Source organism: Oryctolagus cuniculus, chromosome X, assembly GCF_964237555.1.
Source record: "Oryctolagus cuniculus chromosome X, mOryCun1.1, whole genome shotgun sequence".
In the NCBI taxonomy this organism is placed as follows: domain Eukaryota; kingdom Metazoa; phylum Chordata; class Mammalia; order Lagomorpha; family Leporidae; genus Oryctolagus; species Oryctolagus cuniculus.
The window spans coordinates 98,760,902-98,832,990 of record NC_091453.1 but is presented as its reverse complement, the minus strand read 5'-3'; the positions used below and the strand labels follow the sequence as shown (position 1 = coordinate 98,832,990).

General features: G+C 39.4%; 1 pseudogene; it reads left to right on the top strand.

Annotated features, from left to right (window-relative positions):
* Positions 1–30,428: 30,428 nt before the first annotated feature.
* Positions 30,429–69,479, top strand: LOC100341467 (transmembrane protein 106C-like; annotated as a pseudogene).
* The last annotated feature ends 2,610 nt before the right edge of the window (positions 69,480–72,089 follow it).

Below are 72,089 nucleotides of genomic sequence, written 5' to 3'. Positions count from 1 at the left end.
CATCTGCCATTCTATGGGTCTGCTGTGTATCTCACTTCCCGTGTTGGATCATTCTCTCCCTTTTTGATTCTATCAGCTAGTATTTGCAGACACTATTCTTGTTTATGTGATCCCTTTGGTTCTTAGTCCTATCATGATCAATTGTGAACAGAAATTGATCACTGGGACTAGTGAGATGGCATTGGTACATGCCACCTTGATGGGATTGAATTGGAATCCCCTGGTATGTTTCTAACTCTACCGTTTGGGGCAAGTCAGCTTGAGCATGTCCCAAATTGCACATCTCTTCCCTCTCTACTTCCCACTCTGATATTTAACAGAGATCACTTTTCAGTTAAGTTTCATCACTTAAGAATAATTGTGTATTGATTACAGTATTCAACCAAAAGTATTAAGTAGAACAAAAAAAATACTAAGAGGGATAACATATTAAATTGTTCATCAACAGCCAGGGTGAGGGCTGATCAAGTCACTGTTTCCCATAGTGTTCATTTCACTTTAATATTAAATATTTTAAATTTTCCAAAACATCAGCCCTTTTCAGCCTTTCACACACATTGGTCCCTCCAAGTACCCTACCTTTCAGTTAGGGTGAAATGGAAGGACCTGTAGGACCCCAAAAACGGTGTCCTCTTGTGACGACCCCAGAAACACAGACTCCAGACCAGACGATGCAAAAGAACAGGAGGTAATTTTATTTTATTTGTGCAAATGGGCCCTCTACTGCTGCAAGCAGCAAGCAAGCGAGAGGAGCCCCGAGCAGCTATCTCACACAGCTTTTAAGGGGCAAAACCACAAAATTAACATACCATAGGGTGGCGTAAGTTTATTGGGCAACTATAAGGGGAGGAGGTCGTCGAGGAGGAGGAGAAACGGAAGCTTGGATAAGGGGAGGGGGTCATTGAAGAGCAGAAAGGGATGGCTACGTGCCCTACATGCCTCGCGGTTGTTTTTGTTAAGCTCGAACAAGCACAGGGGAGGGGGCTTATCTACATAGCAGGATGTTCTGTTGCCCATATCTCTGGTTAGTAGCTAACTGCTTTCTCTGTGAACCGGTTTACTCCCCATTTCCCAAGGCTGTCTCTGGAACTGTTTGTCTCAGGAGCCCCATTTTTTTTTATTAAGGCTATTTTTATGGTGGCTCACAGCCGCTTCTTTCATTCCCCCATTTTCTCTTTGAACTAATTTTAATCCTAAAATTGTGTGCCCATTAATGAGGGGGTTTTGAGTGCGCTGGAGTGTCCATCTGGCTGAGTCGTCCGCGGGGCCTTCTCCCTCTGGCAGTGTCTTCTTGACGTGGGAAGCGTGAACCCAGGCAGCAATCCCGTCGACCTTCACTGCAGTGGGTGTCGTCAGCAGCACCGTGTAGGGTCCCTTCCAACGCGGCTCGAGGGTCCTGGACTGATGTCTGCGGACGTACACTGAATCTCCAATCTGGAACGGGTGTGGCACTGTAGGGCACTTGGATTGGTACACTGCCGCTAGAGGTTTCCACACGTGCTTTTGAATCAGCTGCAGAGCTCTCAGTCGGGTCTGCAGACTGGGGGAAGTGGCATAAGAGTCAATGCTAGGCCCCGACAAGTCAGCTATTGGGGGAGGACCCCCATACAATATTTTATACGGAGTTAACCCGAACGCAGAGGGAGTGTTGTGGGCCCGGAATAGGGCCATTGGTAATAACTCGACCCAGTCTCTAGCGCCAGTCTCCATCATTAATTTGGTTAAGGTCTCCCTTTTTTTTTTTTTTTTTGTTCTATTTATGCGCTCTACCTGTCCTGAACTCTGGGGTCTGTACGCACAATGGAATTTCCAATCAATCCCCAGTACCTTGGCCACCAACTGACTTACCCGGGAGACAAAGGCCGGCCCATTATCGGATCCCAGTACCTTAGGCAGGCCAAACCACGGAAAGATTTCTTCCAAGATTTTCTTGACCATCACCTGCGCTGTTTCCTTCTTTACCGGAAAAGCCTCTGTCCAGCCGGAAAAAGTGTCTACAAATACTAGGAGATACTTAATTCCATACCTACCGGGACGAATCTCAGTAAAGTCCACCTCCCAGTTCGTTCCCGGGCGTGCCCCTCGCATCCTTGCTCCCTCTGGTACTTTAATACACTTTGGATTTACTTTTGCACAAGGAACACAGGATTCTGTCGCTTGTTTTGCTAATGAGTCCAGTCCTATTATGAAATAGGTTAGTTCCTCTCTGTCCAGTAGGGCCTTTAACTTTTTATGTCCCAAGTGGGTCTATCTATGGAGGTCTTTTATGAGGTCCTTGGCTTCCTTTCTCGGCAATACTGTTTTTCCCTGGATCTCCCAGACCTTACGCTGGTCGTTGTACACGCCTCCCAGTCTTTGGATAGCTGTCACATCTTGCTCCGAATATGACCACCCAGGGTTATTTGAGGTTTCAGATGACTGCGTTACTAGAGTGACGCTGTCCAGGGCCCTTGTTTTAGCTACCTCATCCGCCATTCTATTCCCCTTGGCCACTGCGTCATCTCCCTTCTGATGACCTGGGCAGTGGATGATGCTCACTTTCTTAGGAAGGTGGAGGGCTTGTAGGAGGTCTAGGATCTCCTGCTTATTTTTAATGTCCTTGCCCCCTGAGGTTAGCAACCCTCTCCTCCGATATATTTCTCCATGTATATGCGCAGTGGCAAAGGCATAACGGCTGTCTGTATAAATATTTATGCTCCGATTTTCAGCGGCACGAAGTGCTTGGGTGAGGGCCACAAGTTCAGCCTTCTGTGCCAAAGTCCCTGGGGGCAGAGCAGAGGCCCATATGACAGTTTCCCCATCAACCACCGCCGCCCCTGCCTTTCTCTCACCTTGGTGCAAGAAGCTGCTCCTGTCCGTATACCAGGTGACTGCGTTGGACAGGGGTAGATCGGTCAGGTCCTCTCGGGTCCCGTGCACTTCGGCTAACACTTGGTGGCAGTCGTGGTCGACTTGTGATTCAGACCCCAGCTCAGGAAGCAGGGTGGCCGGGTCGATCGAGGCAGCAGTTCCATACCGGACCCGTTCAGGGTTGAGCAGCATGGCCTGGTAGTGGGTGACCCTGGCGTTCGAGAGCCATCTATCTGGTGGTTGGCGGATGACGGCCTCGATGGCATGGGGTGCCACTATGGTGAGTGGTTGCCCCAAAGTCAATTTATCTGAGTCTTTCACCAAGACGGCCACAGCCGCAATCATGTGGAGGCAAGGGGGCCACCCCGAGGCGACACTGTCCAGTTTCTTTGAAAAATACGCCACAGGTCTTTTCCAGGGCCCCAAATCCTGAGTCAAGACACTCTTTGCCATTCCCCCTTTTTTATCCACATAGAGGGTAAAGGGCTTAGCGGGGTCCGGGAGGCTTAATGCAGGGGCCTCCAAGAGGGCCCGTTTTATTCTGTCAAAAGCTAATTGTTGTTCCCTTCCCCAGATGAACAGGGAATTTGTCCTGGTTAGGGGGTACAGGGATGCTGCCATTTCCGCAAAACCTGGTATCCAGAGGCGGCAGAGACCGGCGCTGCCCAAGAACTCCCCGGAAGTCCACCAAGTCCTGGTGTAGGGCTTCATCAAACAGCGTAGGGGAGTTCTTGAACCCTTGGGGAAGCCTGGTCCATGTTAGTTGTCCCGAAGACCCAGTCTCCGGGTCTTTCCACTCGGAGGCAAAGAGAGGTTGACTATGGGGACTCAGTCTTAGGCAAAAGAAGGCATCTTTCAAGTCAAGCACTGTATACCAAGTTCGGGTCGGGGGCAGGGTGCTCAACAGGTTGTATGAGTTAGGGACCGTGGGGTGAATGTCCTCAGCCCTACGGTTTACTTCCCGTAGGTCTTGCACTGGCCTGTAATCATTAGAGCCAGGCTTTTTGACTGGTAACAAAGGGGTGTTCCAAGGTGACCGACAAGGTCTCAATATGCCCAGTTTTATCAGTCTCTGTAGGTGTGGTCAAATTTCATCCTTCGCCTCCGCAGCCATAGGGTATTGGCAGATTGATACGGGAGTGGCCGTGGGCTTCAGGTTTACTATCACCGGGGGCTGTCTGATAGCCAGCCCTACTCCTCCCGTTTCCGCCCAAGACTGGGGGAATTTAGTAAGCCATTCAGATGTTACTTGGGGCTGAGCTGATAGGGGGCTCTCGTGAAGGCGGTGTTCGTCTTCTGGCTGGAGGGTCAACACATGGAGGGGTTGGCCTGCGGGGCCGACTACTGTGGCTCCCTTGTCTTGGAAATGGATCTGGGCCCCAACCTTTGAGAGCAGATCCCTTCCCAGCAGGGGGTATGGGCAGTCCGGCACTAGTAGAAACGAATGCGTGACCCGCCCTGTTGCCAGGTCGACTTTATGCTCAGTAGTCCATTTGTACAGTTTTCCTCCAGTGGCCCTCTGGACCCATGATGTCTTGGAACTAAGGGGGCCTCCGGCCATTGTGAGGACTGAATGTTGGGCTCCCGTATCGACCAGGAAGGTGACTGGCCGGCCTCCCACTTTTAGAGTTACCCGGGGCTCAGGGGGAGGCGCCTGGCCCTGACCTACCTAGTCGTCTTCTTCCAGCGCCAAGACGGGCATCGCTCTCCGCTGGCGCCTTGGCTGTCCTTTGTTCAGGCAATCCTTAGCCCAGTGTCCTCTTTCTTTGCAGTATGCGCACTGGTCTCGGTCCAACCGTGGCCTCCGTTTGTCTCCCAGGTCCCTATCTTGTCTGCCTTTAGTCTGCTCTGGTCCTGTGACTGCGGTGGCTAGGATTTTAACTAAGTCCTTGTTTCTTTTTTTATCTCTCTGGTTTTCCCTATGTTCCTGTTCTCTGCGTAACCTCTCTTCTCTTTCCTCCTTTGTTTTTCTTTTATTGAAAATCTTTTCTGCCTCCTTAACTAGGTCCTGCAGTGTATACCCCTGCAACCCCTCCAGCCTCTGTAGCCTTGTGAGGATGTCCGGGGCCGATTGTCCAATGAAGGACATGATTACATCGGCCTGCCGGTCAGGGGCCTGTGGGTCAAAGGGAGTATACATTCTGTATTCTTCCATTAGCCTTTCTAAAAATCCTGCCGGAGTTTCCTCACTACCCTGCACAATCGCATGTACCTTGGCCAAATTGGTGGGGCGCCTTCCTGCCCCTTGGAGCCCTGTCAGGAGAACCTGGCGGTAGAGACGGAGTCACTCCCTACCCACTGTCGTATTGAAATCCCAATTAGGTCGAGTCAGCGGGAACACCTCATCAATCTCGTTAGGTAGCTGAGTGGGGCGGCCGTCATCCCCCGGCACATTTTTGCGGGCTTCTGTGAAAACCCGCTGCCGCTCTTCCGTGGTCAGGAGGGCCTGTAAAAGCTGCTGACAGTCATCCCAAGTGGGTTGGTGGGTTAGTAATAAACATATGTTGCATTTTACTCTTAAGTTTATCAATAACAGACTCTATATATGGCACATTGTTAGTAATACTAAAATAACATCCCCCAGGTACAGATTTACAACTTATATGATTTTTTTAACAGCGAGTAATTGTTAGCTGCATGGCTTAAAAGCACTCCTGAGTGAACTTGATCCAATTCTTTGGCTATATTGGATAGCACAGTAGCAGTAAGATTGATTGCTTTGGTCACCAAACATGTAAGCCTTCATAGTCCACGATTATTTCCAAAAGCCAGTCCAGGAACACCGACTACTGATACAGCCATGGCAAGGGCAGTGTCCTCTCCTATTAGGATGATTGTTATTGCAGTCTTCAGGTAAAGCACACCGCCAACGCGCTCTATCTGCTGCTGTAAATACAGATGTTAGCATCAGGGCCACACGGCCCAGGAAGCAATTGCAGAAGTTATCAGAGGCTAATGATGTAAAGGCATATTGGTTACATAGAAAAACCCATCCCTTAGGAGCCCATGTCCCATACCAGTACTGGATCAGGTCCATTCCATTGATTGGTGATAGGATCCCTCCATTTCACCACTGCTCTTTTTGCAGCTGTTTTTAAACAGTTAGAATTTAACAGAGACATCAAGAGAACATAATAGATTACTTTAACTTATTGCTTTAACTTATGCTTTCCATAACATTTTGCAACTTTCTCACACCTTCTGTAACTTGCTCAAACCTTTCTCTTCTCCCTTTTTTTCATTCCAGTATAAACCAGCCATTAAGATAAACAATTTTTACAAACCGTGTCCTTTTTTTTATTTAAAAGTATCTCTTCCTTTTAACTTTCCTTATCAAGAACACGCTTTTATGTTTGTGACCTTTTACATTAAAATGATGGTATCTGGGACTGTAGCAGTCAATGGGAGAGTAACTTTGTTTAATTCCCTGTAATCCACAGTCATTTTTCAGGTTTTACCTGTTTTTTTTTTTTAACATGTCAAATTAGATAAATTTTTTTTTAGTGATTATGGGAATTATCACTCCAGCACTAACATAATTTTTTTTTACTGTTTTAGATATTTTTTCATGTCCACCTGGAATTCTGTGTTGTTAACACTGAATAACCTTAGTTGTCTCTGGCAGTGGTACAGAGGCTTGATATAATTTTTTTTTACCACGATCTAGCAGTTTGACTCCAAAGGGCAGCATTTTCTGTTTTCAAATTTACATTTATCCTGTACTGTTTTTTCTAATTACACATGCATCATGATGCAGATAACAAAATTTATCCTCACTCCCCAAAGCCTACAAAGGAGGTTTGGTAGAATTTACAGTACTGTGGGCATCGCTAGGCAATCTTCACACAGCTCCGGAGAAGGATCCATACTGAGAATTAAACATCATTAGTAATCATCACGGGCACATTTAACATTCAGCTTGACTGCGTGTTCCCCCAGGATGAAACAGCAGCAACAGAGGCTTGCTCCGGCTCCCCCTTAAAGCCCCCAAGGACAAGGGTGGCTCATTGCCAAGATGTTAGGCAAGCAGTGCGTCCCATCTCGGGTCTTGGCCAGAGAGCCGAGACATGAAGCATGTCCACCTGTTTATCAGAAAACATTCCTTTATCCTCCTCCCCAGGAACTGGCCAGGCTCCCAAGGAGCAGGAGAAGGTCATTCGGCAGCAAAGTTTCTTGGTTACCAGAGCCAAATCTAGGTACAAGCCTCTCCATCCCAAAAATTTGTCCTTACATTTGGCCCTAGAGTTGCATTGAGAGGTAGACATAATTAACACATCATAAGAATACAATATACATTTTTCATACAAGTATACATCTAGCAATCAAACACAACAATAAAAACAGATGGGGGAGACAGTAAGAAATAAAGGACAACAAAAACAGCGACACACAGAACACAAATCACAAGCCGCACAGCAACAGACCAAGACAAAACCGAAACTATCAGAAGGGAGCAGCCATCTGGCCAGGCTCTCCCCTGGAAGAAGGGAAATTCCCTCTTTCCCTCCTTCCCAGACCACCACTGGAGCGTCCTCCAGGGTTGAACCAGGGGTCTCAGGACACGTCTGTCTCCCCCACTGGTCCAGTCAATACTGAGCCTGTACAGGCGCCCCAGGACGGATTCCATGTCGCCCTGGCAGACAAAGACAAACAGTACAAACCACAATTACAATTATACACAAGTAAGCAAACTTACCTCCGTCAGGCCGATGGAGTGTGGGAGTCTGGGGTCCCCCAAATCCCGGACGAGCCCCCAAATGTAGGACCCCAAAAACGGTGTCCTCTTGTGACGACCCCAGAAACACAGACTCCAGACCAGACGATGCAAAAGAACAGGAGGTAATTTTATTTCATTTGCGCAAATGGGCCCTCTACTGCTGCAAGCAGCAAGCAAGCGAGAGGAGCCCCGAGCAGCTATCTCACACAGCTTTTAAGGGGCAAAACCACAAAATTAACATACCATAGGGTGGCGTAAGTTTATTGGGCAACTATAAGGGGAGGAGGTCGTCGAGGAGGAGGAGAAACGGAAGCTTGGATAAGGGGAGGGGGTCATTGAAGAGCAGAAAGGGGTGGCTACGTGCCCTACATGCCTCGCGGTTGTTTTTGTTAAGCTCGAACAAGCACAGGGGAGGGGGCTTATCTACATAGCAGGATGTTCTGTTGCCCATATCTCTGGTTAGTAGCTAACTGCTTTCTCTGTGAACCGGTTTACTCCCCATTTCCCAAGGCTGTCTCTGGAACTGTTTGTCTCAGGAGCCCCATTTTTTTTTTATTAAGGCTATTTTTATGATGGCCCACAGCTGCTTCTTTCAGACCCAGTAACAGATGCTGGCGAGGACCAGACCCACTGATGAGCGCTGGTGGAGGATGTGGATGTGTCTTCCCTCAGGGGATTTCCAATCCCATATGGGTACCTGCGAGAAACCTTAAATATCTCCCCTCTGCTGAAAAAGGTCACCCAGGAGGACCCCCTCCTGAGGAGTAATTTTTCTTTTCTCTTACAGTGATGAAAAGACCATATTCAACCCTCTGCCTCATTGTGACTGGATCATCATGGTACATTATTAGTGCTGCTTTTATGCTGATTGCTCCGGCATTGTCCAGGACAAGATCAAGACCCTCCAAGAAGACCTTAAAAAATGTTGTAATAAACTAAATTCTAGTTACCTGTGGTCTGGCCTTGGGGGATGGCTTCCTTATCTCCTCCCCTTTGTGGGCCCCTTGGTCTCCATTGTCCTTGTTAATTTGTCCAAGATCACATCGTTGTGGTCCAGTTAATGGTGGTCCAACAACAATATGCCACTCTTCAAGAACCGGGTTATGCTGCTCTTCAAGCACCAGATTGGGAACCCTATGCATCCTCCCACGGCCACTGCCAAGATGTAGAAGTATAATACATCATACACTGAGTAGCTGAGGTGGTAGCCAATGACAGATAAGATCCCCTGGGGCAGCCCTTAACAGCTGGAGTAGTAGTCAAAGATGGGCAAGATCCCCAGAGGGGGACAACCTAAGACAGACATGCTCCCTAAAGGGCTGATCCCAGTCAGAGGGGACAACCTAAGAGAGACACATTCTCCACTCAGTTCCTCTTTCTCTCTTTAATATAAAACAAAAAGGGGGAAATATTGGGTATTGCCTAAAACCTCCATTACAATATGGCGCGTGGCGGATGTTCGAGGGGCATTGTCTGCAGCTGCTGCGGTTAAGCTACATAAGATCAGACCACCGGCAGGGATAGGTCCACTTTGGTTCCAGACATGTGGACACTGTGTGATCCCTATACTTTGCTTAAGATGCCCCTGTGCGTGGTCCACCCATGCCTGTATGACCTTTTTGCTGATTGGCTCCCCTACTGTGCAAATCTTTTGTAAGCCTTATAAGCCTGTACACTTCCTCAATAAAGTAGTTCCTGCTTCGACAGAACTCATGGGTGCTTGCTGCGGTGTGCTTGACCCATCGACCTTACCTCTCCCATTCACCTTGTCAGGGAGTGCTTATACTGTCCCCTGCTGGTCAGGGGCCAGCCTCAGGCTGAAGACCCCAACAGAGATATAGTTCAAATCTTAAAAAAAAAGACCCGTAAACCCAGAATACTGTACCCTGCAAAGCTCTCCTTTATGAAGGAAGGTGACATAAAATCCTTCCATAACAAACAGAAATTGTCACCACTCATGCAGCCTTACAAAAGTTGTGCTATACACAGAAATATGGCCATCACTATGAAACAAGGTAAAGGCAGAAAATCTCCCAAGGAAAGTACAAAAGAAATTCAAAGTAAACAAAAGGAATATTTATATAAAAATAGCATGGATAAGTCATTACTTATCAATAGTCACCTTGAATGAAAATGTCCTCAACTCTCCAATTAAAAATACAGAACAGCTGAATGGATTAAAAATAAGACCCATCAGGACAAGAGCTGATCAAGTCACTGTTTCTCATAGTGTCCATTTCATTTCAACAAGTTTCACCTTTGGTAAGCTCTTGTCCTGATGGTTGATGTACAATGTAATACTTTATCCATTTTAGTATTTTTTTTTGTTCTAGTACCGTTGGTTGAACTCTGTAATTAACACACAATTATTCTTAGGTGTTTAAATTTTAACTGAAAAGTGTTCCCTGTTAGGAATTTGGAAAACATTATGCTGAGTGAAATAAGCCAATCCCAAAGGGACAAATACCAATTATTATCCTTGATAGGTGACAACTAACTGAGCACCAAAAAGGAAACCTGTTAAAGTGAAATGAACACTATGAGAAACAGTGACTTGATCAGCCCTCACCCTGACTGTTGATGAGCAACATGATATGTTATCCCTCTTAGTATTTTTTTGTTTGTTCTACTTAATACTTTTGGTTGAATACTGTAATCAATACACAATTACTCTTAAGTGATGAAACTTAACTGAAACGTGATCACTGTTAAATATCAGAGTGGGAATAAGAGAGGGAAGAGATGTGCAATTCGGGACATGCTCAAGCTGACTTGCCCCAAACGGTAGAGTTAGAAACATACCAGGGGATTCCAATTCAATCCCATCAAGGTGGCACATACCAATGCCATCTCACTAGTCCCAGTGATCAATTTCTGTTCACAATTGATCATAATGATAGGACTAAGAACCAAAGGGATCACATAAACAAGAATAGTGTCTGCAAATACTAGCTGATAGAATCAAAAAGGGAGAGAATGATCCAACATGGGAAGTGAGATACACAGCAGACCCATAGAATGGCAGATGTCCTAAACAGCACTCTGGCCTCAGAATCAGCCCTTAAGGCATGCAGATCTGGCTGAAAAACCCATGAGACTATTTCAGGCATGGAAAGCCAAGACACTCTGGAAAAAAAAAAAACCTAAATGAAAGATCTCTGCGAGTGAGATCCCAGTGGAAAGAACGGGTCATCAAAGAAGGAGGTACCTTTCTCTGAAGGGAGGAGAGAACTTCCACTTTGACCATGGCCTTGTCTAAATATGATCAGAGTCAGTGAACTCAGGGGGCTTCCATAGCCTTTGCAGCTTACGACAAGAGCCTAGGGTGATTACTGAGGCCATAAACAAGAGTGTCAATTTGTTAAGTCAACAACAGGAGTCACTGTGCACTTACTCCTCATGTAGGATCTTTGTCCTTAGTGTGCTGTACATTGAGATTTAATGCTATAACTAGTACTCAAACAGTATTTTTCACTTTATGTTTCTGTGTGGGAGCAAACTGTTGAAATCTTTACTTAATGTATGCTAAACTGATCTTCTGTATATAAAGAGAAACGAAAATGTATCTTGATGTGAATGGAAGGGTGAGGGAGTAGGAAAGGGGAGGGTTGCGGGTGGGAGGGACGTTATGGGGGGAAGCCATTGTAATCCATATTCTGTACTTTGGAAATTTATATTCACTAAATAAAAGTTTAAAAAAAATAAGACCCATCTATTTACTGCCTACAAGAAACACATTTCGCCAAAAAGAAACACACAAGATGGAAAAAGGTATCCAATGCTAACAGAAAGCAAAAAAGGGCAAGTTTTGCCATCCATCCTAATATCAGACAGAGACTTTATTATAAAAACTGTTAAAAGAGATGAAGAAAGACATCATATAATGATTAAAGGATCAACTCAATAGGAAGATGTGACTATAACAAATGTAAATGCACCCACTCACAGGGTGTCTGACTGTTCAAAATAAATATTAATGAATCTACAGGGAGACATAGACTCCAATATCAATGTAATGGGTGACTTCCACATCCCACTTTCATCTATGGACAGATCAATTAGACAGAAAATCAATAAAGAACAAAAGAGCTAATTGATAATATTGACCAAATGGACCTAAGTGGTATCTACAGATCATTTCACCCCACGGTCGTAGAATACATATTCTTCTCATCAATGCATGGAACTTTCTCAAGGATAGAACATATGCTAAGACACAAAGTAAGCATCAGAAAGTTTTAAAAAAATCGAAATCATACATTTTCTCTGACCACAATGAATGAAGCTGAAAATCAACAAATCAAGCATCTCTAGAACATGAACAAATGTATGGAGACAAGAACATGTACCTGAGTGAACATTGGATCACAGAAGATATCTAGAGAAATCAAATTTTTGGAAACAAATGAAGATGACAATACATCATATCAAAATTTATGTGATACAGCAAAACCAGTATTAAAAGTAAAGTTTATGGCAATCGGTGACTACATGAAGAAATTGGAAAGGCACCAAATAAGTGAGCTATCAATGCATCTCAAGGACCTAGAAAAACAAGAAACCAAATTATAATTAAAAATAAAGAAGGCAGCTAGTGCTGTGGCGTAGTGGGTTAAAGCCCTGGCCTGAAGCACTGGCATCTCATATGGGTGCTGGTTCTAGTCCCAGCTGCTCCTCTTCTGATCCAGCTCTCTACTATGTCCTAGGAAAGCAGTAGAAGGTGGCCTGAGTCCTTGGGCCCCTGCACCCGTGTGGGAAACCCGGAAGAAGCTTCTGGCTCCTGGCTTCAGATCGGCACAGCTTCGGCTGTTGCAGTGATCTTGGGAGTGAACCAGAGGATGGAAGACCTTTCTCTCTGTCTCTACCTTTTTCTGTAACTCTGTTTTTCAAATAAATAAAATAAATCTTTAAAAAAATAGAGAATAAATAAATAAAATTGAAACCAAAAAGTACACAAATATTAGTGAAATGAAGAACTGGCTTTTTGAAAAAAAAATGATACACCATTTGACCAACTAACCATAAAAGGAGGGAGAAGATCCAAATCAAGAAAATTAGAGATGAAATCAACCAAAGTTGAGTCATGAAGACATAGAAAACTTATATAGGCAAATGACCAAGATGGAAATTGAATCAGTAATAACAAAGAAAAGCCCAAAGCCTGAGGGCTTCACTGCTGAATTCTACCAGACATTTTAAAAAGAACTAATTCCAATTCTTCCCAAACTATTCAAACCAATTGAAAGTGAATCCTCTACAACTCCTTAAATGAAGCCTTCATTACCTTAATCCCTAAGCCAGAAAAATATACAACAGAGAAAGAGAACTATAGACTAATATCACTGATGAACATAAATGTAAAAATCCTCAACAAATTTCTAGCCCATTGAATCCAACAACACATCAGAAAGATCATTCACCCAGTCCAAGTGGTATTTATTGCTGGTATTAAGGAATATTTCAACATTCACAAATCAACAAGGTACATCACATTAACTAAAGAATAGAAAACAAATGATTATCTCAATAGATGCAAAGCATTTGATAAATTACAACACCTTCTCATGATGAAAACTTTAAGCAAATTGAGTATAGAAGGAACATTCGGCAACACAGTCAAGGCAATTTATGACAAACTCATGGCCAGCATCCTATTGATTGGGGGAAAAGCTGGAAGCATTCCCCCTCTGATCTTGAAGACAAGGATGCCCACTTTCACTATTGCTATTTGATATAGTCCTGGAAGTTTTAGCCACAGACATTAGGAAAGAATAAGAAATCAAATGAATAAAAATTGGAAAGGAAGAAAGCAAACTATTCCTATTTGCAGATGACATGATTTTATATATAAGGGATCCAAAAGACTCAACTAAGAAACTATTGTTACTCATAAAAGAATTTTTGGTAAAGTGGCAGGATGTAAAATCAACACAGAAAAATCAGTGTCTTTTGTATACACAATGTCATGGTTGAAAAAGAACTTGTAAGGTCAGTCCCATTCAAAATAGCTCCAAAAGAATTAAATTCCTTAGAATAAACTTAGCCAAGGATGTCAAAGACTTCTACAACAAAAAATCATAAAATACTGAAAGAAATTTAAATTTAAATTTAAAATTTAAAAAAATGGAAAAAACTTCCATGCTCATGGATTGGAAAAATCAGTGTCATCAAAATGTTTATACTACCAAAAGCAATTTTCAGATTAATGTGATCCCGTCAAAATACTAACGACATTCTTTGCAGATATAGAAAAAGTGATGCCAAAATTCATATGGAGACACAAGAGACGCCAAATAGCTAAAACAACCTTGTACAAAATACAAAGCAAGAGGCTTCACAATACCTGATTTCAAGACACTACAGGGAAGTTATAATCAAAACAGCCTGGTGCTGGCACAAAAAAACAGACTTGCAGGCCAAGGAAACAGAATAGAAACTCCAGAAATCAAGCCACGCATCTATAATCAACTTATCATTGACAAAGGAGCTAAAATCAATCCCTGGAGCAAGGACAGTCTTTCTTATAAAAAAGGAATCATTTATTTATTTCAATGGCAGAGTTACAGAGAGGCAAAGGCAGAGAGAGAGAGAGAGATCATCTCCTGGTTCACCCCCCATAAGGCCACAATGGCTAGAGCTGCAGCGATCTGAAGCCACGAGCCAGGAGCTTCTTCCAGGTCTACACATGGGTGCATGAGCCCAAGGACATGGGCCATATCCCATTTCTTTCTCAGGCCATAGCAGACAGGTGGACGGGAAGTAGATCAGCTGGGACTTGAAATGGCACCCATATGGGATGCTGGCACTGCAGGCAGCAGGTTCACCTATTGTACCACAGTGTCAGCCCCAAGGAAAGTCTATTTAACAAATGGTTCTGGGGAAACTGGATCTCCACATGTAGATTAGGAAACTAGACCCATACCTTACACCCAATACAAAAATCCACTCAAAATGAATCAAAGACCTAGATACACAACCTGAATCCATCAAATTCCTAGAGAAAATTGGGGAAACTCTGAAAGACATTGGCATAGGCAAATAGTTCTTGGAGAAGACCCCAGAAGCACATGCTATCAAAGTCAAAATTGACAAATGGGTTTACATCAAGCTGAGAAGCTTCTGCACTGCAAAGGAAACATTTAGCAAAGTGAAGAGACAAAAGAATGGGAAAAATATTTGCAAACTATGCGACTGATAAAGGGTTATTCACAAAATTCAACAGCAAAACAAACAATCCAGTTAAAAATGGTCAAAGGACTTGAACAGGCATTTTTCAAGAGAGGAAATTCAAATGGCCAACAGACACTTGAAAAAATGCACAGGGCCAGCGCCACGGCTCACTAGGCTAATCCTCCACCTTGCAGCGCCAGCACACCAGGTTCTAGTCCCGATTGGGGAACCGGATTCTGTCCCAGTTACCCCTCTTCCAGACCAGCTCTCTGCTGTGGCCAGGGAGTGCAGTGGAGGATGGCCCAAGTACTTGGGCCCTGCACCCCATGGGAGACCAGGATAAGTACATGGCTCCTGCCATCGGATCAGCGCCGTGCGCTGAGAGCAGTGCGCTGGCCACAGCAGCCATTGGAGGGTGAACCAACAGCAAAAGGAAGACCTTTCTCTCTGTCTCTCTCTCTCACTGTCCACTCTGCCTGTCAAAAAAAAATGCTCAGGATCATTAGCCAGCAGTGAAACAAAATCAAAACTGCAATGAAGTTTTACCTGATTCCAGTTAGAATGGCTCTAATACAGAATTCAACAAACACATTCTGGCAAGGATGTGGAGATAAAGGTAACTTGGTCCACTGTTGGTGGGAATGTAAATTGGTGCAGCCACTGTGGAAGACAATATGGAGATACCTCAGAAATCTTATTGTAGATCTACCATATGATCTAGCCATCCCATTCCTGGGACTTTACCAAAACAAAAATAAATCAGCATATCAAAGAGTTATCTGTACCCCCATGTTCACTGCAACACAATTCATAATTAAGATATGGTATCAATCCAGATGTCCATCAACTGGATAAACAAATTATGGTATATACTATAGAGCATCACTCAGCTGTAAAAATAAACGCTCTTTTACAACAAGGTGGAGACAACTGGACACCATTATACTTAATGAAATGAGCCAGTCCCAAAAAGACAGATATCATGTTTTCCCCTATCGAGGTAATTAATAGAGTACCTGAAATGTAATGTATTGGAGTGAAGTAGACATTTTGAGATTCAATGATTGTTTCCAGCCCTTGTCTCTTCTGTTAAGGGACAGTGTTTTGTTTTGTTTTGTCACACTATTTGGTGAAATATTTTCCTCAGTGTAGGGTTAACTATACGATCATTAAGTAAACTAAAAATAGATCTTTGCAAAAATTAAGACTGGGAATGTGAGAGGGAGGAGGAGGAAAGGTTGGAGCTGGAGCATTGGCAAGAGGAAGGGGAGGGGAGGGAAGTATTACTATGTTCCTAAATCTGTATATATTAAATACATGAAACTTCTGTAACTTAAATAAAATCTTTTAAAAAAGAAAAAAGAATGACATTCTACTATTTTCAGCAAAATGTACACAACTGGAGGATACCACGTTGAGTAAAATTAGCAGGACCCAGAAAGACAAATATTGCATGATCTCCCTTATATTCAGGAGCTAAAATTTTAAAAGCAGAAAAGACATATATTCTCTTTACATTGACAATATTTTAAAAATAAAGAGAAATTTTAAAACTCTGTCCAACATGAAAATGAGAGACACATACATTTCACAGTAGAGGAAACCAAAAATGCCAATAAAGATACGAGAAATGCTCAAACTCGCTACAAACCAACAAAATTAAAGGAAAAATTACAGTAAGTTGATATGACACATTCAACAAATTAAAGAATGAGTTTTTAAAAAGAGTTTTCCAAAAATAGATTTGGAAAGAATGTGGTACAATTTGAACGCATACTTTTTTTGCTAGTGGCAATATAAATATGTTCAATGTTTTGGGGAAAAAATGCTTGTCATTATCTTAAAGACATGAACATTCTAATATACAACCATTATAGCCCTAGATATTTTCCTTACTTATCATATGCCTAAAATATCCATAGAAACATTATAAATGTTCTTTAGACATGTAATAGAATATTATACAACAGTGAAAATAAATCAACTATATATATAATGAAGAACATGCTTGTAACATAATACAGACTAAGAAAAGCATATAACTCCAAAATAATAGCAGCAAAATGCAATTTTTAAACAACTTTATAATAAAAAGTAATACATTATATAAGGATCTATATAAAGTCTTTTAGTAATTGGGATTTGTTTTGAGAAATATGTCAGGAGGTGATTTTGTCATTATGTGACTCAGATTATATGCACAAAGATCGCTAGGACATTACTAGGCAATATCATATGTTATACATGCAGTCCACCATTAATCGAAATGTCATTATGCAGCACATGAGTATATATTGTGAATTCTTAAAGACATTCAAGGAAACACTATATGTAGAATTCAGAATAGTAGTTACCTTTGAGATATAGCTGGGGTATAGATCTGGGAAGAACATGGGAATTTCAACAGTATTGGTAACTTGCTAGTTTTATGGTTCAGAGTGGTTTTTTTGTTGTAATTAATAACTTTAACATGCATTTCATATAATTTTGTGTGTAGATCAAATATTTTACAGAAAAACATGAAAAAATGAATGTGACCAAATTTTATCACAGGCTCATTTTGAAGCCTAAATACATCCTATGCAGACAAACCTTACAAACATTTGTTAAAGGACTGTTAGAAGCCCTATCATTTTAAATTAAAAACTTGCTTATTTTCAGCTAAATAGCATGCTTTTAGGGAAAAAAGCCTACATGTTGGTCCTCAACAGACCTCATAGGAAGGTGCAGATTACTCTGATGAACTTCTCATAGTCCTGGGTTTGGCACTCTGCTTGCAACCTCTGAAACCATACATTGTCAGCTCACTGAGAATAAATCCACCTCTCAGCAATGCATGCACACTAATTAAGCTCCCCAGAATAAGAGACCAAAATGCTGATTGATTCACTGACAATGCAAAACATAATTCTCATTTGGATTAGAATCATTAAGTAAGCATGAAGAGGAGATTCTTCCCTAGTATGCATACCATGTGGGAGGTCTTATTTTAATAAAAAGTGATTTTATTAAATTTACATTGGGAATTATAAGTGCCAGATTATTCAGCTTATATGAACAGTGTATTTTTCTACCTTTAGTTATGGTATATGGAAAGTATATTATATTCAGAAGTTTTGCACAATGAGCTTGAATTATAACAAAGAAAATCAAATTAATCAAGTACCAAAAGGCATTAGTTTAACCAAAGGCATCTTACTGGGTTGCTCTCAAAGTACTGGAAGCATATTGACTCGGGCTCTTTCTTCCCTTAAGCATGCTTGGGTACTGTTCCAAGAAGAACTTGTCTTCTCAAAACTTGTACAGATCTTTAAACTCTGACCTCTTATGCTAATGATTGATGAATTACAGATGCAGACCTAATCTGATCTAATGGTGGTGGCTAGGAGGTGGAACAACTGTAGGTCATTGGTAGCATCATAACCCTTAGAAGGATGACTCAAGGAGTTAATTACCCTTGAGTTCAAATTTGACTTATATTCTCTGATTACTGGCTCAAAATCTGATCATTCTTCTGCACCCACCATGCCCAGCCTCCATAGATGCCAGACTATGCGACTGCCTAATCCTGACTGAAACCTCTAAACTTCACAATGAAATAAATATTTTTCTTTTCCAAGAAGCACTAAGTAATAAAAAAATCAGACTAATACAGGTAGACATGGTTAACATCAGCCTTCCTAGATCTGTTTTTTAAAGATTTTTTTTATTTAAAAGGCAGAGTTGGGGTCAGCATTGTGGTGTAGTGGGTAAAGCTCCCACCTGCAGTGCTGGCATCCCATATGGGCACTGGTCTGAGTCTCGGCTGCTCTACTTCCAAACAGCTCTCTGATATAGCCTGGGAAATCAATAAAATATGGCCTGGGTGCTTGGGCCCCTGCACCTGCCTGGGACATCCAGAAGAAGCTCCTGGCTCCAGATCTGCCCAGCTCTGGCCATTGCAGCCATTTGGAGAGTGGACCAGAGGATGGAAGACCTCTCGCTGCCTCTCTGTAACTCTGCCTTTGAAATAAATATATTTTTAACTGGCAGAGTTACAAGAGAAGGACACAGAGAGAGAGAGAGAGAGAGAGAGAGAGAGAAAGAGAAAGAGAGAGAGAGAGAGAGAGAGAGAGATCTTCCATTTGCTGGTTCATGCCCCAAATGGCTGCAATGGCCAGAGCTAGATCAATCTGAATCCAGGAACCAGGAGTTTCTCTGGGTCTGCCATGTGGGTGCAGGGGCCAGGCACTTGGGCCATCCTCTGCTGCTTTCCCAGGAGCATGAGCAGGTAGCTGGATAGGAAGTAGAACAGCCAGGACTCCAACAGGCACTCATATGGGATATCAGTGCTGCAGGTGGCAGCTTTCCCCACTGTGCCATAGCGCCAGCTCTATCTAGATCTGTTCTCTATGCTTATTGAATTGATCACGCTCTAATTTTTAAGGTTTACTTTTTATTTATTTGAAGGAGTAAGAGGTGAATGGGGAGAGGGAGAGGGGGAGGGAGAGAATTAGATGTTATTAATGAGAAATGGGGTTGTAATTGTACCAAAAGCTAAAAATGAGATCATTATTGTGATTGAGCTTGAAATTCAGCAAAATGCATCCTCAAAGCCAAGACAGAAATGTAAGATAGCATCAAGTTGCATCTCACAAAAGAGAATACAAATATCCTTTTGGAAAACTCAGTGTAGAATCCGGTATATTATTTGAATTGCCTCTTCATTACTTTTATAGACAATATCACTGCTATTCAAGTCAAAGACAGTGTTGACACAAGTTTAAAACATTTTACTGCTTGATCCAACATAGTTATTTTGCCCTGATTGGGCCTCAAGTATAATCATTTGTGACAAGGTTTGCAAGTAGTATTTAAAGGGCTTCTGAATATGAATTATGTAACTGATTTATACAAGAATAAAAATATTGACTATGGTTTTCTTAGCCCTAAGATGAGAAAACCACTCAGTTGGTTGGTCACTATCTCAAGTAAGCACTATAGTAGTGAATGTTGAGTTCAAAAACCACAAGCAGATGCCACAGTTCTTAGGATTATGCAAACACTAAGACAAGAGAAAATCCCAGAGTTAAATTTAAAGTCAATGGATAGTTCAACACCAATGCCAGAATTTTCACTTAATAAATATACCTGAAGAAATAACATACCCCTTTTAGATAACGTTTTTCAAAGATATAATCACATTCTAATAATGGGGTACATTTTTTCACAATGAATTATTTAGGTTTTCACCTCAGTAAACAGAGGACATATTCAAAAGAAAGATTTAATTTGATAAAGAGACTCATGATGTTTCAAAAAAAATGAGGGACATCAATACAGATAGATAAAGCAGAGACCAGGAACTTTTACTTTCATGCTTATTTGAAAAGACAGAGGAGAGAGGAATAATCAGCATTTGCAAGTTAGAGCAGACTCATGATATAGCAGTTGAGACAATCTGTAGAGGAAAAAAATCCAATTCCAAATCACATAAAGGAGGTGTAAAATAAATGCCTCAATCCCTCTGTTCTCCCACTTTCCAACTTCCTGTCAGTGCCTCCTACCAACTTAATCAATCAAAAGCCAAAGGGGAAGAGAATTCATTGTCACAGTCCATAAAGGTCAGTCTCCCAGGGGAAATAGAGTTTTTATGGGATCTGGAGAAATAAAAAGGTAATATCAAACATCCATGTCTAAAATACTTCATCTCTTCACTACATATATTAAAGATTCATAAAGAACAGAAAAATATTCTGTGACCTGTTTTACATAATTAACATAAACCTGTAGTCTTATCAGAGTACTTCCACACATTTCATCAACAATATTAATTATAGATATTAGACATCCATTGTGTGCTCACTTCTACTCACCTCATATGGACCGGTTATCATCAACAGGATTTCTCAAATTTGGGAAAAGCATGGTTATTATTTTATCTACTATACAAAAGCAAAAATGAAGGCACAGGTCTTATCCTAATGTTTAAAATCTTATAAAAGACATACCAAAGTAATATATACTCCATTCTTAGAACATATGAAACAACTGAACCATATTAATAATCAAATGTTTTGCAAACTTCATTTCTTAACAGAAATAACGAGGTTATACGAAAAGGCAAGAACAGAAAAAGTATGTGATTCTTCCTAAAAGCAAATCCATGAAACCAGAAATGAACAGAAAATCTTTTTTGCAAAATATAGAACTAAGGTAAAATTAAATAGCGTATCCAAAATGAGTAGATGTCAAGAACCAAGACATTTAACTAACAAGGAAATGAAGAACCAGGAAAGTCAAGAGTAAGGTGACATGGAAAAATAGAAAGTAGTCTGGACTAATTTCAGAGAAGGGATAATCACTAATGGTATTCTATGTTTTAATAGCTGCAACTGATTTACATGGTGGGCCAGTACCACTCAAAGGAGCTGGAACAAGATGAACAAAAATAAGTCCTACAACAATATTTTAACATGGAGGTTCTCTGAGAAGATCAACATGCTACAATATTTCCAAAGTATTCTAAGGTGAATATTTGTGTTCAGATTTTCATTCTCCTAGTCAACTTTTGCTCTTCTTCATCCTACCATCTCACATCCCAAAACCTGAGGTTGACGTCTGATCACAGTATCACACTTTTGGGATTCAGGCTCCTTCTTGCCGAAAGTACTTCTAGCACAAAGCTGTTGTATGTAAAAATAATTTTTTTCTATTTTAGGTATTTCATTCCAAGTCTTGCCTTGGTGTTATATAAACAAAGTTATATTCTCTATACACAGGAAAAAACAAAAAATAATAAAACATTACAATTGCAGCTTTTATCTAATTTGCCAGGTTACAATTTGGCACAGAGCTTTCTGTCCTCACAAAAGCTCTGCAAGCACAAAGTCAGCAACAAAAAATATATATATTGTCTTTTCCTATCCACAATATATGTAAATAGTTTTTTTAGTATCTCATCTTCTAGGTACATAGAAGACAAAAATATTCTGCCCTTGGCATCCCAAACAACCCTAAGGTTGACTCTGCAATTGTAACCATACCCTTTTCCTTCCTGCCGATTTTTAAAGGAGAAAGGACTGTGTCGGAGACAAAGATGGAATTTAAGGGTAAGTTCCAGTTTTGTCTCCCTGAAATGCGTACACATATCAGTTGTTACTCCCTAAGATATAAAACCAATAATATTTCAAGCTAAAATGATACCTCATCAGTTAATACAAACGGCAAAGTCTAGAATTTCATTTCAGGTATGATTAGATCCATGAATTGCATTTATGGTATAAGGTTTTGATCTCGGCCAGAGCTGCGGCTCAATGGGCTAATCCTCCACCTGCGGCACTGGCACACCAGGTTCTAGTCCCGGTCGGGGCGCCAGATTCTGTCCCAGTTGCTCCTCTTCCAGTCTAGCTCTCTGCTGTGGCCCAGGAGTGCAGTGGAGGATGGCCCAGGTCCTTGGACCCTGCACCCGCATGGGAGACCAGGAGAAGCACCTGGCTCCTGGCTTTGGATCAGCACGGTGCGCCAGCCGCAGCGGCCATTGGGGGGTGAACCAACAGAAAACGAAGACCTTTCTTTCTCTCTCTCTCACTGTCCACTCTGCCTGTCAAAAAAAAGTGGTTTTATCTCACAATCTCCATAACTGATAAATAATTATCTTGTTGTTCAGTCCATCCTCAGACAGATCTTCCTCAGGCAGCTACAGGAGTTCTATCATCAGCATCCCTACCAATAAGACCATGATTTTCTGCTTAGTAGCCAAGAAAGTTCAAAAATTGAGATTTTAGTTCTTTTAGCCTGATTTGGGCTACATGTCTGTCCTTAAAACATCTAATTGCTGAGGCTATGAGGATGTGATGCTTTAATTGATTGATTATGCCAGGTTTACAAGTCATCTCCTGGGGCTGTTTTGCTGTTATCAGAAGAGATAGACACAGAGCAGTCAAAAATTAACAGTACATTCTTGTAGAATGAGAGAAGTATCTCAGACCTTTGAAATCATCTAGTGCTACATCCTCTTCAATACAGAAATTCCTTGTTCTGCAGCCCAGACTGGAAGATACTCAGAAGCCTCTCTAAAAGTACAATTACAAGGTTTTCTACAATTTATAAGGCATTCCTTTTTACTTAATATTAGAAATTTCTTTCTTATATTAAACTAAAATTCTCATCCATGATATATATCTACAAATTGGCTAAGGTTCTACCTTCAGAAATAAACAAAAACTTAATTCTTCTACTTCTCAGCCCTTAAAATATTCAGAGAGTTACCATGTATCCTAAAATCTTTATTACTGAAGGACCTATCATTCCTTTGATTTTGGCTCACATCAAACGATTTCCAAACAAATCAGTAAATTATTTATATCGCTCTTTACAATTGATAAATTCTTTTTGTTATCAATCTTCAAATTCTTGTGAGATATTATTTTCCCCATTGTACAGATAAGGGAATTTTGCCTTAGTTCTCTAAGATCTCTAGACAAGAGATTGCTCAAGATCACATAAGCAAGAAACAGCAGAGGCAAAATAAAAATTACAGTCCTCAGATTTTCCATTAAATTAACTCAGATTCCACACACAAGTGAGATCATGCAGTATTTCTTTCAGTGCCTGATTTATTTCATTTAACATAATGTTGTAATGTTGTTGCAAATGATAGGATTTCATCTTTTCAAGGCTGTATAGTATTTCATCTTGTGTATATACCACATATTTTTTATCCAATCATCCATTAGTGAGCATTTAGAATAATTCCATGGCTATTGTGAATAGTGCTATATTAATGACAGGAGTGAAGATGTCTCTTCTGTGTATTTATTTCCTTTCCTTAATTTTATAGAGGTTGAAAATAGAACAATTATCAGAGGTTGGGAAGTAGAGCAGGTAGGGAGAGTTGAGAGCAGGTTGGATAATGTTATAGTTAAAGAGAAGAAAAAAGTTCTATTTGGTTGTACAGTTCAGTGATTACAGCAAAAAATATATTGAATATTTCAAATAGCTAGAATATAGAATATTGAATGTTCTCATCACAAATAACTAATACTTAAGATGATTGATATAATCACCCTGATTTGATCAATATGCATGCATACATATGTCATCACATCCCTGAAATATTTGTATGTATAATTATTATGCATTAAAGTTAAAACAGAAAGTCCTCTGATTTCAAATCCCACTTATTCTAGATAAGTCTAGATGAGTCTATGTCCCTCTTAAAGTATAGTTCCCAGAAGTTCAGTATTCTACATATGGTTTATATATTTTTTTCAAAAGTGTGATTGTAGAATAGCTTAATATGTCACACCTCCCAATTCTATTGTATTTAAAAGGCATCTTGAAGACCATAACCTAGTTTGCTTTCCAAATTATGCCTTCTGGAGATGTTGCAACCAAATTAACTCTGCTATCATCTGTTTCCTATACTGGGTTTCCACATAAGATTTAATTTGCCAAACCAAACAGTTTATCAGATTAAAAATAAGTTTGAAAACTATGGCATTACTAATAATTGGTATTTTATGTAACGGGATAGGACAACAGAACAAATATTTCAGCATCTTTCTATGCTCTTCAAAGACAAGATTTCTCCCTTTTCTTCATTGGCCCATTGCTGCTTTATGTAAGGTGAATTAGCAGGTATGCTAGAGTATGACTACAATCCAGAGCAAGCTACTCATAGATGAGTCTATTTACAGAGCAAACATGGCTGTTATTTTCATCTCTGGATTTTTCAGAGAAGCTGACTATGCTAACAATTGAGTGAAATATATCAGTTTGACTGATAATGTCGCATGCTTGTACAGTGCTTTTTTAAAGGACATATATTTCAGTTTACCGATTGTTTCTAAAGAACAAGAGTTTGTGCCTATGCAGCTTTAAGAGCAGCTGTGTTACTTTCTCACTTTGCTCTTCTAACCTTTTTTGCTAGTTTCCCAGTTTTTAAAATAGCACTTTTCTACTGCTCTGAAGTACATGGTTTGATCTTAAAATTCTAGCCATAGATAAAAGATAGTTGTCACTAGAGCTGGAATAGGAGGTGGTATTGGATAAAAGAAACAGAATAAACATCTTGACAGCTCTGACCATGTTCCACATTCCCTTTGCTGTCTTATACAGACAGGAAAAGGGAAAAACAAAAGAGTAAGAGAAATGAAATAAAGTTCAGAAGGAGAGGGGAAGGTACTAGAGTTCTGAGGAATAGTAAACAATCCAGCACTCAGATCAAATTATACTACAAAACATATTTATATTGACAACATACTATAATTGAAGGTTCACACACACAAATGAGCATATGTAACATTGTTCTCAAGTATGCCAACAATTTATGAAGTCTGGCAATAAATCTCTTTGCTTTCATTATAACAGCTGTTACTTTCCTTTGTGACTTCTAACTGTCCAATTCTCTGAAAGTTGAATGTTGAGTCAATATAAATGTAGAAGACACTCTATTCCAAGCAATAAAGGTCAGAAAAGCAGGTATCCTTAGGAAAATCTGTTCAGGCCACAAAGTTGTCCCCCTGCTTCTATTTCTTCTACAATTCTCTCCAGAAACAGAGAATTGCTAGTCAACTCTAGGTTTCAGCAGCAGCTCTGAAATAACTAGCTGTCCTCCTTCTTAATTTTTATATTATTTCTATTATTAGACAGAGTTCCCATCTGCTGAAATATGACACAAATATCTAAAATGTCCAGGGATGGGCAAGAACAAAGACAGGAGCTGGAAAATCGATCTGGGTCTTCCACATGAGTGCAGGGACCATAATTACTTGAGCCATCACCTGCTGCCTCCCAGGATTTGCATTAGCAAGGAGCTGAAGTTGGAAGTCAAACCCAGGATTCAACTCTAGGTACTCTTATGTGACACACAGGCATCTTAAAACTAAGTCAAAAGTTCACTCTCTCCTACCTTTTAACACTTAGTTTTCTCTTATATAAAATGGTTATAAAAGACAAGATGATTTTAATGTTCAAACCAATGCTGCCATTATTTGTTCCATGGTTTCAGTATTTAAAAACTGGTGATATATATATATATATATATATATATATATATATACAGTATTAAAAAACCAGGGATATATATACACACACATATGTATTTGTGCAAACTAAATCAGGAAGAGACACAAAGCCATTTTTTATTTCACAGTAGACTCTTGGTTAGAAAGCACTTAACTTAAAGACAAGTTAACAGGAGTGAATAATCTCTCCCCATCTACAAAAGTATGACTGAAATAAATGAAAATAAATTTAAGAATAAAAGTATACAAAAACTAGAAAATCAAAGGTGTCATGACAATAAATAAGGAATTCCCAGAAAATAAAAAGCAAGCAGTACTAGACTCATGGATAGCCAGATAAAATGGAACCTCAGCCAAGGATGACAAATATAAAAACAATTATTCCAAAGAACACTTCAATTAAAAATTTAACAAGAATGACCAAACCAAAAGCAGATTATTCATCAGTGTATTTAAAAAATTGCATCCAAAAAACCTGGACCAGGGAAAACTGCTCTGTTGCAGAAACAAAAAGAACAACTAGAAACAACAGCTTTTGCTCAGTCCAATGTTTTTTTTTAGAAAACTTTAATATAAATTTTGAAAGTACAACTTTTGTATTATAGTGGTTTTTCCCCCCATAACCACCCTCCCACCCACAAACAATCCCATCTCCTACTCCCTTTCCCACCCCATTCTTAAGATTCACTTTTAATTATCTTTTTAAGATCAACAGTATATTTGTGACTCTTCTTTAAATGTCTGGTAGAACTCAGCACTGAAGCCATCTAGTCCTGGGCTTTTCTTTGTTGGGAGGGTCTTTATTACTGATTCGATCTCTGTTTTTTTTTTTATTGGTCTGTTTAGAATTTCTATGTCTTCATGACTCAGTTTTGGTAGATTGTGTTTAGGTATCTATTGATTTCTTCTAGATTTTCCAATTTGTTAACATACTATGGTGTTAACATTCTATGATTACTTCAAAATTTACTGCATATAGGTGAAATGGTCATCTTTCCACTTGACTATTTCTTATAGTCCTTGCCTATATTCCCACTAAACTAGATCTTTTTGATTTTTACCTTTGAACTCTTTATTTGGTGGAAAATTAGCCCTTGTAATCTAACTAGAGGCTGGGAGGGGAAGGAGGGAAGTACAAAGGTAGTTTGGATAAAAAAATAGGGGAAGCTGTATGTGACTCATTAATTATAACAAATATACTAATAAGAGAGGTTAGCAGTAGGGGATTCTGGGTGTGGTTTATAGAGTGTGACAAACGTAAAATGTTAAGAATAGGGAATTCTGGGTCTGGTGTATATGAATATTTTTGTACTACTTCACAATTCCTGCTCGTAAATTTAAAAATATTCTGAAATAAAATTTAAATTATGAAATTATAAAATAAATGAAAAATATAATCCCTAAGCTTAAACAGATAATTTTAATTTTACCAGTCTTTCCATTCGTATGGTCACCTCCTCACCCAAAGCAAAAAAGGAACAGTAATAGCCTTATTGTATACACAGTATAGCCTCCGTATCCTTTACTACTTGCTTAAAAGTCAAGGCTATAAAAGACCATGATTTACATCATCAATCATCTGACTTCTTCTTAGGACAGTGATTCTAAATCCATGTTAAGGATGGTTAAGGGTAGTGAAGGAGCAAAGACAAAAAAGCTTTAGATCAATGCTGACCTCTTATGTAACAACAAGCAGGCTCCCATTTCTCTGCCCTGCAAATACAGCCCCATCCTGCATTGACCAGCCCTGCCCCAGCCCGACTGTTCTACATACCACTATCTAAAGAGTCCAGCTATCAGCCTGAGCTCTCTCCACTCCTCCCAAGCTCTCCTCTCCACCTTTTCAGCAGTTCAATCTCAGAGTCCAGACTCAGTTCAAACACCTCCTAGTCCACACTGTTACATCGAATGACTTATAGATTAGCTCAAGCTCTCCCAGTATCTTTGCAGGCCAGCTTAAGCTCAGAACCCCAAACTCCTTCTTGCTGCTTTCTGCTACATAAGCCACTAGTCTGTAAGGGAAGTCTCTCTCCTCCTCTCCCCACCTCTCTCCCCCTTTCTCTCGCTCCCTCCATTCTGATTTTAAATAAATATATTTTTAAAAAATCTCTATAGAGATCTGGTATAAATAAGCCTTAAAAATACTGAACCTGAATTAGTGTTTATGGGGTGTCAGAGTCTCTGTCCCTTTAAATCATACCATAAAGGTTGTCATAAACACTTCTTCCACATAAGGTCAGCCTTGGCTTCCAGAAATCCACTGTAATTGCACAAAATAGTCCATTTGTTAGAAAACAGTAGTCTTGGATTTCCCCCTAGTAATGATGTATAGTGGGCAATTAACTTTTTTTTTTACAGGCAGAATGGACAGTGAGAGAGAGAGACAGAGAGAAAGGTCTTCCTTTTGCCGTTGCTTCACCCTCAAATGGCCGCCACAGCTGGCACGCTGCTGCCAGCACACCGCGCTAATCCGATGGCAGGAGCCAGGTGCTTCTCCTGGTCTCCCATGGGGTGCAGGGCCCAAGGACTTGGGCCATCCTCCACTGCACTCCCTGGCCACAGCAGAGAGCTGGCCTGGAAGAGGGGCAACCAGGACAGAATCTGGCTCCCCGACCGGGACTAGAACCCGGTGTGCTGGCGGCGCAAGGCGGAGGATTAGCCTACTGAGCCGCGGCGCCGGCCCCAATTAACTTCTACTACTGCACATGCCATGTATTACATGAGGACTTCCTATCACAATCATCCTCATCCCTGTAACTTGCTGGGAGTGTGTGTTACCACCTATTTAGCCTATCAGAATGCCACAATAAAAATAGATGAATTATTTTACTGGATCCTTGTTATAGATAACAAAATTATAAACAGAATTAGTCATGGAGTCAGAATACAAGTGTATGGCTTTGTGGCTTCGTGAACCTGTGCAACTAACATTGGTTAGCCTCAATTTTTAACATACAGAATAAGTGTACAAATTTATACAAACATATGAGATACTGACTGTCAATCACAAACTTTAAAGGACTCATAAGTAAACACTCAGGATTGAAGAGAAGGCTTACTGTACTGAATACTGTACATTGTACAACCAACAGGTGATGATTGAAAAGTTCCTTATGAAGTTGTTTAATCACAGCACATTCAAAAATCTCCATGCAGTAATGTGTTTAGTTACTCTCCATGGCCTGGATTTGCATGTGGATGCATTTTACCTCCCAGATCAAACTGTGTGGTAAAATTAACCCTTGGAGCTGCTGAATTACACGGCTAGAGGTTTCCACTGGAGGCCCCAGTGTTAGTCACAAGTATGGATTTATGAACCCATAAAACATTAACTGCATTTCTGCATGATTTGTGTCTGATTCTCTTTTTCACACATGATGTGTGAGTGAAGTACACTATCCCCAGATGGCATTAATGCTTTGATAAATAAACTGATCTTCTGTATATAAAGAGAATCGAAAATGAATCTTGATGTGAATGGAAGGGGAGAGGGAGTAGGAAAGGGGAGGGTTTTGGGTGGGAGGGACATTATGGGGGGGAAGCCATTGTAATCCATAAGCTGTACTTTGGAAATTTATATTCATTAAATAAAAGTTAAAAAAAATCACTCTTGTATATAACTGACTTCATACAACAGAGACATAAAAACTGAATTATATGAAGATGAATAGAAAATATATAGATTTCATAAAGCTATTGGTTTGACTATCCTACCCTGGAAGGGTATAAATGGGTCAAAGACCAACATCAGTTAACTGGGCTCTACCAGCAGAAGTTCAGATAAGATTATTTGGATTTCCTACAAGGAACTTTTATCTTTTGCTTTTATTTTCTCACATCTTTTTCAGATACAGTGGTACACATTGCTTTGGGGACAAACTGCTCCCACTATTCAAAGTATTAAAGTTCTCCACAGTTGTAAATTACAGGCAGAGTGGACAGTGAGAGAGACAGAGAGAAAGGTCTTCCTTTCTCTGTTGGTTCACCCCACAATGGCCACTGCGGCTGGCGTGCTATAGCCGGCGCACCACAATGATCCGAAGCCAGGCCCACAATTAGAACATTTTCTTCATATAGTACTCTTTAAGCAATCCCCAATGAAAGGGAAAAATAAACATTAGACCCTCAAAGCAAATAAAACTATAGGTGAGTCTATCTAAACAAGAGGTGATTCAGTGGCTTATTTGTCTTGCTAAAGTGGCAGAGATGAAGAATTTATTGCTTGTCTCAGGCATCTTTCAATCTGACCTGCAAAGCCAGCAGATTTAAAGTAACCTGAGCTTGGTCCTGAGAATTTTTTGTCCCAACTCCAGAGTAACATCCATTATTTGAATTTTAAACACACACATACATACACACATACACACATCTTCCCTGTACCAAGGTCACTCAATAACTAAGAATATTAAATTAAGTTAAATTCTGTCTAAAATGAAGCCCCGTTATCAAGGTTAATTAAATAAGGACTAGGTTGTGACTATCACAGGAATTGAGTTCCCAGGACCAACTAAAAGTGAGGACTCCAAAATTCAACACGTAAGGTCAGCTATTTACACATTGTTCAATGAATGAATGTGAGTTTCAACACATCAAACAGTACTTTACATAGGGCATCTTTTTGGTCCTTATGAAAGCATGAGTGGATGTGACACGGAGGACCTACGGGGAGAGCAAGGACGCCCATGGCGAAGAAGCTGAGCCGTGGGAGCGGAGGTGCGGGAGCCGAGCTGCGGAGTCCACACGCCAGTGCTGGAAGGGGAGGTGAGACAAAAACCTCGGTAACCCGAGTCATTGGTGGGGAAAGGCAGAAAGAGCCTAGAGGGAACGAGGCTTGAAGCCCCGCTCGGGGAAGTTCACCAGGCTGACTGGAGGAGAGAAAAATAAATAAATAAATAAGGGGAACCGCCACGGACACTAGCCTCTCTCCCCACACACCTTACAAAGCCGAGCAAGACAAAGAGCAGGTGCCATTTTGGACATACTTAAGCAGCGCCCGCCAGCAGCCAAGCAGAAAAACCTGACTCTGGTGGGGAGAAATAACTGGAGGTTAGAACCTAGTGAAAGTGTGGAGCTAACGAACTGAGACTGTGAAAATCTAAGGGTGGGTGAGAGAACTCACTGAGTACACAAACTCGGTAACCTTGGCAACCCGGTGAGAGACTGCTGAGAAATTTGAGACCACACTGAAGGCTGCATAGACCCTTTGTGTGGTCCTTGGGGTAGAGCAGACTAATAAAAACAGAGGCCAGATTTCATACATCAACTACCCTCAATTCCACTCAACTGTATGGAATTACTTCCCTTCTGAGTCAAAAAGAGAGAGAGAGCGAGCAAGCAAGAGAGAGAACAAACTGCATGAGTCACCTTTGGCACACCCTTAACCCTGAAGACCCAAACAGAGCACTCTGGCCACACCCATCACAGCCTCTAAGGATCCGTCAAAAGCAGACAGTCCACTTAATCTAGAGTCATAGTATAATGAGAAAAAACACCACAGTGAAGAAACCAAAGAATATCTTCACAATGCCAAACAAACACAGAAACCGAGGTAACAAGAACAAGAAAGACACTATGATGCCCCAAATGATAAAGACACCCCAATTCAAGATTATGAAGATGACGAGATAGAAGAAATGCAAGAAGCGGTTCTCAAAAAATTGATAAGAACATTAAGAAGTTCTCAAAAATAAATTCTTGAACTACAGAAATCCTTAATGGACAAGATAGAAAAGCTCTCTCGCAAAAATGAAATATTAAGGAGGAATCAAAATGAAATGAAGCAACTAGTAGAACATGAAACTGTGATAGTGAAGAGTAATCAAAATGAAAAGAAGAATTCAATGGATCAAATGACAAACACATTAGAGAGCCTTAAATTTTGTTCGATTGGTCTATCCATCTGTTTCTGTACAAGTACCATGCTGTTTTGATTACAACTGCCATGTAGTATGTCCTGAAATCTGGTATTGTGAGCCTTAAAGACAGAATGCGTAAAGCAGAAGAGAGAATATCGGACTTAGAAGACAGAGAACAGGAAAGTATACAGTCAAACCAAAGAAAAGAGGAAATTAGAAATCTAAAAAATATTGTCGGGAATCTACAGGATACTATTAAAAAAACCAACATTCGGGTTCTAGGAGTTCCTGAAGGCATGGAGAGGGAGAAAGGATTAGAAGGCCTTTTTAGTGAGATACTAGCAGAAAATCTCCAGGGTTTGGAGAAGGACAGAGACATCCTAGTACAGGAAGCTCATAGAACTCCTAGTAAACTTGACCAAAAGAGATCCTCACCACGACACGTTGTAATTAAACTCACCACAGTGAAACAGAAAGAAAAGATCCTAAAATGTGCCAGAGAGAAACATCAGATTACTCTCAGAGGATATCCAATTAGACTCTCAGCAGACTTCTCATCAGAAACCCTACAAGCTAGAAGGGAATGGCAAGACATAGCCCAGGTACTGAGAGAGAAAAACTACCAGCCCAGAATACTATATCCTGCAAAGCTCTCATTTGTGAATGAAGGTGAAATAAAGACCTTTCATAGCAAACAGGAATTGAAAGAATTTGTCGCAACTCGTCCAGCCCTGCAAAAAATGCTTAAAGATGTGCTACACACAGAAACACAGAAACACGACCATCAATATGAACGAAGGTAAAGGATGAAAACCTACCAGTAAAAGATCATAGGAAGCTTAAAGCATATAGTAGAAAATATCTTTGGGAAAATGGCAGGGCAAAGTCACTACCTATAAGGCTGGAAAAAGATACTCCATGCCAACAGAAATGAAAAAAAGCAGGTGTAGCCATATTAGTATCAGACAAATAAACTTTAACACAAAAACTTAAGAGAGACAAAGAGGGGCACTATACAATGATTAAGGGTTCAATTCAACAGGAAGATGTAACTATTATAAATGTATATGCACCTAATTACAGTGCAGCAGTTTATTTAAAAGGTATGTTAAGGGACTTAAAGGGATTCTTATATTCCAATACAATAGTACTGGGGGACTTCAATACTCCACTCTCAGAAATAGACAGATCAACCGGACAGAAGATCAACAAGGAAACAGCAGAATTAATTGACACTATTGCCCAAATGGATCTAACAGATATCTACAGAACTTTTAATCCTACATTTAAAGATTTTACATTCTTCTCAGCAGTGCCTGGAACCTTCTCTAGGACTGACCACATACTAGGTCATAAAGCAAGTCTCAGCAAATTTAAAAGAATTAGTATCATACCATGCAGATTCTCAGACCACAGTGGAATGAAGGTGGAAATTAGCAACTCAGGAAACCCTAGAGAGTATGAAAACACATGGAGATTGAACAACATGCTCCTGAATGAACACTGGGTCATAGAAGAAATCAAATAGAAATAAAAAACTTTCTGGAAGTAAATGAGGATATCATTTACTTACATATCAAAACTTATGGAAAACGGCAAAAGCAGTGTTGAGAGGAAAGTTTATAGCAATAGGTTCCTACATCAAGAAATTAGAAAGGCACCAAATAAATGAGCTTTCAATGTATCTCAAGGATCTAGAAAATCTGCAGCAAACCAGACCCAAATCTAGTAGGAGAAGAGAAATAATTAAAATCAGAGAAGAAATCAACAGGATTCAATCAAAAAAAAACAAACAAAAAAAAAAAAAACAACAAAAAGAAGAACATTACAAAAAATCAGCCAGGCGAAGAGCTGGTCTTTTGAAAAAATGAATAAAATTGACACACCATTGGCCCAACTAACTAAAAAGAGAAGAGAAAAGACCCAAATCAATAAAATCAGAGATGAAAACGTAAATGTAACAATAGAAACCACAGAAATAAAAAGAATCATCAGAAATTAATACAAGGAATGGTATGCCAGCAAACGGGGAAATTATCAGAAATGGATAGATTCCTGGACACATGCACCTTACCTAAATTGAATCATGAAGACATAGAAAACCTAAATAGACCCATAACTGAGACAGAAACTGAAACAGTACTAAAGGCACTCCCAACAAAGAAAAGCACAGGACCAGATGGTTTCACTGCTGAATTCTACCAGACATTTAAAGAAGAATTAGATCCATTCCGTCTCAAAATATTCAGAACAATGGAAATAGATGGAATCCTCCCAAATTCTTTATATGAAGCCAGCATCACCTTAATCCCTAAGCCAGAGAAAGATGCAGCATTGAAAGAGAATTACAGACCAATATCCCTGATGAACATAGATGCAAAAATCCTCAATAAAATTCTGGCCAATAGAATGCAACAACACATCAGAAAGATCATCCACCCAGACCAAGTGGGATTTATTCCTGGTATGCAGGGATGGTTCAATATTCACAAATCAAACAATGTGATACACCACATACTGCAGAAGAAAAACCATATGATTATCTCTATAAATGCAGAGACAGCATTTGATAAAATTCAACACCCTTTCATGATGAAAACTCGAAGCAAACTGAATATGGAAGGAACATTCCTCAATACAATCAAAGCAATTTATGAAAAACCCACGGCCAGCATCCTATTGAATGGGGACAAGTTGGAAGCATTTCCACTGAGATCTGGTACCAGACAGGGATGCCCACTCTCACCACTGCTATTCAACATATTTATGGAAATCTTATCCAGAGCTAGTGGCAAGAAAAAGAAATTAAAGGGATAAAAATTGGGAAGGAAGAACTCAAACTATCCCTCTTTGCAGATGACATGATTCTTTATTTAGGGGATCTAAAGAACTCTACTAAGAGACTATTGGAACTCATAGAAGAGTTTGGCAAAGTAGCAGAGTATAAAATCAATGCACAAAAATCAACAGCCTTTGTATACACAGGCAATGACATGGCTGAGAAAGAACTGCCAAGATCAATCCCATTTAAAATAGATACAAAACAATCAAATACCTTGGAATAAACTTAACCAAGGATGTTAAAGATCTCTACGATGAAAATTACAAAACTTTAAAGAAAGAAATAGAAGAGGATACCAAAAAATGGAAAAATCTTCATGCTCATGGATTGGAAGAATGAATGTAATAAAAATGTCCATTCTCCCAAAAGCAATTTATAGATTCAATGCAATACCAATCAAGATACCGAAGATCTTCTTCTCAGATCTGGGGAAAATGATACTGAAATTCATATCAAGTCACAGGAGACCTCGAATAGCTAAAGCAATTTTATACAACAAAAACAAAGCCGGAGGCATCAAAATACCAGATTTCAGGACATACTACAGGGCAGTCGTAATCAAAACAGCTTGGTACTTGTACAGAAACAGATGGATTGACCAATGGAACAGAATTGAAACACCAGAAATCAACCCAAACATCTACAGCCAACTTATATTTCATCAAGGATCTAAAACCAATTCCTGGAGAAGGGTAGTATATTCAATAAACTGTGCTGCTGGAAAACTGTATCTCCATGTGCAGACGCATGAAGCAAGAACCCTACATTACACCTTACACAAAAATCCACTCAGCATGGATTAAAGACTTAAATCTACAACCCGATACCATCAAATCATTAAAGAACATTGGAGAAACACTTCAAGATATTGGCAATGGCAAAGATTTCCTGGAAAAGACCCTAGAGGCGCAGGCAGTCAAAGTCAACATTAACTATTGGATTGCATCAAATTGAGAAGTTTCTGTACTGCAAAAGAAACAATCAGACGAGTGAAGAGGCAACTGACAGAATGGGGAAAAAATATTTGCAAACTGTGCTACAGATAAAGGATTAATAACCAGAATCTACAAAGAGATCAAGAAACTCCACAACAACAACTCTAACAACCCACTTAAGAGATGGGCCAAGGACTTCAATAGACATTTTTTTTTTTTGACAGGCAGAATGGAAAGTGAGAGAAAGAAACAGAGAGAAAGGTCTTCCTTTTGCCGTTGGTTCACCCTCCAATGACCTCCACGGCTGGCGCGCTGCGGCCTGCGCACCGCACTGATCCGAAGGCAGGAGCCAGGTACTTCTCCTGGTCTCCAATGGGGTGCAGGGCCCAAATAGTAGGGCCATCCTCCACTGCACTCCCTGGCCACAGCAGAGAGCTGGCCTGGAATAGGGGCAACCGAGAAAGAATCCGGCACCCTGACCGGGCCTAGAACCCGGTGTGCCGGCGCCACTAGGTAGAGGATTAGCCTATTGTGCCGTGGTGCCGACTTCAATAGACTTTTTTTTTTTCAAAAGAGGAAATCCAAATGGCCAGCAGACACATGAAAAAATGTTCAAGTTCACTAGCCATCAGGGAAATGCAAATCAAAACCACAATGAGGTTTCACCTCACCCCGCTTAGGATGGCTCACATTCAGAAATCTACTAACAACAGATGCTGGCGAGGATGTGGGGAAAAAGGGACACTAATCCACTGTTGGTAGGAATGTAAACAGGTGAAGCCACTATGGAAGTCAGTCTGGAAATTCCTCAGAAACCTGAATATAACCCTACCATACAACCCAGCCATCCCACTCCATGGAATTTACCCAAAGGAAATTAAATTGGCAAAAAACAAACTGTCTGCACATTAATGTTTATTGCAGCTCAATTCACAATAGCTAAGACCTGGAATCAACCTAAATGCCCAACAGTAGATTGGATAAAGAAATTATGGGACATGTACTCTATAGAATACTATACAGCAGTCAAAAACAATGAAATCCGGTCATTTGCAACAAGATGGAGGAATCTGGAAAACATCATGCTGAGTGAAACAAGCCAGTCCCAAAGGGACAAATATCATATGTTCTCCCTGATCAGTGGTAACTAACTGAGCACCAAAAGTAAACCTGTTGAAGTGAAATGGACACTATGAGAAATGGTGACTTGCTCAGCCCTTGCCCTGCCTGTTGATGAAAAACTTGAAACTTATCCCTCTTAGTATTTTTTTGTTTGTTCTACTTAACACTATTGGTTGAATTCTGTAATTAATACACAGTTGTTCTTAAGTGTTGATACTTAACTGAAAAAATTATCCCTGTTAAAATAAGAGTGGGAATAAGAGAGGGAGGAGATGTACAATTTGGGACATGCTCAAGCTGACTTGCCCCAAATGCTGGAGTTAGAAACATACCAGGGGATTCCAATTCAATCCCATCAAGGTGGCATGTACCAACGTCATCTCACTAGTCCCAGTGATCAATTTATGTTCACAATTGATCACACTGATAGGTCTAAGAGTCAAAGGGATCACATAAACAAGACTAGGATCTGAAAATACTAACCTATAGAATCAAAAAGGGAGAGAACGATCCAACATGGGAAGCGAGATACACAGCAGACTCATAGAATGGTAGATGTCCTAAACAGCACTCTGGCCTCAGAATCAGCCCTTAAGGCATTCAGATCCGGTTGAAAAGCACATGAGAGTATTTCAGGCATGGAAAGCCAAGATACTCTGGGGAAAAAAATGACCTAAATGAAAGATCTCCGCGAGTGAGATCCCAGTGGAAAAAACGGAGCCATCAAAGAAGGAGGTACCTTTCTCTGAAGGGAGGAGAGAACTTCCACTTTTTATGACCTTGTCTAAATAAGATTAGAGTTGGCAAACTCAACAAGCCTCCATAGCCTTGACAACTCATGACAAGAGCCTAGGGTGATTACTGATGCCATAAACAAGAGTGTCAAATTTGTTAAGTCAACAACAGGAGTCACTGTGCACTTACTCCTCATGTACGAGCTCTGTCTTTAATGTGTTGTCCAATGTGAATTAATGCCATAACTAGTACTCAAACAGTATTTTACACTTTGTGTTTCGGTGTGGGTGCAAACTGTTAATCTTTACTTAATGTATACTAAATTTATCTTCTGTATATAAATTGAATTGAGAATGAATCTTAATGTGAATGGAAGGGAAGTGGAAGCGGGAGATGGGAGGGTTGCAGGTGCGAGGGAAGTTACGGGGGGGGGGAAGCCATTGTACTCTACAAACTTTACTTTGGAAATTTAAATTTACTAAACAAAAGTTTAAAAAAAATTATATATGTGTATGCTTCAAAATTTCAAAAATTCTCATTTTGGGATTTGATTATTGTTTATAATTCTTGTCTATACTCTTGAACAGTGTTTCTTGCTACGTACTACTTCTGAATTAGTGGAGAGTTAACTTGTGATTATAAAGAAAATCAAAAATACTCTAAAAATTAAAAAATAAGAGCATGATAGTGAAGGAGGGAAGGACTGATGGTAGCGTTAGAAATATTATGTTCTTAAAACTGTATATATGATATACATGAAATTTGTTTGCTTTTTATAAACTATTTTAAAAGGAATTATGTTAGAAGGTATTATTTGTTCACATAAAGTTATCAGAAAAGAAAACCCACATTTTGCCATTAATAATTCAAATATTAATGAACACCTACTCAACATTACTCATCAAAAACATACTGAGCTTTCTACATATAGTAGCTCATACATTGTCACATTCAACATGATTGTTAAGAGCAAACACAGAATAATATAAAGTTCTTCTTTTCCCAAAAGTTCTCTTCATCTGATACCCTAGAATCTTTTAAAAATTTTACTTTCCGTGGCAAAAGGGCTATGTGTGTTTGTAATTAAGATTATGGGAATTAACTTGAGGATATTATTCTGATAATCTCAGTGACTTCAATCTAACCACACCAATATTTAGAAGTAAAGAACCTTTCCTGGCTAAGAGAAAAGAGACAAACAGACATGAAAAATATATTATGGAAGAAGAGGAAAGGGGTATTTGAAAGGTGAGAGAGCTCAACATACCATTGTTGAATTTGGAGGAGGAGGAAGGGGGACATGAGCCAAAGGATTTAGGTGGCCTTTGAGAGCTGTAAAGAGCCCAGAAGATATCCAATAAGAAAATAGAAATCTTAAGACTATAACCACAAGGAATCCAAAACCGCCTTCAATTTGAATGAGCATAGAAATAGATCCTCCTCTAGAATCTCTAATGTAGCCCTGCCAACAATTTGACTTTATTCTGGTAAAATCCTTTTCATCCTTCTAATCTGTATGAGATTAGAACTGTATGAGAATATACATTTTTGTTCTTAAGCCACTAAGGATATGGTAATTTGTTATGAGAGAATCACAAAACTAACAAAAGGACAGGCATTTAGCCTAGCAGTTTAAATATAGGTTAATACACTTATATACCACATTTAAGTACCTGAGTTAGATATGCACCTCCTGATTCTAGCTTCCTGCTAACACCATGAGAGGCAGTAGGTAATGGCTCAAGTAATTAGGTCCCTGCCACCCACATGAGAGACAGAGATTGAATTCCTTTCTGCAGACCATGGCCTGGCCCAGCCTTAGATGTTGTGGGCATTTGAGGAGTAAACAAGCAGATGAAAGTGCTCTTTCCCTCTCTCCCTCTCCCTCTGTGTATGTGTGTTTCTGTCTGCCTGCTTTTCAAATAAACAAAAATGTAAATATATATTCAAATAAGAGAATATAGTATTGAAAATTAATAAAATACAGCTATATGTATTTCCAGGAAAGTGTCTCAGAAATATGTTAAGGGAATAAAAGAATTCATAGCATTATTCTATCCCCAGAGATTTTTTTTAATTTTTTTTTGACAGGCAGAGTGGACAGTGAGAGAGAGAGAGAGAGAGAGAGAGAGAGAAAGGTCTTCCTTTGCCGTTGGTTCACCCTCCAATGGCTGCCGCGGCTGGCACGCTGCGGCCGGCACACCGCGCTGATCCGATGGCAGGAGCCAGGTACTTATCCTGGTCTTCCATGGGGTGCAGGGCCCAAGCACTTGGACCATCCTCCACTGCACTCCCTGGCCACAGCAGAGAGCTGGCCTGGAAGAGGGGCTTAAAACACACAAAATCAAACAGTATTATATATTTATATATCTGTATGTGTGCACGATTTTTAAGATAAAGTAGCAAGAGAATGATGAATACAAAACCTAGTACTTTTCTCTACTGTAGCAAGGGCTTCAGCTCAGCTTCCAAGTGAACTTACAGGGCCCTATTTCTTAAGCTAACTGATGGATATATGGATGTTCATCTATTATTTTGAATAAATGATATGGCTCATTATAAACACTGTACACATTAGCTTAGAAAAGACATTTGAAGAGTAGTTTTCAATGTTTATTTGAAGGGTAGAGGGAGAGTAAGAGTGAGAGGAGAGAGGGAGAGACCGAGAAAAGACCAAGAGAAAGATTAATCTCTCTGCTGCTGGTTCACTACCCAAATGCCTGCGACAGCCAGGACTGGGGCAGACCAAAGTCAAGAGCCTGGAATTCCACCCAAGTCTCCTGAATGAGTGGCAAGGACTCAAGTACCTGAGCCATCATGTGTTGCCTTATGGGATATAAGCAGGAATCTGGGTTAAAAGCAAGTTTTGTTCCAATACGGTCTTCAAGGACCACTGTAGAATGATGCAGTGGAGCTAGCCAGAATACCATGCACGTTAACAATATAAGCCTTTAGGTTCATGCACTACAATTTCAACCAGAGAAGCTGTACCCATTTGAATACAGAGAGGGTTTGAAAAGTACTTCATAGGATTCTTTTGCAGAAAGGAGGGTTCATACTGAATGACAAGGTCCCATTGTACACTTAGGTATTTGTATATAGCATTAGCTTTTTGGCAGAGGGCCAAAGAAATCAAAGGCTCAAGTGTGAGCAGTTGTTGTTCAGCAATGACAAATTCAAAATAAACAATGTAGTTGAGAAATATTGGTCAAGATGAGAAAACTCATTCCTATTTAAATGGAACTTCTCAAGAACATATCAGTAATGAAAATGATAGAAAAAAGTACTCTTCTTTAAAACTGTCCTTAGTTCATTTTTTCAAGCAGATATAAGCTTCATAAAAATTTGCAACATCAAAAGGGGAGTCCATCTCATTCTTTTTGCCCCTACATCAGCTGTTCACTCTTTGATAAATTTTATACAGACATTTATTTGTCTTTTCAAATCCTTAGCATCAATCCTTGGGTATTATTGCAAAAATATTCTATTCTAGCTATATGCTACAGCAATTCTAGTATCTAAATGAAAACAAAATCTTTTTATAACTCTTAATTTTTCTTTTCTCTAAACCTGAAACATCCCTGCTAAATTTGTCTTTTTGTTTGGCAAAGGTCAGATTTGACTTTACATTGACATTTCAGCAGAGATGGATCTGCTTAATGAGAGTATTTTCCTACTCTTACCTACCCATTAATTACATATAATCATGCATTTCACATATTTGGCATGGTAGTTCATCATGTCCTTTGCAACATTTCTTTGTAAATAATAAACGTACTTATTTTGGACAATATTGAATGAAATTATCAGAGAGGATACATTTAACTTTACAGTAGACACAGGTTCCCCAAAGGTGGATACAAATGCAATTTTTGTAAACCCATCCTTTACATTTCCATGAAAAAGTATAATCATTTCTAATATGCTTTATATTAGTCTTTGATCATCAAATATTTGTTTTTTAACTTAGGTTTCTCCTCTAAGGTATTAACACACTATAAATACACATAAACTATTTCAAGAGACAAAAAGAGAAACTTCTGGATATGGAAGGCATTTCCTAATGCAACTAATTTTTTTAAAATTTTTTTTGACAGAGTGGACAGTGAGAGAGAGACCGTTGGTTCACGCTCCAATGGCCGCTGCGGCCAGCGCACCACGCTGATGCGAAGCCCGGAGCCAGTGCTTCTCCTGGTCTCCCATGCGGGTGCAGGGCCCAAGGACCTGGGCCATCCTCTGCTGCACTCCGGGGCCACTGCAGAGAGCTGGCCTGGAAGAGGGGCAACCAGGACAGAATCCGGTGCCCCGACCGGGAATAGAACCCAGGGTGCCGGCCACACAGGCGGAGGATTAGCCTATTGAGTCATGGCGCTGGCCATAATCAACTCTTTTAATCTCAAGCTTCTCTCTTTGAGCTTTCATTCACAAATAATCTTACAAACAAATACCATTATGAAGGATTCTGGATTTAAAAAGATTCCCAAGTCCTGGTGAATGAAAGTACTTGATGAAGGAATTACTGTGTGCAGTTCACTATAAGCTAGTACACCAATGCTGAGGGAAGCAGGGTGCTACAGAATGTGCCACGCAGTCTGGTATATCTTTCTGTGACTTCAGTATTTTTTAGGTGTTTTTTATTTTTTTAACTTTTATTTAATATAAATTTCCAAAGAAAAGTTTATGGATTACAATGGCTTTTCCCCCCCATAACTTCCCTCGCACCTGCAACCCTCCCATCTCCCGCTTCCACTTCCCTTCCATTCACATTAAGATTCATTCTCAATTCAATTTATATACAGAAGATAAATTTAGTATACATTAAGTAAAGATTAACAGTTTGCACCCACACCGAAACACAAAGTGTAAAATACTGTTTGAGTACTAGTTATGGCATTAATTCACATTGGACAACACATTAAAGACAGAGCTCGTACATAAGGAGTAAGTGCACAGTGACTCCTGTTGTTGACTTAACAATTTGACACTCTTGTTTATGGCATCAGTAATCACACTAGGCTCTTGTCATGAGTTGTCAAGGCTATGGAGGCTTGTTGAGTTTGCCAACTCTGATCTTGTTTAGACAAGGTCATAGTAAAAGTGGAAGTCCTCTCCTCCCTTCAGAGAAAGGTACCTCCTTCTTTGATGACCCGTTCTTTCCACTGGGATCACACTCACAGAGATCTTTCATTTAGTTTTTTTTTTCCCAGAGTATCTTGGCTTTCCATGCCTAAAATACTCTCATGGGCTCTTCAGCCAGATCCTAATGCCTTAAGGGCTGATTCTGAGGCCAGAGTGCTGTTTAGGACATCTGCCATTCCATGACTCTGCTGTGTATCCCGCTTCCCATGTTGGATCGTTCTCTCCCTTTTTTATTCTATCAGTTAGTATTAGCAGACACTAGTCTTGTTTGTGTGATCCCTTTGAATCTTAGACCTATCAGTATGATCAATTGTGAACTGAAATTGAACACTTGGACAGGTGAGATAGCATTGGTACATGCCACCTTGATGGGATTGAATTGCAATCCCCTGGTATGTTTCTAACTCCACCATTTGGGGCAAGTCAGCTTGAGCATGTTCCAAATTGTACATCTCCTCCCTCTCTTATTCCCACTCTTATATTTAACAGAGATCACTTTTCAGTTAAATTTAAACACCTAAGAATAATTGTGTGTTAATTACAGAGTTCAACTATTAGTACTAGAACAAAAAAAAAATACTAAAAGTGATAAAGTATTAAATTGTACATCAACAATCAGGACAAGGGCTGATCAAATCACTGTTTTTCATAGTGTCCATTTCACTTCAACAGGTTTCCTTTTTGGTGCTTGGTTAGTTGTCACCTATCAGGGAGAACATATGATATTTGTCCCTTTTGGACTGGCTTATTTCACTCAGAATGATGTGTTCCAGATTCCTCCATCTTGTTGCAAATGACCTGATTTCATTGTTTTTGACTGCTGTATAGTATTCTATAGAGTACATGTCCCATAATTTCTTTATCCAGTCTACTGTTGATGGGCATTTAGGTTGATTCCAGGTCTTAGCTATTGTGAATTGAGCTGCAATAAACACTGGGGTGTAGACAGCTTTTTTTTTTTTTTTGCCAATTTAATTTCCTTTGGGTAAATTCCAAGGAGTGGGACGGCTGGGTTGTATGGTGGGGTTATATTCAGGTTTCAGAGGAATTTCCAGACTGACTTCCATAGTGGCTTCACCATTTTGCATTCCCACCAACAGTGGGTTAGTGTCCCTTTTTCCCCACATCCTCGCCAGCATCTGTTGTTGGTAGATTTCTGAATGTGAGCCATTCTAACTTTAGTGAGGTGAAACCTCATTGTGGTTTTGATTTGCATTTCCCTGATGGCTAGTGAACTTGAACATTTTTTCATGTGTCTGCTGGCCATTTGGATTTCCTATTTTGAAAAATGTCTATTGAGGTCATTGGCCCACCTCTTAAGTGACTTGTTTTGTTGTTGTGGAGTTTCTTGATCTCTTTGTAGATTCTGGTTATTAATCCTTTATCTGTAGCATAGTTTGCAAATATTTTTTCCCATTCCGTCAGTTGCCTCTTCATTTTCCTGTTTCCTTTGCAGTACAGAAACTTCTCAATTTTATGCAATCCCAATTCTCAATTTTGGCTTTGACTGCCTGTGCCTCTGGGGTCCTTTCCAAGAAGTCTTTGAAATGCCTGTATCTTGCAGGATTTTTCAAATATTCTCTAGTTATTTGATGGTGTCAGGTCATAGATTTAGATCTTTAATCCATGTTGAGTGGATTTTGTGTAAGGTGTAAGTTAGGGGTCTTAGTCCATGCTTCTGCATGTAGAAATCTGGTTTTCCCAGCACCATTTGTTGAATAGACTGTCCTTACTCCGGGAATTGGTTTTAGATCCTTGATCAAATCTAAGTTGGCTGTAGATGTTTGAATTGATTTCTTGTGTTTCTGTTCTGTTCCATTGGTCTGTCCATCTGTTTCTCTTTCATTACCATGCTGTTTTGATTACAACTGCCCTGGAATATGTCCTAAAATCTGGTATTGTGATGCTTCCAGCTTTGTTTTGTTGCACAAGATTGATTTAGCTATTCGAGGTCCACTGTGTCTTCATATGAATTTCAGCATCATTTTTTCCCAGATCTGAGAAGAATGTCTTTGCTATCTCGGTAACTTTGGCAACTCAGTGGGTGATTGTGTGACTTCAGTATTACTGAAAAAATTCAGGGTAATGAAGAAATGCATCTAACAACTAATTAAAAGAAATATTTTATTTAATATTAGCATATTTTGAAACAAATTTTCATATAATTAAGATAAAAATAAGAATTCAAAGAAATCTCTCATTTGAGAGCATCCTTAAAACTTTTCCTCCTCACCCTCAGTTTTAAAGTGAACACTCTAACACTAGAGGTACTTCAGAACAGTTCGAGAAATCAGATATATAGCATCTCTAACAAGAAGCTATCCTGTATGAACTTCAAAATTTCATAATGTGTGTAAATTTTCACCTCAGAAAATCAGAGCACTCTATTGTTCATGGGTGATCCTACTGATTTACCTGCCTATAGGTATTACCGCACATGCGCTCCACCTCCCCTATGTGGGGTTGACTTTGTTCCACAGTTAAGATTTACTTTTTCTTAACTGTAAGAACATCATCCTTAGAAGCCTCAATAACAAAGCTCTTCACATACTCACTTTCCCTCTGCCTGACTGCCTAACTGCAATCAAGGTTAGTAAGAAGTCAAAGCTGGAGACATCTGGTTGCACTTCCACCTCTTGGGCTGGAAAAGGTGAGATGCATGTGTGACCTTTGAGATTGTTGTGGGGTTAACTTCCACTCCTACTGTGTTCTGAGAGTTAAATCGTGGAACACACAGAAGGATTCAACCATAATGAATAGTAGTGTGACTGTAGAGGTGTAGAACCATTTATAAATCAGCAAAAATCTACTTAAAATATTTTATAGGCAGTTTCAGAGAGAGAGAGGCAGAGACAGAGAGACAGAGATTAATTGATTGATTTTCCATGTGCTGGTCATTCCCTAAATGGCCACAATGGCCAAGGTTGGGCCAGACAAAAGCCAGGAACCTGGAACTACACTTCATTCTCCCATTTTGGTTCCAAGGGCCAAGCACTTGGGCCATCTTCTAATGTTTTCCCAGACATATTAGCAGATAGCTGGATCATAAGTGGAGCAGCTGGGAGTAAAACCAGTACTCATATGTGATGTCGGTACCACAGGCAGCAACCTACTATGTTACAACATCAGCCCCAAATTCTACAAAAATTTTAGGGGATTTTCAGATGAATAAATTAGGTGAAAAGCCTAATAAGCCAGTCCATTTCTCCAACAAATATGAATTACTACTTAAAATCTATGGACAAATAATTCCATGTATGCATGCTTTTTGCTGCATCTGTGCTATTTCACATGACAAACAAGAGGTAAGATGTGTACAGGTACAAAGTCATTTCTGTCAAGGGATAAAACATACAAACTAAGGGGTTCTATAATTCAATATGTAAAAAACTTGCTGGTAGAAACTAATGAGCAAAGCAAAACTGACACTTTGGCTTCCCAAGGGCTTAAGACCTTATTAGCAATAACAATATTGCCAAACTGAAGAACATCAGTAATATTGGGGCATCTGTTGTCGGATGGGGCATCAATTGTTTCTATAGCTTTCAGGGCATGACTTTTGTCGATGAAGGGTTTTTCTGGAGACATGCATGTGGATATTGGTTTGGTGTACTACTTTAGCTCAAGTTGGATTTTGTGGTATATTCTCCCTATACCTTAGATGGTAGCAGTATTAGGGATCTGGGGTTTTACTGTCTCTCATTTTGCTCACACTTATCCTTGTTATATACATCCCCAGCCAGGTTTTGAGGGAGACTGTATTGAGGCACTTCTCAGTTGTTGGGACAGACCTTGCTGGTGCTATGGCTGCACCTGACACATAGATTTCCTAATAGTACTCAAGCCAGGAGCTGGAGTTGCAAGAGCAGCACTGGATCTAGGAGCAGGATGATCTTATAGACTCCTAGCCAATGCTCAACTCCAGAGCTCCAGGAGCAGCACTAATACTTGATGGGAGAGGTGTCTCACAGATGCTGCCTGATACAGTAGGTACTTAAATCTGAGAGAATGACTGGTTCTGGGTCAGCAGGGAAGTCTAAAGCCACTCCATGTGGGCTGCTTGCTGAGTGGCATGGAGTGCAAGAACCTCGGGCCAAAGCTGCAAGTAAACAGCAGTGACTGACGCCTGTTAGCTTCCATGGGAGGACCTGGGGCCCTGACAAGAGACTAGAAACTCTTGGTCAGAGATCCAAGCAAGAGGGCAATATGCTGCATTAGAAAGGGTACAGAAAGCCCAGTTCAAGTCCCAGACATCAAGTGAACTGCTGCTGAGTGAGATGTGACACAGAGTACCCAAGCCCCCAGAGTGTACACTGGGTGGGGCCAAATCTCCCAGTATATTTGCAGAAGAGTAAGCAGTTCAAAATGATACCCAGGATGGATATAGCAGAGAAACTCTGACTACTGTCAGTAGGAGGGACTTGAACCAATTCGTGGGGAGCTTGGTCTGCAGGCCGTTCTCTGTGCTGGTGTTGGGAGAAGACTGATTTCACCGCTCAGAATGAGATTATGGTCTGGGGGATTTTCACCCTCCCAGACATGCACACCACCCAGAACAAAGGCACACTCCCTATTTTGTGGTTAGACTCTATTGCAGGAACTATCCCTGATGTTCAGGGAGCTCTGAGCCTTAGTAAGGAGACTGGGTAGGTGCATGGGATCTCTGAATCCCAGTATACATAGGTTCCAGATGCAACCAGGAATGTTTCAAGTGGTTGGGGGAAGGTAGGTGGAGAAGAGGATGAGCCCCAAATCTGGGGTTTTGCTCCCCTGCTTCTAAGGCCCTATAGGATAGATATTCCAGTTTTCCTGCCCTCTCCATCCATGAGGTATAGAACATCATGTTGTTTAGTGTTCTGGGATCCTCTTCACTCTGTTGAGTCTAACTGAACCTGTGGGGCTCATTCTTCTTTGCTAGAATGCAGAAATTTTCATGGGACCCCTCTAAGAAGGTAACATCTTATGCCAATTAGTACATCATGGTTTGTAATAGTCACTCCTTTCTCAATATAGCATCACACTCTTGCAACCCGTGCTACAATAACTGTGGGGGAGGGAACAGAATTGCTTCTCTGGAGCAAAGATACCTTGAGTTTTCCAGGGAGCTTTCCTTGCTGAGCTACTGGTCTATGATGACTGGATTTCTCTCTAGTGAGGACTATCTTCATAAGAGATTCATGCAGATGGCTCTATTGAGGCTCTCCAGCTCATCCCTTTCTGACAACAGGGAATCAAATTGGCCCTGGGGCTGGTGATTCAGACACCACAGGTTTAGCTTTTTCCCACTCTGTCTATGCTATAATGCATGGTATTGGTGTCCTACTGTGTTCTCATCGATCTTTTACTGTGCCTAGTCCCTCTTCCATGCTCTGAGTAATCTCTGTGGAGAAAGAAGTGAATGTCAGGCTTCATTACATGGCCACCTTGAGTCTCCTCCAGGCTGGATATTGATGTTGAGTATATTTTCATAAATCTCGTGGCCATGTCCTCACAAAGGATTGTTGACTTCAGTGGAAACTACAACATGTTATTGAAAATAAATTGAGAACTGATTTGTTACAATGGTCTATTGAGTTTTCAGTGATCCATCACAGAGTTCACACAAGACAGAATGATGAAATTTCTAAAAGCAATGATTTTGCTAATAGGTTCAAAAACCACTGTTACTGTTTATAACGCTCAACTACACTCTTGAGGAACAATGGTTTTCCCACTTACTATTTCTTGAATACTTTATTTAGTGGAGGGTTAAGCCTGTGATTATAAAGAAAATTCAAAGTATGTCATTGTGAGTTTCGAGACCCTAAGGAGTCTCAGGTGACTGCTCTTGGGGCAGATAAAGAGGGAGGCAGAGGAATTCCAATCCTTGCTAAACTACCTAGCCTACTGCTGCAGTGAAACTTTAAGAAGGATACCAAAATCCTTCCTGAAGCCAAATTCTTTTCCTTTACTGTAAATGCTCTGGAGAAAACATGAGCTTTTTCAGTTTCAGAAGGAAATATGTTAAAAAATATTATGCTGTTGGAGCCGGCACTGTGGTGTAGCAGGCTAGGCCAATGTCTTCAGTACCTACAATCCACATGGGCACTGGTTTCTGTCTGAGAGGACGACTTCCAATCCAACTCCCTGATAATGCACCTGAGAAAGCAGTAGAGGATTTCCCAAGATCTTAGGCCTGTGTACCCACGTGGGAGACCCAGAAGGTCCTGGCTCCTGGCTTCAGCCTGGCCCAGCCCTGGCTCTTGTGGGAATTTGGGGAGTGAACGAGCAGATGGAAGATATCTCTCTGTGTGTATCTCTGCCTTTCTCTCTGTAATGCTTTCAAATAAATAAAAAAAACTAAAAATAAATAAAAACATTCCACTGTGGAATAAATCCAAGATGAATGAACAGAGAAAAAATATGCTGGTTTCAGAGGAATAAATTAGCAGCAGTCCCCACTGACTTTGAGTCTGCCTTGGAGGGTGGGCATGGGACTGGGCACACACATAGGAATGTGAGGTGCTCCCCTTCCCACATTCTATCACAGGTGCCCATGTTCAAACTGCCAAGGTGGAATACCCACAGGTAGCAGCCTCTGAGAAAGCCTTTGCTCCCTCCATGCAAAGGGCAAACTCATGGAGTATACTGCAGAAAACACAGTAGTGACAAAAGAATGTGAAGGCAGAACATCTAAAAGTTAAAGCACTAAGAAAATACAAAAAAATAGGAATATTTATGAAAAAAATGGCAGGGCCAAGTCCTTACTTATCAATTCAATATAAATGGCCATAACTCTACAATTAAGATATACAGACTGGTTGAATAGATTTAAAAACAATACCCATTTATTTTCTGCCTATAAGAAACACATCTCAGCAACAAAGATACATGCAGAATGAAATTGAAAGGCTGAAAAAAGATTCCAGCTAACAGAAAGCAAAAATGAGGAGGTGTAGCCATTCTAATATCAGACAAAATAGACATCAACAAAAACTGTTAAAAAGCATCATGTAGGCCGGCGCTGCGGCTCAATAGGCTAATCCTCGGCCTAGCAGCGCCAGCACACTAGGTTCTAGTCCCGGTCGGGGCGTCAGATTCTGTCCCGGTTGCCCCTCTTCCAGGTCAGCTCTCTGCTATGGCCAGGGAGTGCAGTGGAGGATGGCCCAAGTCCTTGGGCCCTACACCCCCATGGGAGACCAGGAGAAGAACCTGGCTCCTGACTTCAGGTCCACAGCGCGCCGGCTACGGTGGCCATTGGAGAGTGAACCAACGGCAAAGGAAGGCCTTTCTCTCTGTCTCTCTCTCACTGTCGACTCTGCCTGTCAAAAAAAAGCATCATTTAATAATTAAGGGTTACATTCAACAGGAAGAAACATGCCAGGGGATTCCAATTCAATCCCATCTAGGTGGCATGTACCAACGCCATCTCACCAGTCCAAGTGATCAATTTCAGTTCACAATTGATCACACTGATAGGTCTAAGATTCAAAAGGATCACATAAACAAGATTAGTGTCAGCTAACACTAGCTGATAGAATAAAAAAGGGAGAGAACCATCATGGGAAGTGGAATACACAGCAGACTCATAGAATGGCAGATGTCCTAAACAGCACTCTGGCCTCAGAATCAGCCCTTAAGGCATTCGGATCTGGGTGAAGAGCCCATGAGAGTATTTTAGGCATGGAAAGCCAAGACACTCTGAAAAAAAAAACCTAAATGAAAGATCTCTGCAAGTAAGATCCCAGTAGAAAGAACGGGGCCATCAAAGAAGGAGGTACCTTTCTCTGAAGGGAGGAGAGAACTTCCACTTTGACTGTGACTGTGTCTAAACAAGATCAGAGTTGGCAAACTCAACAAGCCTCCATAGCCTTGGCAACTCATGACTAGAACCTAGGGAGATTACTGACGCCATAAACAAGAGTGTCAATTTGTTAAGTCAACAGGAGTCACTGTGCAGTTAATCCTCATGTAGGAGCTCTGTCTTTAATGTGTTGTCCAATGTGAATTAATGCTATAACTAGTACTCAAACAGTATTTTATTTTTTGTGTGTCTTTGTGGGTACAGTCTGTTGAAATCTTTACTTAGTATATACTAAGTTGATCTTCTGTTTATAAAGAGAAATGAAAATGAATCTTGATGTGAATGGAAGGGGAGAGGGAGTGGGAGATAGGAGGGTTGCAGGTGGGAGGGAAGTTATGGGGGGAAGCATTTATAATCCATAAGCTGTACTTTGGAAATTTATATTTATTAAATAAAAGTTTAAAAAAAGGAAATATGCAAACACATGAGACTTAACAACACTGAATGAACAGTGGGTCACAGAAGAAATCAGAGTAGGGCCAAGATGGCTGAATAGGGAGGGAGTTTACTGCTCTAGTTGAGGGGAAGATAATTTTTAAAAAAAAGTAGAGTACAAACTCAGGGAAGAGTTAGGGAGAAAAAGGCAGAGGAAACTCCATGTAACCTAGAGGGACACTGTGGATCTGTGTGGAGTGTAGATGCAGCACATGAACATGGACACAACACAGGACCCCAATAACTGAGAGGCTCAGCACAAGCTTTGGAGAGAGAGGCCAGACTAGACTGCAATAGCCCAAGTCATTGCCATTAAAGCTGCAAGAAGAGTTTGGCTTGGAGCACTGTAAGGGAAATTGTACCTGCCAACCTAGAGGAGAAAACAGGGAAAGGGGCACATTTCTCTCCCCAACCACGTAGCACCAGGATCCTCTAGCTTGCTGAGAGAGGTAGGCACTATTTTGCACATGCTTAACAGCTGTGCCAACTGGCATCCACGTGCATAGCAACCAGACAAGAGGAGATGTTGGAGTCTGGCTGGGAGAACTGACAGGAGGCTGGGCACTCATGACTTTCAGAACTTTGTGTTCTAGAACTATGAAAACAGTGTGGCTGTGTGGGAGGGTGCAGCATGTACCATGGTCTCTGGGCAGTCACTGTGGGTGGCTACAGATGCTCAGGGCTTCATGATTGCCAGGTGAGGATCAGTGCTGTGGGATCTGTGCTCACACTGAGGACTGCATGGATCCATACTGCACACTCTGAGGCTAGTGCCTAGGCACTGGTATCGTTGGAGGAGATTAGCATGAGATTAAACCAACAGAGCTGATGAATCCCTCCCCTCTGATAAAGAAAAGAAATTTACCACACTTAACTTGGGTGTCACCTTGGGCACTCCCCTAACCCTGGAGTACTGAACATACCTCCCTGGCCACACCCAAAAAACACCTCTGAGTATTCACTGGAAGAGCAGACACTAAACTAAGAGCAGATACTATACTATTTTTAGACTAAGCCACAGAAGCATAGTCTAAAAATATAAGCCATCACAGGGCAAAAAAAAAAAAATTATCTCCACAAATAACTAATAATAAATGCAAAAATTTAAGACAAGAATAAGGAATACAACATGATGCCCACGAAGACAGTAACACTTCAATGCTAGAATGTAAAGATGAAGAGATTGAAAAAATGCTGGAAACAGAACTCCAAGATTTATCATAGGATTACTTTGAAGTAATCAGAAGCAAATCCATGAATTTAATAAATCCATAAATGACATGGGTAAAAATTTAAACATAGGAGTGGGAATAAGAGAGGGAGGAGATATATAGGTTGGCATATGCTCACTCAGACTTACCTCCAATGGTGGAACTAGAAATGTGCCAGGGGATTTCAACTCAATCTTACCAAGGAGGCAGGTACCAATGCCAGTGCACTTGGCAAAGTTAAAAGTATAAATACACAACTGATCAAAAAGATAGGGTATGTGTTGATGAGATTTCACAAATAAGACCAGTGTAAGCAACTAATGAAGGATAGAATTAAAAGGGAGAGAATGATCCTGCGGGGGAAACAGGACACACAGCAGACTCATAGAATGGCAGCACTCCTGCCTCAAAATCAACCCTTGGGACATTCGGATCTGACTAAAAGGTCCATGAGAGTCTCACAGGCATGGAAAGCCATGACATGGTAGCAAAAACAAGCTAAATGAAAGACCCTGGTGAACAAGACCCTAGCAGAAGGATCAGGCCATCAAGGAGAGTGGCGCCTTTCTCTGAAGGGAGGAAGGAACCTCCACTGTGATACAGCCTTGACTAAACAACTTCAGAGTTGGTGAATTCAAGGGGCTTCCATAGCCTAGACAACTCATAGCAAGAGCCTCAGGTGATTACTGACATCATAAATAAGAGTGCCAATTGTTAAATCAACAACGGGAGTCACTGGGTACATGCTCCCCACCTAGGATCTCTGTCCTTAATGTGTCCTACTATAAAACTTAAAAACAACACTACTAGTCGAACAATACCCTATACCTTGTACGGTTGTGTGAGTGCGGCCTGTTGAAATCCTTGCTTAGTATATACTAAGTTGATCTTCAGTATATGAAGGTAATTGAAAATGAAACTCTATGAAGGGCGGGATGGGAGAGGGAGTTTGAGAGGGGAGGGCCACAGGAGAGAGGGAGTTTGGGGGGAAAGCCACAACAATACAAAAGTTGCACTTTGTAAATTCACATTACATAAAAAAAACTATATAACAAAAAAAAAGAACTTAATACTTTAATACTTTACCCTTTTAGTATTTTTTTATGTTCTACTTAAAACTATTGGTTGAACTCTACAATTAATACACAATTGCTCTTAGGTGTTTAATGCTATAACTAATATTCAAATAGTATTTTACACTTTGTGTTTCTGTGTAGGTGCAAACTGTTGAAATATTTACTTAATATATGATAAATTAATCTTCTGTATACAAAGATAATTGAAAATTAATCTTCACGTGAATGGAAGGGCAGAGGGAGTGGGAGGGGGTGTGTTGTGGGTGGGAGGGAAGTTATGGGGGGGGGAAGCTATTGTAATCCATAAGCTGTACTTTGGAAATTTATGTTCATTAAATAAAATAAAATATAAATAAAAAACAATATAGGGACAATTGGGAACAAAAAGAAATTGAGATTTCAAAGAGAATTAAAATGAAGTATTAGAAAAGAATTCAATAGATCAAATAAAAATGTGGTAGAAAGCCTCAACAACAGCCTCACTGACATAGAAGAAAGAATGTCTGAGACAGAAGACAAATCCATGGAAATTTTACAATCAGACCGAAAAAAAAGAAGAAATTAGAAAACTAAAAAAAAGTCTTGTAAAGTTATGGGATACTATCAAATGACCCAACATATGGATCTTCGGAGTTCCTGAAGACGTGGAAAGAAAGAATGGATTAGAAGGCATTTTTAGTGAAATAATTACAGAAAAATTTCCTAATTTGAAGTAAAGGATGTCCAAGTACAGGAAGCACACAGAACTGCTGATATATCATGACCAGAAAAGATCTTCACCACCACATATTGTAGTCAAACTCTCCACAGTAAAACATAAAGAATCTAAAATGTGCATGAGAGAAATGCCATTTTACCTTCAGAAGATCTCCAATTATACTCATAGCTGACTTCCCATAAGAAATCCTACAGACAAGGAGAGAATGGTGATATATATTCCAAGTCTTAAGAGAGAAAAAACTGCCAACCCAGAATACTGAACCCTGCAAAGCTCTCATTTATGAATAAAGGTGAAATAAAGACCTTCCATAAAAAACAGAAATTGAAAGACACCATCACCACCCATCCAGCCATACAAAAGATGCTTAAGGATGTGCTGCATACAGAAACAGATAAACGTGATCATCACTAGGAAAAATGTGAAGGTAGAAAATTTCCCAATAGAAGGACAAAGGACATCCAAAGTAAAAAATAGGAATATTTATGAAAAAACAGCAGGGCCAAGTCGTTATTTCTCAATAGTAACATTGAATGTAAATGGCATCCAAGACACTGTGGCAAAAAAAAGACCTACATGAGCGAGATCCCGGTGGAAAGAAGGGACCAACGGAGGTACCTTTCTCTGAAGAGATGAGAGAACTTCCACTTTGGTCTTGTCTAAATAATGTTGGAGTTTGTAGACTCAAGAGGCTTCCATAACCTTGGCAGCTCATTACAAGTGCCTCGGTTGATCACTGATGTCATAAATAAGAGTGTCGATTGTTAAATCAATAACAGGAATCACTGTGCACTTGCTCCCCATGTACGACCTCTGTCCTTAATGAGTTGTACTATGAGAATTAATGGTAAAAATAGTCTTCAAACAGTACTTTATTTGTGTGTGTCAGTGTGGGTACAAACTGTTCAAATCTTTACTTACTATAGAGTTGATCTGCATATAAAGATAATCAAAACTGAGTTAATTAAGAATGGGATGGGAGAGGGAGTAGAAGGTGGGATGGTTTGGAGGTGGGTGGATGAGTATGGGGGAAGAATTGCTATAATCAAAAATGGAAATTATGAAATTTATTAAATAAAAGCTTTCTATAAAAAAGAATGTAAATGGCATCAACTCTTCAGTAAAAAGACACATCTTGGCTGAACGGATTAAAAAACAAAACCCATCTTTTTACTGCCTCAAGAATCACACCTCACCTACAAAGATACACTCAGAATGAAAGTGAAAGGCTAGAAAAGCATCCTATGCTAACACAAACAAAAAAGGAGGTGGTTTAGTCATCCTAATATCAGACAAAATAGACTTAAACACAAAAACAAGTAAAAAAGACGAAGAAGGGCACTATGTAATGATTAAGGGATCAATTAAACAGGAAGAAGTGGCTATTATAAATGTATATGCACTTAATTATAGGGCACCTAACTATTTAAAAGATGTGTTAATTGGTCTAATGGGAGACATAGACTGCAATACAATAGTAATAGGGGACTTCAATACCCCACTTTCAGTAATGGACAGATCAACCAGACAGAAAATCAGCAAGGAAAAAACAGTTAATGGACACTATATACCCAATGGACCTAACATATCTATAGAACGTTCCATCCTACAGTTGCAGAACACACATTATTCTCACCAGTGTATGGAACTTTTCTCTAGGATAGACCACATGGTAGGCCATAATGCAAGTCTCAGCAAATTCAAAAAAAATCAATCTCATACCATGCATCTTCTCTAACCATGAAAGAATGAAGCTGGAAATCAACAACTTAGGAATCTCTAGAACATATTCTACACATGGATACTGAGCAACATGCTCCTGAATGAACAGTGGGTCAGAAAACCTATTGAAGTGAAAGGGACTCTACGAGAAACAGTGACTTGATCAGCCCTTGTCCTGACTGTTGATGTACAATGTAATACTTTACCCATTTTAGTATTTTTTTGTTCTAGTTAATACTATTGGTTGAACTCGGTAATTAACACAGATTTATTCTTAGGTGTTTAAATTTAACTGAAAAGTGATCCCTGTTAAATATAAGAGTGGGAATAAGAGAGGGAAGAGATGTGAAATTTGGGACATGCTCAAGCTAACTTGCCCCAAATGGTGGAGTTAGAAATGTGCCAGGGAATACCAATAAAATCCTTTCAAGATTGCATGCACTAATGCCATCTCACTAGTCCAAGTGATCAATTTCAGTTCACAATTGATCACACTGATAGGTCTAAGATTCAAAGGGATCACACAAACAAGACTAGTGTCTGCTAATACTGATAGAATAAAAAAAGGAGAGAACAATCCAACATGGGAAGTGGGATACACTGCAGACCCATAGAATGGCAGATGTCCTAAATAGCACTCTGGCCTCAGAAGCAGCCCTTAAGAGCCCATGAGAGTATTTTAGGCATGGAAAGCCAAGACACTCTGGCAAAAAAAAAGAAATAGAAAAAAAGACCTAAATGAAAGATCTCTGTGAGTGAGATCCCAGTAGAAAGAATGGGCCATCAAAGGAGGAGGTACCTTTCTCTGAAGGGAGGAGAGAACTTCCACTTTGACTATGACCTTGTCTAAATAATATCAAAGTCAGCTAACTCAAGGGGCTTCCATAGCCTTAATATTCATTAAATAAGTTAGGCCAGCGCCGTGACTCAATAGGCTAATCCTCCACCTTGCGGCGCCGGCACACGGGGTTCTAGTCCCGGTCAGGGCACTGGATTCTGTCCCGGTTGCCCCTCTTCCAGGCCAGTTCTCTGCTGTGGCCAGGGAGTGCAGTGGAGGATGGCCCAAGTCCTTGGGCCCTCACCCCATGGGAGACCAGGAGAGGCACCTGGCTCCTGCCATCGGATCAGTGTGGTGCGCTGGCTGCAGCGCGCTGGCCGCAGCGGCCATTGGAGGGTGAACCAATGGCAAAAAGGAAGACCTTTCTCTCTGTCTCTCTCTCACTGTCTACTCTGCCTGTCCAAAAAAAAAAAAATACAAGCTTTAGATCTGTGACCAAGGATCTTTATATGTTGGTAGGAAATCATATTTGCCATGTACAAAGCAATTACTGACTTATGGAATGCCCCCGCACACACATGGCTTTGATTGAGTTTCATGAACTCCAAAGAAACATTCCAAACTTACATAGAAGACAATATTGAAGCTAGAGCATGAAGTATAGAGGTAGCAAAGGGAGGGGGAGGCTATTTCAGCTAGGGAGCAACATAAGCTAAGGTTTAGTCACCACTGAATTGATTTAATCCATAACTTGATGGCTGAATAGTTTATCTCTTAGTCACTCTTTTCCTTGGTTTGCTGTTAATGCTCTATAGTTATATATATATATATATATATATATATATATAGTTATAGCTATATAACTATAGAGATATATATCTCTATATAACTATATATATTGTACATATATATAACTATAATAGTTAAATATCTATAACTATAGATATATATGTACTATATATATCTATATATACTCTCTCTCCTCCACTGGATTCTGTCCCAGCTGCCCCTCTTCCAGACCAGCTCTCTGCTATGGCCAGGGAGTGTAGTGGAGGATGGCCCAAGTGCTTGGGCCCTGCACCCCATGGGAGACCAGGAGAAGCACCTGGCTCCTGCCATTGGATCAGCGCGGTGCGCCGGCCACAGTGCGCCGGCCACGGCGGCCATTGGAGGGTGAACCAATGGCAAAAGGAAGACCTTTCTCTCTCTCTCTCTCTCTCTCTCACTGTGCACTCTGCCTGTCAAAATTTAAAAAAAAATAAAAAAATAAAAGTTAAAAAAAGAAATCAAAAAAAATCTTGAAACAAATGAACAGGACAATACAACAAATGAAAACAAATTGGATACAGCAAAGGTAGTGTTAATATGAATGTTTATAGCAATTGCTGCCAACATCAAGAAATTTAAAAGGCATGAAATAAGTGAGCTATAAATGTGTCTCAAGAACATAGAAAAACAAACCAAAAATTTGGATAAAAGGAGTAACTAAAATTAGAGAATAAACAAAATTGAAACGAAGAAGCAATACAAAATATCAGCAAAATGAAGAGCTAGTTTTTTGAAAAAAAAAAGTGGCACACTGTTGGCCCAACTAACCAAAAGAAAGAGAAGAGAACTTAGCCAAATAAATGAAATTAGAGATAAAATGGGAAATGCAACAATAGATACCACAGAAATAAAAAGAATAATCAGAAATTACTACCAAGGGCTGTCTGGCAACAAATCAGGAAACTTAGAAGAAATGGATAGATTTTTGGACACATAACCTACCAAAATTGAGCCATGAAAACCTAAACAGACCAACAAAACCAAGATGCAAACTGAATCAGTAATAAAGGCCCACCTAATATAGAAAAGCCTGTCACCAGACGGCTTCACTTCTGAATTCTACCACACACTTAAATAATAACTAACTCCAATTCTTCTCAAGCTATTTAAAATAATTGAAAGGGAATGAATCTTCCCAAACTCCCTCTATGAAGCCAGCATGACCTTAATTTCTAAACCTGAAAAAGATGCAACAGAGAACTGCTGACCAATTGCCCTGATGAACAAAGATGAAAAAATCCTCAACAAAATACTAGCCAATATAATATAGCAACACATCAGAAAGATCATTCAGCTAGACCTAGTGGGATTTATCCCTGGTATGCAGGGATGTTCAACATTCACAAGTCATACAATGTGATATGTCATATTAACACAAAGAAAAAAACATATGATTATCTCAATAGATGCAGAGAAAGCAGTTGATAAAACACAATACCCTTTCATGCTGGGGTATAGAAGGAATATTTCTCAACACAATCAAGGCAATTTAGTACAAAAAAAACAGAAGGAAAGAATAACAGAACAAAATATAAACTTCAGCGTCAATCCACAGATCTAAAACTAACTTATCATTGGCAAAGTAGCTAAAATCAATCCCTGGCACAAGGACAACCTCTTCAAATGGTACTGGGAAATCTGGATCCATGCATGCAGAAGTAAGAAGAAAGACCCCCTATCTTGTACTTCACACAAAAATCAACCTAAAATGATCAAAGATCTAAGTCTATGATCTGATATCAAATTATTAGACAGCATTGGTGAAACCCTGCAAGACATTGGCATAGGCAAAGAATTCTTGGAGAACACCCCAGAGGCAAAGGCAATCAAAGCCAAAATTGACAGATGGGATTACATCAAATTGAAAAGATTTTTGCACTGTAAAAGAAACATTCAGCAACATGGAGAGGCAACCAACAGAACAAGAGAAATCATTTGCAAACTTTGCAACTGACAAAAGATTAACATCCAGAATCCATAAAGATTAAGAAATTCAAAAACAAAACAACCAATCCAGTTAAAAAATGGGTTAGGGCTCCACTTCCAATCCAGCTCTCTGCTATGGCATGGGAAGGCATTGGAGAATGGCCCAAGTCCTTGGATCCCTGCACTCATGTGGGAGACCCAGAGGAGGCTCCTGGATCCTGGCTTCGGATTGACTCAGCTCCAGTCATTGCAGTCATCTGGAGGGTTAACCAGTGGATGGAAGACATCTCCCCACCCCACAGCTCTGCCTTTCAAATAAATAAATAAATCTCTTTTAAAACAGAAATGGGCAAAGAAATTGAACAGGCATTTCGCAAAATAGGAAATCAAAATGGCAAACCGACACATGAAAAAATGCTCAGGATCACTAGCTGTCAGGAAAATGCAAACCAAACCACAATGAGGATTTACTTCAACATTAGAATGGCTTACATACAGAAATCTACAAGCAAATGCTGGCAAAAATATGGGGTAAAAGGTATCCTATTCCATGGCTGGTAGGAATATAAAATGATACAATCACTGTGGAAGACAGTATAGTACCTCAGAAATCTGAGTATATACCTACCATAGGATCGAGCCATCCCACTCCTGGGAATTAACCTAGCAGAAATGAAATCAGCATATGAAAGAGTTATCTGTATCGCCATGTTTATTACAGCTCAATTCACAATATCTAAGATATGGAATCAACCCAAATGCCCATCAACTAAAGATTGTATGAAGAAATTATGGGATATATATATAACATGGAATATTACACAGTGGCAAAAAATAAATGAAATCCTGTCATTTGCAACAAATTCGATGCAACTGGAAAAAAATATAATTAGTGAAATAAGCCCAGGGGCCAGCATTGTGGTGCAGCGGGTTAATGCCCTGGCCTGAAGCACTGGCATCCCATATGGTCGCTGGTTGGAGACTCGTCTGCTCCACTTCTGATCCAGCTCTCTGCTATGGCCTGGAAATACAGAAGATGGCCGAAGTCCTTGGGCCCCTGCACCCTCATGGGAGACCTGGAAGAAGCTCCTGGCTTCCGATCAGAATAGCTCCAGCTTTTGCAGCCAATTGGGGAGCAAACCATCGGATGGAAGACCTGTGTGTGTGTGTGTGTCTGTGTGTGTAACTGACTTTCAAATAAATAAATCTTTTTAGAAAAAGAAATAAGCCCCAAAAGATAAATACCATATGTTCTCTCTGATCTGTGGTAACTAATAGAGTATCTAAAAGATAATGTATAGATGTGAAATTAACACTTTGAAATGAGATGACTGCCCTTGTTTAAAAGGTTGGGGAACAGTTTCTTTTCCATAATATTTGTTGAACTTTTTTTAGTATAGGTTTAAACTTGTGTATAAAGTTAATTGAAAATACATATTAGTAAAAAGTAATAATTGGAATAGGAGAGGGAGGAGGAAGAAGCATGTGAATGCAGGTGGGAGAGCAGGTAGGGTGGAAAGAATTTCTATGTTCCTTAATTTGTATTTATTAAATAGATGAATTTTATATGCCTTAAATAAGATGTTTCTGAGAAAAGAAAAAAATCAAAGGGGAAACAAAAAATTCCTGGAAATTATGAAGTTGCCAATATAACATGCCAAAATTTGGGATACAGCAAAAGCAGTGTTTTAAGAGGGAAGTTTATAGCAACTGGTGCCTACATCAAGAAACTGGAAAGGCAACAAATAAATCAGTTATCAATGCATCTCAAGTTCTCAGAAAAACATCAACAAACCTAACCCAAGATTAGTAAGAGGAAAGAAATAAAGTTGTATGAGAAAAAATTCCAACAAAAATACAAAAGATTAGTGAAATAAATAGCTGGTTTTCTGAATAAAAAAATGGATATGTCATTGGCCAAATTAACCAAAAGAGGGAGAAGACACAAATTAATAAAATCAAAAATTAAAGCAGAGATATAACTGATACCACAGAAATAAAAAGAATCATCAGAAATTACTACTACAGAGCTGTATGCCAACAAACTGGGAACCTAGAAGAAATGGATAGATTCCTGTACACGTACATCCTACATAAACTGAGCCATGAATACACCGAAAACCTTAGACCCATAACCAAGATGGAAATTCAATCAATAAAAGACCATCCCAACAAGAAAAGCCCAGGACGCAATGGCTTCATAATGAATTCTATCAGACATTTAAAAAACTAACTCCATTTTTCTCAAGCTATTCAAAACAATTGAAAGGGAGGGAATCCTCCCAATTCTTTCTATGAAGCCAGCATCACCTCAATTACTAACACTGAAAAAGATTCAACAGAGATAGTGGACTACAGACCAATTCCCCTGATGAGCATAGATGTAAAAATCCTCCAAAATTTCCAGACTATTGAATCAATAACACATCAGAAAGATCATTCACCTGGACCAAATGAGATTTATCCCTGGTATGCAAGAATGGTTCAACATTCACAAATCAATATGATATAACTTAGCAACAAACTCAAGAAAAATAAGCATATCATTATCTCAATAGATTCATAGTAGGAATCTGATAAAATACCATCCTTTCATGATAAAAAAAAAGAAGCAAATTAGGTATAGAAAGAACATTCCTAAAACAAATCAAGCCATCATCTTATTGACTGGGTAAAATTGGAAGCATTTCCACTAAGGTCTGGAACCAGACAAGTATGCCCACTTTCACCATTATTATTCAATATATTCCTGGAAGTTTTAGCCCAAGCTTTAGGCAAGAAAAAGAAATCAAAGGGATCAAATTGGAAATGAGGAAATCAAATTTTCCCTATTTGAAGACGACATGATTCCAATGAAGCCAAAAGACTGCACTAAGAGACTATCAGGAATCATAAAAGAATTTGGCAAAGTTACAGTACAGAGGGGCACAGTGGGTTAATCCTCTGCCTGCAGCGCCACATCCCATATGGGCACCGGTTCTAGACCTGGCTGCTCCTCTTCAGATCCAGCTCTCTGCTGTGGCCTAGAAAAGCAGTAGAAGATGGCCCAAACCCTTGGGCCCCTGCACCTGAGGGGGAGACCTGGAGGAAACTCCTGGCTCCAGGCTTCAGATTGGCGCAGCTCTGGCCGTTGCGGCCATTTGGGGAATGAATCAGCAGACAGAGGACCTTTCTTTGTCTCTCCCTCTCACTGTCTGTAACTCCACCTGTCAAATAAATAAAAATCTTTTTTAAAGTTGCAGTACATAAAATTAACACAAAAAATCAATAGCCTTTATATACGCATGGAATGCCATTGCTGAGAAAGAGCTTATAAGATCAGTCCCATTCACAATACCTACAAAACATTTAATTCATTTGAATGAATTTAAACAAAGAAGTGAAAGATCTTTATGATTAAAATTAGAAACCTTTAAATAAAAAATTGGAAGATACAAAAAATGGAAAAATCTTCCATGTTTGCAGAAAAAATCATTAAAATATCAATACTATTGAATTGGAATCCCCTGGTATGTTTCTATACTGTTTGAGGTAAGTCAGCTTGAGCACGTCCCGAATTGCACATCTCTTCCATCTCTTATTCCCACTCTTATATTTAACAGTGATCATTTTCAGTTAAGTTTCAGCACTTAAGAAGAATTGTGTATTGATTACAGTATTCAACCAAAAGTATTAAGTAGAACAAACAAAAAAATACTAAGAAGGATAACATATTAAGTTGCTCATCAACAGTCAGGGTGAAGGCTGATCAAGTCACCATTTCTCATAGTGTTCATTTCACTTTAACAGGTTTGCTTTTTGGTGCTCAGTTAGTTGTCACCTATCAGGGAGAACAAGTGGTATTTGTCCCTTTGGGATTGGCTTATTTCACTCAGCATAATGTTTTCCAAATTCCTAACAGGGATCACTTTTCAGTTAACGGTAGAGTTAGAAACGGTAGAGTTAGAAATATACCAGGGGATTCGAATTCAATCCCATCAAGGTGGCATGTACCAATGCCATCTCACTAGTCCCAGTGATCAATTTCTGTTCACAATTGATCATAATGATAGGACTAAGAACCAAAGGGATCACAGAAACAAGACTAGTGTCTGCAAATACTAGCTGATAGAATAAAAAAGGGAGAGAACGATCCAACATGGGAAGCGGGATACACAGCAGACCCATAGAATGGCAGATGTCCTAAACAGCACTCTAGCCTCAGAATCAGCCCTTAAGCCATGCGGATCCGGCTGAAAAGCCCATGAGAGTATTTCAGGCATGGAAAGCCAAGACACTCTATCCAAAAAAAAAAAAGAAAAAAGAAAAAAAAAGAAACCCTAAATGAAAGATCTCCACGAGTGAGATCCCAGTGAAAAGAACAGGTCATCAAAGAAGGAGGTACCTTTCTCTGAAGGGAGAAGAGAACTTCCACTTTGACTACGACCTTGTCTACATATGATCAGAGTTGGTGAACTCAAAAGGCTTCCATAGCCTTGGCAGCTCATGACAAGAGCCTAGGGTGATTACTGATGCCATAAACAAGAGTGTCAATTTGTTAAGGCAACAACAGGAGTCACTGTGCACTTACTCCTCATGTAGGATCTTTATCCTTAGTGTGCTGTATGTACATTGAGATTTAATGCTATAACTAGTACTCAAACAGTATTTTTCACTTTATGTTTCTGTGTGGGAGCAGACTGTTGAAATCTTTACTTAATGTATGCTAAACTGATCTTCTGTATATAAAGAGAATCGAAAATGAATCTTGATATGAATGGAAGGGGAGAGGGAGTGGGAAAGGGGAGGGTTGCGGGTGGGAGGGACGTTATGGGGGGGGAAGCCATTGTAACCCATAAGCTGTACTTTGGAAATCTATATTCATTAAATAAAAGTTAAAAAAAATCAATACTACTGAAAGCAACTAACAGATTCTGTGTGATTCTGAAAAAATTATCAAAAGCTGTCTTTTCAAGTCTAGAAAACACGATGCCAAAATACAATGGAAACACAAGAGACTATGAATAGCTAAAGTAGTCTTACTCCACATAAATAATGCTGGAGTCATCATAATACCAGTTTTTGAGATATATTATAGGGCAGTTATAAATATAACATCCTAGTATTGGCTTAAAATAGACATTAGATCAATGGAACAGAATAGAAATCACAGAAATCAATCCACATATCTAAAAGTAACTAATCTTTGATAAAGAAGCTAAAAATCTATCCCTGGAGAAGGGAAGTCTCAATAAATGGTGCTGAAAAATTGGATCAATGTGTGCAGAAATATGAAACAAGATGACTACCTTTCCCAAAATGAATCAAGGATCTGAATATACAACATGATACCATCAAATTACTGAAGTAAATTATGGAGGAAACTCTGAAAGATATTGGCATAGACAAAGACTTCTTGAATAAGAAACCAGAAGCACAGGCATTAAAATCAAAAATAGACAAATGGAATTATATCAAGATATGAAGATACTGCACTGCAAAGAAAACACTCAACAAAGTAAAGAGGCAACCAACAGAATGGGATAAATTATATGAAAGCTATGCAACTAATAAAGAATATCCAGGATCTATAAAGAGGTCAAACTCAACAACCCAAAACAAACTATTTAAGATATTGGTAAAGAAATGAACAGCCATTTTTTTGTGCTTTTTAAAAAAATACTTAAGGAACACAAATTTCATTTACTTCATATATATTTAGAAACATAGTGATACTTCCCATTCTACCCTCCCTCCCACTCATGGCCCCACCGTTCCTCCTCGACCCTCGTCTATTCCTACTCTTAATTTTTACAAAGATCTATTTTCAGTTTACTTTATACTCATAAGATTAATCCTATAATAATAGTTCAAAAAATAGAAGGAAAAACACTGTTCCTCAACAATAGATAGGAGATGTAAATAATCATTGAATCTCAAAATGTCAATTTCACCCCTATACACCCTATACATTATATTTTAGGTACTTTATTAGTTAATATATATCAGGGAAAACATATGGCATTTGTCTTTTGAGGACTGGCTTATTTCACTAAGTATAACAGTTTTCAGTTGCATACATTTTGTCACAAAATACAGGATTTCATATTTTTTAAATCAATGAATAGTATTCCACAGTGTATATATACCATAATCCCTTTATCAGGCACTTTTCAAAGGATAAAGCTCAAATGATCAACAGACACATGAAAACTGCTTCGTATCTCTAACCATCAGGGAGGCGAAAATAAAAACTATAATCAAGTTTCACCTCACCCCAGTTAGAATGGCAGTCATACATAAGAAAACATAAATGCTAGAGAGAATGTGGAGGAAAAGGTACCCTAATTGACTGTTGCTGGTAATGTAAACTTGTATAACCATTATCCAGGACAGTACAGCGATTTCTCAGAGATCTGAATATAGACCTACCATATTACCTATCATACTACACTTCAGAATTTAGCAAAACTAAAATCAGCATATGAAGTATTTATATCCCTTTTGTCTATTGTAGCTCAATTCACAATAGCTAAGATATAATCAACCCAGATGTCCATCAGCTGATGACTGGTTCAAGAAAATGTGGTATACCAAAGAGGAAACCTGTTGAAGTGAAATAGGCACTATGAGAAACAGTGACTTGATCAGCTCTTGTCCTGACTGTTGATGTACAATGTAATACTTTATCCATTTTAGTATTGTTTTTGTTCTAGTTCTATTTGTTGAATTCTGTAATTAACACACAGTTATTCTTAGGTGTTTAGATTTTAACTGAAAAGTGATCCCTGTTAAATATAAGAGTGGGAATAAGAGAGGGAAGAGATGTGCAATTTGAACATGCTCAGTCGGGCTTGCCCCAAATGGTGGAGTTAGAAACATGCAAGGGGATTCCAATTCAATCCCATCAAGGTGGCATGTACCAATGCCATCTCACTAGTGCCAGTGATCAATTTCTGTTCACAATTGATCACACTGATAGGTCTAAGAGTCAAAGGGATCACACAAACAAGACTAGTGTCTGCTAATACTAACTGATAGAATAAAAAAGGGAGAGAACGATCCAACATGGGAAGTGGGATACACAGCAGAGTCATAGAATGGCAGATGTCCTAAACAGCACTCTGGCCTCAGAATCAGCCCTTAAGGCATTAGGATCTGGCTGAAGAGCCCATGAGAGTATTTTAGGCATGGAAAGCCAAGATACTCTGGCAAAAAAATAAAAGAAGACCTAAATGAAAGATCTCCACGAGTGAGATCCCAGTGAAAAGAACAGGTCATCAAAGAAGGAGGTACCTTTCTCTGAAGGGAGGAGAGAACTTCCACTTTGACTATGACCTTGTCTAAATAATATCAAAGTCAGCGAACTCAAGAGGCTTCCATAGCCTTGGCAACTCATGACTAGAGCCTAGGGAGATTAATGACGCCATAAACAAGAGTGTCAAATTGTTAAGTCAACAACAGGAGTCACTGTGTACTTACTCCTCATGTGGGATCTTTCCTTAATGTGTTCTCCAATGTGAAGTAATGCTATAACTAGTACTGAAACAGTATTTTATACTCTGTTTCTGTGTGGGTGCAAACTGATGAAATCTTTACTTAATATATACTAAATCGATCTTCTGTATATAAAGATAGTTGAAAATGAATCTTGATGTTAATGGAATGGGAGAGAGAGCGGGAGATGGGAGGGTTGCGGGTGGGAGGGAAGTTATGGGGGGAAAAGCCATTGTAATCCATAAGCTGTACTTTGGAAATTTATATTTACTAAATAAAAGTTAAAAAAAAGGAAAATGTGGTATACACATATAGTATGGGATACCACTTAGCCAAAAAATACAATCCTGTCTTTTGCAACAAAATTGATGCAACTGGAAACCATTATGCTTAGTGAAATCAGCCAGTCTCAAAGAGAAATATCATATGTTCTGATATGCGGCAGTTAATATTGAATACAATAAAATGCATAGGAATGAAACATTTTCTAATATGACTTGTTTTTAGCCTTTGTTTATATTTCTGTGGAACTCTGGTCTCCCTACTTTTTACTTGTTGAGTATTATGGTTAGTGATGATTTTAGCCTATGGATATATGGTGGGTTAAAATTATGTCTGCAAATGATGAAATGAAGAGAAGGGAGGGTGCCAGAAGTATTGTGAGGTCAGTGGGGGAAAGTGTGGTTTCTTGGAAATTCACTTATAGAATGCATGAAATATATTCTGTTTATATTAAGAAAAAAAATATAATAAATTAAGTAATAAATTATGTCATTGTAAAAACAGTAAGAAAAGGATAAGAGAAGATATGGTGGGAAGTATCAATATGCTCTCAAAATTGTATACATGGAATACATTTAAACTGTTCCATTTAAATAAAAATGTTATATGATAGAATCTAAATTCATAAGTCTCCTTTGATAAATTTTTATTTTTTACCCTAGAATCCTTTGAGTTTAGGTATGTAACCTTCAGGTATTACATATATACAATTTAGCAACATAATGATACTTTTCACCCTACCCTCCCTCCTGCCCAAGCTCCCACACTTTTTCCTATTCCCTCTCCTATTCCCATTTTATTTTATCTTTACAAAGATCTATTTTAAGTTAAATTTATACTTATCATATTAACCCTACACTAAGTAAAGTGTTCAACAAATAGAATGAAGAAAGAAACTGTTCCTCTCAACAATCAAGACAAGGGCTATTCAAAGTCATCACATCTCAAAACGTCTACAGAAGACAAATCTAATGTCACTTGGTTAACTTTGAAATACAGGTTTTCCCTTGTATAGTATGTGCAGATAAAAAAATGTGAAAATACCTGTTATATATGGTTATCATTATAATAATGTAACTACCAGATTGGACAGAGATGAAAATGGCCTAGAGTAGGTTAATTTTTCCTCAAGATTTAAAACTATTAGCCATGTTTATTCAACACAGAAAATTCTGGCTGTCCCTTTAAATGATTCTGCATAAGAATTTGATATCATATAGTGGTCATGGATATCTTTGTTTTGAATCTGGGAGAAATTATTTGGGAAGATGGAACAATCGCTGTTTAGTTTATCCTGTTATTTTGTTATTTCTTATGACTAATGATAACTCAGGAAAAATTTATTGGAGCTTTTAAGAAAAATTCACTTAAAATAATTATCAGGCTCCAGAATTAAGATACTAATTAGGCTTTGTAGGATTTCATTTGAAAAGGAAAAATTATAACATCAAGTAGTTAATCACAAGAAAGTAGAAATGGCTAAGACATCAGAGTAGTTTGTAAAATTAACATATGTAGAGAAAAATTTTATGTATTAGTCATCAAGAATTAGCTTTCATCATTCACCACTGTCATGCTATATTTGACAATTATACCGAAAGGCCAATATAATACTATCTTAATTTTTTAATTCCCTCTATTGTAATTTTGAAAATTGCTCCATTTTATATTTTATTGTGGACTTGCTGAATATAATGCTGTCAACTAACTGTCCAGAGAAAGGCAGAAATGGCTATGTAGATAATTAGAAAACTGTAGATTTGCTACAAAATGGTAATATAAATAGGAAATGATAATAGTAAATTCAAATCTTAAAAATTTCTTATGAGTTGCCTTCTCCAGATGCTTTCAGGAATTTAAGAAAACTTAAAAAATTATGCATTAGAGCATAAAGAATTTTCTTCTGGTTTTGCATCTCAAACATCATACTTAAAAGCCAAAGTGCCACCTTGTTTAAAAGTGAACACCAAGAGGTATTATATCTTCTTTCCCTGTGAAAATCCAGTTCCAAGATGTAATTTCCTGCTTGTCAAAAAGATCTGAAAGGAGTGCATGTACCTTTAAAGTCCAAGAAGCAGGACATGACTCAAGCGGCACATAACAGCTAAGGGTTCTCAGCAGTCTGCCTCCGTTCACTCTCCCCAACCTCACCAACACATATACACAAGTCAAAGAAAGCAAATGACAAGCAAGATTTTCTGGAAAAAGACACTGATGAGTTCCTATATGTGGAGTTCTCCAAAAGAGACAGCACGTCATCTGTCTCACATGCCAAGGGACAGATTACATGCCAACCAATATAGTCATCACAGAGATAGCACCCAGAAAAATACATTCTCCTGTCAAGTTCTACTGTTTCCTAGAATCTGGTTTTATGGTCTTATTCTTAATTCTATACTGAGCCCTTATGAATCATGACAGCATCAAAGTGATTAAAAACACATTTAATAAGCTAGACTCCCTTGTATCCATCATCATCATGGACACCCTATAAAACAAAACTCTAATTTATACCCCATTGCAGTAACCAGCCTATTCAGCCAGGTGCAGTATATGAAAAACAATTGTTGACATATGTGACTACTATTTTCATTCCACCTCAGAGTGAGTTACTGGCAAATTTCATCACAATGGCTGAAATGGGAGAAACATTTTTGTTTAGGTATCTCTACACAGTGCCTGATACCTTGGTGTATATAACACACTGATCACAAGAACTTCAGTGAATATTTCACATATTGGTCACATGACCCAGAGCTCCTTGGAGACACATCAGTCTGAATTGTGGAGCAAATTCCACAGCTCTTTAGCAAGTACTCTTGGTTCTTCAATGCCTACCCCAGGTGGTAATAAGCACTGGAAGAACAGTTTCTATAAATCCCCAGCAAGCATCCTCTTGTCACTCACAAAGAAACTCCTTTCTATCCTCTCATTTCTTTCAATCAAAAGAATCAGTGCCCAGTACCCAACCTGTGTCCAGCAAAGACAAGCACACAAAGGTTTAAAGAACTTAATTCAGAACTTTTCAACTGTTCTTGAAACATTATAAACTGAAATCATATCAGGGTTATGTAATCAAACTATACACTGACATGGAGATAGGACTGTTGTGCAATTACAGACTATTATCAGTGCCTCATTGGGCTAAAGTGGCAGCTTGTAAGACAATTTAAATACCTAAAAACAGACAAAAAAAAAAACTTAGTAGTTTTGTCTGTTCTACTTAATATGACTGGTTTAATTCTGTAATTAATACACAGTTATTCTTAAGTGTTGAAATTTAACTGAAATGTGATCCCTCTTAAACATAAGAGTGGGAATAAGAGAGGGAAGAGATGTACAATTTGGGACATTCTCAAGCTGACTTGCCCCAAATGGTAGAGTTAGAAACATAGCAGGGGACTCCAATTTAATCCCATCAAGGTGGCATGTACTAATGCCATCTCACTAGTCCAAGTGATCAATTTCAGTTCACAATTGATCATAATGAAAGGACTAAGAGTCAAAGGGAGCACATAAACAAGTCTAGTACCTGCTAATACTAACTGATAGAATAAATAAAGGGGAGAGTGATCCAACATGGGAAGCGAGATACTCAGCAGACTCATAGAATGGCAGATGTCCTAAACAGCACTCTGGCCTCAGAATCAACCCTAAAGGCATTCCGATCTGGTTGAAAATCCCATGAGAGTATTTCAGGCATGGAAAGCCAAGACACTCTTGCCAAAAAAAAAAAAAAAAAAACTAAATGAAAGATCTCTGTGAGTGAGATCCCAGTGGAAAGAACAGGTCTTCAAAGAAGGAGGTACCTTTCTCTGAAGGGAGGAGAGAACCTCCACTTTGACTATGACCTTGTCTGAACAAGATAAGAGTCAGAGAACTCAAGGGGCTTCCATAGCCTTGGAAACTCATGACTGGTGCATAGGGAGATTACTGATGCCATAAACAGGAGTGTCAATTTGTAAAGTCAACAACAGGAGTCACTGTGCACTTACTCCTCATGTAGGATCTCTGTCCTTAATGTGCTGTACATTGAGACTTAATGCTCTATGGGGGTGCAAACTGTTGAAAGATTTACTTAATGTATACTAAACTGATCTTTTGTAAAAAAAAAAAAAAAAAAGAAGAAGAAGAAGAAATTATCAATTCCCAACTTGACTCTCACTGGGATTAAACATGACAATAGGTCTGATCTGATTTCATCATCATTTAAAAAATCATCTATTATTTTTCACTATATGTTTCTGTGTGGGAGCAAACTGTTGAAATCTTTACTTAATGTATGCTAAACTGATCTTCTGTATATAAAGAGAATTGAAAATGAATCTTGATGTGAATGGAAGGGGAGAGGAAGCGGGAGAGGGGAGGGTTGTGGGTGGGAGGGACGTTATGGGGGGGGGAAGCCATTGTAATCCATAAGCTGTACTTTGGAAATTTATATTCATTAAACAAAAGTTAAAAAAAATACCTAAAAACAGAAAAACAGACTCATCTAATATTGGAATTTGTTTCATATGTTCTCAAATGTCTAGGAGCTTTAAAAATAATTTTTCCTATAGAAAGTTATGATTGATTTTATGAAAAGTTTATATGGGACTTGATACATCCTCCATCTATTGGCTGAAACATGCATTGGGGGGTTGGTAGAAAAATAAACCTTTATTTTAAGTTTTTAAATATCAGAAACTTTTTCTTTGGATAAATACAATTAACATGTGTTTAATAGATCAACATTTACAGAAGTCTCCAAAAATTCATGAAAAACATGCATTATCCTTTAATTCCATTTTACCACATACTTCCTGAATTCTCATACACAAAAAAATTTCAGAGTCCCTTTTTGTCTTTGCAATCTCTTTAGAGAATTCCTTGTGACACGCATCACAGTCTGGTTTAACGTTTATTCAGTATTGCGTCATAAGATTCCACATTTTGTGGAGAGGCTTTACTGGATTGGCATGATATTTTAATTCTTATCTCTCCAACATTAAGTCAACAATCTCAAGAAAGAAGTCTTTCCCTGATTTCCAGCTCAGTGACTAACATGTCATAACATAGTGATCTCCTGTTAAACTCACCTGTTACAGACTACTTGGTGAATGCTTAGACTATATTTTAGCCATCTAACCAAATTTTACTTGACTAATAAGGTTAAGTGAGGTTCTCAGTTCTATCTGTAAAACATACTGATAGCCTGAGCATGCGACAAACACATAGACTATGCTCCAGAAAGCATTCACACGTCAGTTCTCACCAGCTAAATTGAAAGCTTCATTCAAATGTTCAAGTTTTCAAATGTGTCATATGCCACTATTCCTGTAATTGTAATTATGAAATATTCTCTCCCCCTATTCGCTCCCCAATTCGCTCCCCCTATTCGCTCCCCCTATTCGTTCCCTCTAACTCCCTCTTATCTCTCT